The sequence below is a fragment of the Thalassophryne amazonica genome, chromosome 15 (assembly GCF_902500255.1).
Source record: "Thalassophryne amazonica chromosome 15, fThaAma1.1, whole genome shotgun sequence".
NCBI lineage: Eukaryota > Metazoa > Chordata > Actinopteri > Batrachoidiformes > Batrachoididae > Thalassophryne > Thalassophryne amazonica.
The window spans coordinates 89,602,442-89,664,889 of NC_047117.1; the positions used below are offsets into that span (position 1 = coordinate 89,602,442).

General features: G+C 42.3%; 1 protein-coding gene and 1 long non-coding RNA gene across 4 annotated transcripts; one reads left to right on the forward strand and one right to left on the reverse strand.

Annotated features, from left to right (window-relative positions):
- The first annotated feature begins 33,796 nt into the window (after positions 1–33,796).
- On the forward strand, positions 33,797–47,843 carry LOC117526501. 2 transcript variants are annotated; one of them, XR_004565308.1, is made up of 2 exons: positions 33,797–33,809; positions 47,757–47,842. It is a non-coding gene; the product is annotated as an uncharacterized LOC117526501 (long non-coding RNA). The 2 variants fall into 2 exon arrangements; XR_004565309.1 differs by lacking the exon at positions 33,797–33,809 and adding an exon at positions 38,151–38,163 and having other exon boundaries at positions 47,757–47,843.
- A 355-nt stretch (positions 47,844–48,198) lies between these two features.
- c15h4orf33 (chromosome 15 C4orf33 homolog) lies at positions 48,199–60,435 on the reverse strand. 2 transcript variants are annotated; one of them, XM_034188568.1, is made up of 6 exons: positions 60,407–60,435; positions 59,905–60,098; positions 51,474–51,534; positions 51,338–51,389; positions 51,048–51,247; positions 48,199–48,351 (listed from the first exon to the last, which is right to left on the reverse strand). In XM_034188568.1, exons 2-6 carry the CDS (start codon positions 60,083–60,085, stop codon positions 48,255–48,257), a joined length of 591 nt encoding a protein of 196 aa, XP_034044459.1. In that variant the 5' UTR covers positions 60,086–60,098; positions 60,407–60,435; the 3' UTR covers positions 48,199–48,254. The 2 variants fall into 2 exon arrangements, with proteins under 2 accessions (XP_034044459.1, XP_034044458.1); XM_034188567.1 differs by lacking the exon at positions 60,407–60,435 and adding an exon at positions 60,175–60,290.
- Positions 60,436–62,448: the final 2,013 nt, after the last annotated feature.

The following is a 62,448-nucleotide window of genomic DNA, read 5'->3' on the forward strand; positions in this document are numbered from 1 at the left end:
TGATCCACAGTGTTTGCGATTAGGTTGAGCAATGTTCACTAATTTATGTGTGCCAGGAATTTGGAACATTTAAAAATTTTCTTTATGCACTGGCACGCAGCCTCGCACAACAGTTTACAATCTTTACTCATTGCCAAACAAGATTGTGGGCAAATCAAATTCTTGCAATTGTCAAGGTGACTTTAGACAAGCCCATCATGAAAATTTACTGCATGTTGTGACAGTATCATGATGTAATAGTGTGAAACTGGGCTGCCATGTCCACTGGGTGTTAAACAAGGCCAACAATGGTGCCAAATGCTTTCTGGTGTTTTTTTTTTTTTTTTTTTTTAGTTTGTTCAATAATTCTAAATCTTTCTTCAGTTAGAGTTTACATATTTCACGACATCACAAAAGTTAATTAGTTGAACTGTCTGATTGTTCCTAAAATAACGATTTTGCAAAACATTTATCTTATGCTTGCTTAATTTTAGGTTTTTAGCATTCTGTAAATGTGGGTGCACAAAAGTCATTTTTCCTGAAATTTTAAAGTTTTTCTGTCTGTTGGTGCAAAATAAATGACTCCATTATTATGTTTAGGAGTAACAAATTGTTAGTTCTTGCAAAGTCATTTAGACACAAAATTGCTCAAAAACACCCACAGTTCATAAAGGATGATGAAACAGAGAACACAGACATATAGAGGTTAAAATGTCAAAAATGGTAAAAGGAAATATTAGGCTGAATAGTCGGGTTGATGGAGCAGAAAAGGGCAGTTTCCAGGTTCGCAATATACTACTTGAAAACGCCTCCATGCAATATATTGTAAGCCATTTTCTCCTAAATACTAGCTGACTTTTCCAATAATATTTATTTGAAATTATTAGTAGTATTGTTATATGAAGAAGTTATATTAAAATGACAAGCAGTGTAGGAAGCAAATAATTGGAGTTGTTTATATGTTAAAAAATTGAGTTTGCAGTGGCGGTGCCAGGGGGGCATGGGGGGCTTAAGCCCACCTAATAATGAGCCAAGCCCCCCCTCAGCCCCCCCCCCCCCCCCATAATTCTGCCAATAATGTGAATAGTGACTGACATATCTGTGGATCTCAACTGCAGTTTTGCGCTGAGAATGTCTCAATATTGTGTAACTGAGCAAAGTGATGAATGTGTGTGTTCGGTGATCCACCAATGCTGAATCACCCTTCACAAACAGAATTTTCAGTTTTGCAAATAAACAATTATTTGTAAAAACCCACACACGTTACAAATCAGAAATTTGTGTTTGTGGATCACAAAGCACGTGTACAAATCAAAGGATATTTGTAAATCACCCTCTGTGCATTTGCAAGTATTAATGTGACAAATTTAACTCCATACTCCAAAAATTTAGGTTTCCTAAATATTTATGGTGGCCACTCTTAAAACTTCACTTATCTTCATTTATATCTACAACCCCTGGCAAAAATTATGGAATCACCGGCCTCAGAGGATGTTCATTCTGTTGTTTAATTTTGTAGAAAAAAAGCAGATCACAGACATGACACAAAACTAAAGTCATTTCAAATGGCAACTTTCTGGCTTTAAGAAACACTATAAGAAATCAGGAAAAAAAGATTGTGGCAGTCAGTAATGGTTACTTTTTTAGACCAAGCAGAGGAAAAAAATATGGAATGACATGAATCATGGCTCCAACACGAGAGATGTCAATTGAAACAAAGGAGAGGATTATCAAACTAAACTCTAAAAAGAGGGTAAATCATCACGCAATGTTGCAAAAGATGTTGGTTGTTCACAGTCAGCTGTGTCTAAACTCTGGACCAAATACAAACAACATGGGAAGGTTGCTAAAGGCAAACATACTGGTAGACCAAGGAAGACATCAAAGCGTCAAGACAGAAAACTTAAAGCAATATGTCTCAAAAATCAAAAATGCACAACAAAACAAATGAGGAACGAATGGGAGGAAACTGCAGTCAACGTCTGTGACCAAACTGTAAGAAACCGCCTAAAGGAAATGGGATTTACATACAGAAAAGCTAAACAAAAGCCATCATTAACACCTAAACAGAAAAAACAAGGTTACAATGGGCTAAGGAAAAACAATCGTGGACTGTGGATGACTGGATGGAAGTCATATTCAGTGATGAATCTCGAATCTGCATTGGGCAAGGTGATGATGCTGGAACTTTTGTTTGGTGCCGTTCCAATGAGATTTATAAAGATGACTGCCTGAAGAGAACATGTAAATTTCCACAGTCATTGATGATATGGGGCTGCATGTCAGGTAAAGGCACTGGAGAGATGGCTGTCATTACATCATCAATAAATGCACAAGTTTATGTTGATATTTTGGACACTTTTCTTATCCCAGCAATTGAAAGGATGACTGGGGATGATGAAATCATTTTTCAAGATGATAATGCATCTTGCCATAGAGCAAAAACTGTGAAAACATTCCTGTGCAAGTTTACTGAACTTGCAATCATTCTAAGTGATGTGTGTGTGCATTGACACCACATTTTAGAGGAGCACGGGTGACTAAAACATACACCTTGGTATTTATAAAGCAATTTACTATATATTGTTCATTTCTACGATATTTTGTGGAGCTCCTCCAACTTTTACCCCAGCCCCCCCAACAAACATTTCCTGGTGCCGCCACTGTGAGTTTGTTTAGAGGCAGTTGTGTGGTATGTCAAGACTTTAAAATATAAAGCAATGCTAAAATACCTTCGGCCATATGAGCATTGTGTTCTTTATAATTTGCAGTTGTTTAATTAATTAAGCTCCTGTTGTCTTACATACAATTTGTACATATTGACTTGGTCACACATCCAGGATTTCTGCCTGTGAGGTCGCAATGCCGGCTGGTGTGTAAACAATCAGTAGCGGACAATGGAGTTGATGCGAGTTTTTTCATTTTCACCAGTTTTGTTTTTTAATGCCTCAGCAATGTGAGGCAGTGGGTTGTACCAACAAAGCAAGAAAGAATATTAAAATCCATCATGAAACACCAAGAGGATTATGCGTCACATCGATCATGCGTTACTTTAGAGGACAAGTTAGGACATGCCTATCTCGGCTTTCAGTGGCTTACCAGTCGAGTGAGTATAAGAGAAATTGTGGAGAGCTGGACATGTCCCAACTTGTCCTCTGACACTCCAAAAGGAGGTGTTCTTTGTCTCGCTCCATCAGCGAATCCGTCGTGACGCACGAAGCCTCTGCGCGGCTTTCCATGACAAAATCTCTTGTTAAAAGTGAAATCTGCCGGAAAATGGCTGATGTCCAGCTCTTGTGATAACCAGAGAAATTGCACACGATGGTCCCGGAGCCATACAGCCATCTGTTTAGAAATGAAATGGTCATTTCTGCCTGTCGATCACGGCTTGGAGCGCGGCGCGCCGTGCGCCATTGTGGGCTGTCCTTAAAGCCCTAGTAACACTCCTTAATCTCTGTGAAGCCCAAAAAATTTTCACCGAAAGCCAAATGAATTTTCCGAATGGTTTCCAGCTGCCTGTCTCTAACAGTTTCTGAAAAAATTCTGATGGAGCAAAGCCCAAATTATTCCGCCATTTCCCTGACAATAAAAATCCGATGAGGGGGGTGGACCAGTGCTCACTCAAAGCCTGCCCACAGGCGAATGACGCAACCGACAGGCGTGGAAAAAACTCATGCATGCGCACGAAGGTTCAAGCTTGGCTGACGTAAAAACATATGAATCAAATCCATATATTTTTTGCATAAAATGAAAAGGTCCGTTACTTTTCTAACAGACCTCGTATGTATATAAACACACAAAATGAAGCGGGATTGTAGTAGAGGTGGGCGGATTGATCCTAATATCGATAATATCAATACCAACGCTGGTATTAATATTAAACAATCCTCGTGTAAAAAGATCGATACTCAAGATTTTTTTTTCTCTCCCGCACGTACTGACTGCTGCGCACGCAGATTCATCAAAGACTACTCTCTGTCTGTAAGAGCAGCGCTGCGCTGACACACACAACACAGAGCAGCGCACTCTCCCCCCTTTGGTCTTTTGTTGTTGTGCCGTCACGTGGCTCAGCAGCGCCAGCCAACAGCCATGCATGGAGGCTCAGCCTGGCCCACCCACTCAGCGCTCTCCTCGAGTCAGCCCTCTACCTCAGGAGATTTTGTTTTAAGTTGTGTCGAGTGATTTTTTTTAAACAAAAATGTTGACTGTGACAATAAAGTATTTTGTTGTCATGTACAATGTTTGGCGAAATTCTGTCCTATGTCTTTTGGATCTTTTGGATCTATGAAGCTTAAATATGAAAAAGTATCGGTATCGGTATCGGCGATACTGGGCCTGTATTTACTTGGTATCGGATCAATACCAAAATTCCTGGTATCGCCCACCTTTAGATTGAAGAGATCAGCAACTGACATCATGGTGCAGCTTGACTCTGATTGGCTGTCACCCGTGTCACTCAAACACAAAAAGGATGAGATTGAAACAGAATGTGACTTTTCAACCTCCTAAAATACACAAGGTTAGCCATCTTTGAACTTGTCCAAGGTCTGTGTCCCAAGAATATTCCCTGTGAATTTCAAGACTCTGGCAGTAACAGGACTGGAGTTATGCTGAGCACAGACAGAGGGATGGATGGATGGACAAAAAGCCTTCGCAGTACCCATATTTGGTGGCCTCGGGTAAAAACAGGAAAAGTACATTACTAATAGAATAAACACAAACACTAAATCACAGGAAAGTTGCAAGTGAAGAGGGGCGGGGCTTCACACTAAATAAATTTCTTATTATTCTGTGTTTGTGAGGCTGTTGAATGCATTTAAGACCAGAGCTGTGAAAGAATAATTTGTGTAATTCCCAAAGTACCAGGTATTTTGTTGTTGCTGTTTAAATGTCAGCTTTTCATTCATTATGTGCACAGGCATATTTTCATGCTGTTTTTGTAAATGCGGTGTTTAGAATGCAAAAGTGCAGGCTGAGTTACATTTGAAGTCGTGTAGATTTTTTTCTTTCTTTCTTTAAAATCGCTCGGTGTGTAAATGCTGGAATAAAGTCACAATTTCTCCAAAGCAGTATTAATGTGTTTAGAGTGCTTGGGGTGAAACAGTCCATTTAACAGCCTGCAAAAACACATTGAATTATCTCCTCTCACAGGGGAGAGTTTATATAATATACCCATCGCTTGATGGAGTCAAATTTATGGGCAAAAAGAAGCTGTTTTTCTCTGTGTTCCACTCCTCTTTTCTTCTGTCCTCTTCCACCAGCAGAGTCTGTTCATCTGGAGGAAGATGAAAGGATGACTTTTGCTCATTGGTATAAATAAATGGAGAGAGAGACAGGGATGAGGCGGGGCCGTGTAGGAGGGGAGCTATCCTTGGGGCAAAAGAAGGAGCAGGAGAGAGGGATGAGCAGACCATAGGGAGGAGAGGAGGTGGGGGGAGGTGGGAGAGAGGGAGGTAGAGAATGAAGGGGAGAAGCAGGGAGACAACAAGGAAAAGACAAAAGGAGGAGCTGAGAGAGGATGTATGATAAATGATGGCCTGAAAAATGGATGGATATAATTACAAAGAGAGTGAACGGTGGAGCGTGCATGCACTGCGTGTGCAGATGTGTGTGCATGTTTGCTTGCAGCCCCGCCTGCCTGTATGCGTCCCCGTACATTTGCATGCATGTCTGCGAAGCTCCTTGAATTGTCCGTTTGCCAAGTTGGTTTTATGAGTTGAGCTGCAGGCGTGCACGGATGCTGACACCCTGCATGCACGCTCCCCCACCTGTGCCTGTTAAAGTACATTTATATGAAGTACCAGTTAACCTCTCTTTTCTGTCGAAAGCCACGGCATCACGACATTTTATTAACTGTGGCAGGTGATTTATTACCAAGCTTCCCACAGAGATTACATTACCTCTTTGCTTTCTCCCGTTATTTCTTTTTGCCACCACTCCCTCTTATCTCCCCTCTGTTCCTCTCCCTCTTCCCTACTTCTTCTCCCTCTTTGTCCTCCTCTTGAATGCATATCCATCCGACGTCCTACCTGAGTGTATTCACTACGGCAAATACACGAAAGGGGGCAGCAGGGGAGAAAAAGCAAGGAAGAAAGGTGCAGCGAGAGAGAAGAAAGCAAAGCTCAGTGTAAACCACATTTAGGAGAGAGAAAGCATGAGGGAGCATTAACGTGGAAACAAAATAGAAAAGAAGAGCGCAGAGGGAGACTGAGCGTGGCTGAGAGGATGACAGAGAAGAAAGGGGTGTGGTAGGATTGGGCAGGATTTAAAAGCACTTACATTTGCAATGGAGCAGTCCTTACCAAGTAGACAATCCCAGCTGGCAGCTGGTGACAGCTCTGTCGCCATGCTCTCTGAGATAGCAGGGCCAGAGAGGAAAGCTTTAATAAGAGCAGCCTGCAACCCAGCAGGGTGGGTGCAGAGAGGTGAGGGGATGTTCAGAGGGACGTGCGAGAGGCGTAATAACAAAGTAAAAGGAAAAGTGTGAAATGGAATGTGTGTAAGAATAGCTGGTGCTCAATCATAAACGCATTACCATCTCAACAATGAGCAATGAGGACGGAGAAAATAAAGTGCGTCAGTTTGCTGCAACCTATAGATGTGTAATTCATAAATGGCTGCGAGTTCAAAAACACTGATGCCTGCAACTACACACTGTTCGGGATACTGTTGATAGTGGAGCAGATAATTGTAACAATCGTTCATTTCTTGAAACAAGCACCAACATTGGCACACATACTCCTTAGACATTACTCTTTTGTAAAAGCACATCAGCCACCTAAATTTTCAATAGGTAGCCAGGTAGGGGTCAAAATTTACAAATGCTCCAATGACATTGTAAACTATACCACATTGTTTGTCTGATCACAAAGATTCCAAAAAGGTATAGTTTGGACTATCTATGACTGATTGTTATGGAGTTATGGGGTAAAAACAGCAAGAATGGTGACAAAGGTCAATTTCAGGTTGTACAGGGGTCAAAAGTTAAAGTTTCTCCAATTTTGGTAAAAAGTGTTGCAAGTTATTGGCTGTGCTAGTAGGATTAATCTGTTGTGTGGGCCGCCAGAAGAGGATGTACTGCTGGCCCACCACCAAAGGGCACCCTGCCTGAAGTGCGGGCTTCAGGCACGAGAGGGCGCTGCCGCCACGGACACAGCCGGGAGTGACAGCTGTCACTCATTAATTCCTGACAGCTGTCACACATTCTTCATCATCGCACTCCATAAAGACCAGACGTCATCTCCACCTCATCGCCGAGATATCATACTTCATTGGAGGTAATATCCTCAGCCTTTGTGGAAATATTGAGAATCTGTTTATTGTGAGTGTTTGCAGGAGTTCCGGTCCTTTTGTGGAGGCTGTGCAATACGGCACTCTTTTTCCTCTGAGGACGCGCTGCAAGTATTGAGTGAGAGGTGGAGGTGGCATTCCCACCGCAGTTGTTACTGGGTGTACACACACCCACACTTGACTGTCTTTGTTCTTCGCCAGCAGTACCAGATCCGACAGTCGGGGACGGTGATCACCTGGGAATTTGGGACTTGGCGGCTCCAGTATTCACCAGGTTCTGTGGGGGTGGAAATCGTGTGGTTCCGGCTCTTCTCAGGACAACGTCTTCTATCCTCGAGCCTCCCCACACGTCACCTTTGTAATTTGACTGTAATTATATTCTGAGATTGTCTGTATGTTCGTTGTGCACGTTTCACAACATTAAATTGTTACCTTTTGGCTCATCTATTGACTGTTCATTTGCACCCCCTGTTGTGGGTCCGTGTCACTACACTTTCACAACAGGATATCTCGGCCAGCGTCATGGACTCCGAGGGGCGTCACCCAGCTGTTGAATGACCAATGGGAGAGCAGGGAGCGCAGGCGTCTGCAGGAGGCGTGATTGGTGAGCTACAGCACATTCTCACCGCCTTTATGGCTCGGTTGGATCAAATGACCGAGCAAAACATCCTCCTGAACCGCAGGGTGGAGGCTCTCTCCGCACAGATGGCGGCGAGCGCTCAGGGCGCTGCTGCAGCTCGTCCTCCTGCCGACCCTGTGCAGGATATAAACGTTCCAGTGGTGGTTCAACAACCCCTCCCACCATCCCCTGAAGCATACATAAGCCCTCCTGAGCCGTACGGAGGTTGTGTGGAGACGTGCGCAGACTTCCTCATGCAATGTTCGCTCGTCTTCGCACAACGTCCCATCATGTACGCGTCAGATGCTAGTAAAATAGCTTATGTGATTGCTCTGCTTCAGGGTAAAGCACGCGCCTGGGCTACGGCGCTCTGGGAACAGAACTCACGGTTGTTATCAGCATACACTGGGTTTGTGGGGGAGTTCAGAACTGTGTTTGATCACCCTAACAGAGGAGAGACAGCTTCAACTGTGCTGCTGTCAATGAGACAGGGACGCGAGAGCGCAGCCGCTTATGCAGTCAACTTCCGCATCGTGGCTGCGAGGTCCGGCTGGAATAACGTTGCGCTCCGCGCCGCCTTCATAAACGGACTGTCGTTGGTTCTGAAGGAGCAGCTGGTAGCTAAGGAGGAACCGCGGGATTTAGATGGGCTTATCGATCTCGTTATACGGTTAGACAATCGGTTGGAGGAACGCCGTCGGGAGCGAGGCGAAGGACGTGACCGGATACGCGCCGCCCCTCTACCTTCCGGGTTCGAAAAGGCACCGCCCTCCCCACGCTCCACAGCCGCAGCGCTCCGTGGGGTAACAGCTCCCCCTGCTGACGTTGTTAGGGAAACGCACAGGGCCAAAATGAGGAGGCTGATCCGCGGGGAGTGTTTTCTCTGCAGCTCAAAGGAGCACATACAGAAAAACTGCCCCAAACGGCCAAAACGACAACACTCGCCCTTAGAGACTGGGCTAAGGGGGGGTCAAAACATTCAATTGAGACACACACAGATTGCCACACGACTCCCAGTCACAATCCTGAGCGGGGATTTAACCCTTCAAGCCCCAGCACTGGTGGACACGGGGTCAGAAGGGAATCTGCTAGACAGCAGATGGGCAAGGGAGGTAGGGCTCCCTCTGGTGGCGCTTCCTTCGCCATTACAGGTTCGGGCACTAGATGGCACCCTCCTCCCTTTACTCACACACAAGACACAACCAGTAACTCTGGTGGTGTCTGGAAACCATCGGGAGGAGATTGAGTTTTTTGTAACTCCTTCTACCTCCCGCGTGATTTTGGGCTTCCCATGGATGTTGAACCACAATCCCCGGATTGATTGGCCGTCTGGGGTGGTGGTTCAGTGGAGCGAAACCTGCCATCGGGTGTGTTTAGGATCCTCGGTTCCCCCCGGTTTACAGGCTAAGGAGGAGGTCAAAGTCCCTCCCAATCTGATGGCAGTGCCGGTTGAGTACCACGATCTTGCTGACGTCTTCAGCAAGGATCTGGCACTCACCCTTCCCCCGCACCGTCCGTACGATTGTGCCATTGATTTGGTTCCAGGCGCTGAGTTCCCGTCCAGCAGGCTGTACGACCTCTCACGACCTGAGCGCGAATCAATGGAGACCTACATCCGGGACTCATTAGCTGCCGGGCTGATCCGGAACTCCACCTCCCCGATGGGGGCAGGTTTCTTTTTTGTGGGCAAGAAAGATGGCGGACTCCGTCCATGCATTGATTACAGGGGGCTGAATGAGATTACGGTTCGCAATCGATACCCGTTGCCATTGTTGGATTCCGTGTTCACCCCCCTGCATGGAGCCAAAATCTTTACTAAGCTGGATCTTAGAAATGCGTATCACCTGGTTCGGATCCGGAAGGGAGACGAATGGAAGACGGCATTTAACACCCCGTTAGGTCACTTTGAGTACCTGGTCATGCCGTTCGGCCTCACCAACGCCCCCGCGACGTTCCAAGCCTTGGTTAACGACGTCTTGCGGGACTTCCTGCACCGATTCGTCTTCGTATATCTGGACGATATTCTCATCTTTTCTCCGGATCCTGAGACCCATGTCCAGCATGTACGTCAGGTCCTGCAGCGGTTATTAGAGAACCAACTGTTTGTGAAGGGCGAGAAGTGCGAGTTTCACCGCACGTCTTTGTCCTTCCTGGGGTTTATCATCTCCTCTAACTCCGTCGCCCCTGATCCGGCCAAGGTTGTGGCGGTGAGAGATTGGCCCCAACCAACAAGCCGTAGGAAGCTGCAACAGTTCCTCGGCTTCGCTAATTTCTATAGGAGGTTCATTAAGGGCTACAGTCAGGTAGTTAGCCCCCTGACAGCCCTGACCTCTCCAAAACTCCCCTTCACCTGGTCGGATCGGTGCAAAGCCGCGTTCAAGGAGTTGAAACGACGGTTCTCTACTGCGCCAGTTTTGGTGCAGCCCGACCCTAGCCGCCAGTTCGTGGTTGAAGTGGACGCCTCTGACTCAGGGACAGGAGCCGTGCTGTCCCAGAGCGGAGAGACTGATAAGGTTCTTCACCCGTGTGCCTACTTTTCACGCAGGTTGACCCCGGCTGAACGGAACTATGACGTCGGCAATTGAGAACTCCTTGTGGTGAAAGAGGCTCTTGAGGAGTGGAGACACCTGTTGGAGGGAGCGTCTGTGCTGTTCACGGTTTTCACTGACCATCGGAACCTGGAGTATATCAGGACCGCCAAGCGGCTGAACCCCAGGCAAGCCCGCTGGTCACTGTTCTTCGGGCGTTTTGACTTCCGGATCACCTATCGCCCCGGGACCAAGAACCAGAGGTCGGATGCCTTGTCCCGGGTACACGAAGAGGAGGTCAAAACTGCACTGTCGGATCCACCGGAGCCCATCCTGCCGGAGTCCACTATCGTGGCCACCCTCACCTGGGACGTGGAGAAGATCGTCCGGGAGGCCCTGGCACGGATCCCGGACCCAGGTACAGGTCCGAAGAACCGTTTATACGTCCCACCAGAGGCCAGACTTCTGTCATGGTTCCAAGCTCTCCTGTCATCCAGGGGTGCGAAGGACCATGGCAGTTGTCCGGCAGTGCTTCTGATGGGTGTCTATGGAGGCCGACGTCCGGGAGTATATCCAGGCCTGCACCACCTGTGCCAGGGGCAAGGCTGACCACAGGAAGGCCCAAGGACTACTCCAACCGGTTCCTGTGCCTCATCGCCCCTGGTCCCACATCGGCCTGGATTTCGTCACGGGCCTCCCGCCGTCCCAGGGCAACACCACCATCTTCACGATAGTGGACCGATTCTCCAAGGCGGCCCACTTCGTGGCTCTCCCGAAGCTCCCAACAGCCCAGGAGACAGCAGACCTCCTGGTCCACCATGTTGTCCGTCTGCATGGGATACCCACCGACATCGTCTCAGATCGTGGTCCCCAGTTCTCCTCACACGTCTGGAGGAGCTTCTGCAGGGAACTGGGGGCCACCGTGAGCCTCTCGTCCGGGTACCATTCACAGACGAACGGACAGGCAGAGCGGGCCAACCAGGAACTGGAACAGACCCTCCGCTGCGTCACATCCGCGCACCCGACGGCCTGGAGTAACCATCTGGCCTGGATCGAGTATGCGCATAACAGCCAGGTGTCTTCCGCCACCGGCCTCTCCCCATTTGAGGTGTGTTTGGGGTATCAGCCCCCGTTGTTCCCCGTGGTGGAGGGAGAGGTCGGTGTGCCCTCGGTCCAGGCCCACTTGCGGAAGTGCCGTCGGGTGTGGCGCTCCGCCCGTTCTGCCTTGTTGAAGGCCCAGACGAGCGCGAAGACCCATGCAGACCGCCGGAGATCCCCGGCCCCTGCTTACCAGCCCGGGCAGGAGGTGTGGCTGTCCACGAAGGACATCCCCCTCCAAGTGGACTCCCCCAAGTTGAAGGACCGGTACATTGGACCTTTCAAGATCCTCAAAATCCTCAGTCCTGCCGCAGTGAAGCTCCGACTCCCAGCTTCACTGCGGATCCACCCGGTTTTTCATGTGTCCAGACTCAAGCCTCACCACACCTCACCCCTCTGTGCTCCCGGTCCGGCGCCGCCTGCTGCCCGGATCATTGACGGGGAGCCGGCTTGGACAGTGCGCCGGCTCCTGGACGTCCGTCGAATGGGCCGGGGGTTCCAGTATTTGGTGGACTGGGAAGGGTATGGACCCGAAGAACGCTCCTGGGTGAAGAGGAGCTTCATCCTGGACCCGGCCCTCCTGGCCGATTTCTACCGCAGACACCCGGACAAGCCTGGTCGGGCGCCAGGAGGCACCCGTTGAGGGGGGGGTCCTGTTGTGTGGGCCGCCAGAAGAGGATGTACTGCTGGCCCACCACCAAAGGGCGCCCTGCCTGAAGTGTGGAGAAAATCACAACACATTGAAAATATGGTTTGACCGAAACAAACTGTCATTAAATAAGACAGGGATGAAGTGGAGGTGTAAGAGTCACTAGGTGTTCACAGAAAACACTTATTTCTGTATGTATGTATTTATGTATGTTCATTGTTAGTTGCTTTTATATTTTCTGTTGTGTTTCTATTCAGGTTCTTTTTGCCTCTTTCTCTAAAATTGTATATAATAATCATTAGATTATTAATATATAAACAAAAATAAATTTAAGAAATATTACAATTTGAAAACAAATGCACCCGAACGTGATAAGAGCTGCAATTGCTTAATGCTAACTTTTAACATTGAAAATGCCATAGACATGCTAACGCGTTAGCATCACTCCCGTTTTTAAGTTATAAAATACATCAACTGTTTCAGAAGACCATAACAAGTCTGTTTAACATAGAAACGGTAAATAATACTCACAGAAGTATGCTCTTTAGGGTTTTAGCGGGGGAAAATTAAGCGAAAGAAAAAGAATAAACGAAGCAATAGGTCGAAGCATTGCCTCAATCTGCGAACCACTGCTTCGATTGCTTCACGGTTCAAAGCAAAGCCGTGCTGCAGAAAAGTTGATTACAGGCGCACATGACGTGAAATATATATATAAACATTAAACTGAAGCCAAGGGTAACGAGGCTGTTTGTTTTAAAAATGTAAGGAATAGAAAGTACAGATACTTGTGTGAAAATGTAATGAGTAGAAGTCAGAAGTAGGCAGAAAAATAAGTAATGGAGTAAAGTATAGATACCTAAAAAGTGTACTTAAGTACAGTAACGAAGTATTTGTACTTCGTTACTTGACACCTCTGCAGGTGTGCCATACCAAGATGCTGATTAGACACCATGATTAGTGCACAGGTGTGCCTTAGACTGCCCACAATAAAAGGCCACTCTGAAAGGTGCAGTTTTATCACACAGCACAACGCCACAGATGTTGCAAGATTTGAGGGAGCGTGCAATTGGCATGCTGACAGCAGGAATGTCAACCAGAGCTGTTGCTCGTGTATTGAATGTTCATTTCTCTACCATAAGCCGTCTCCAAAGGAGTTTCAGAGAATTTGGCAGTACATCCAACCAGCCTCACAACCCCAGACCACGTGTAACCACACCAGCCCAGAACGTCCACATCCAGCATGTTCACCTCCAAGATCGTCTGAGACCAGCCACTCGGACAGCTGCTGAAGCAATCGGTTTGCATAACCAAAGAATTTCTGCACAAACTGTCAGAAACCGTCTCAGGGAAGCTCATCTGCATGCTCGTCGTCCTCATCGGGGTCTCGACCTGACTCCAGTTCGTCGTCGTAACCGACTTGAGTGGGCAAATGCTCACATTCGCTGGTGTTTGGCACGTTGGAGAGGTGTTCTCTTCACGGATGAATCCCGCATCACACTGTCCAGGGCAGATGGCAGACAGCATGTGTGGCATCGTGTGGGTGAGCGGTTTTCTGATGTCAATGTTGTGGATCGAGTGGCCCATGGTGGCGGTGGGGTTATGGTATGGGCAGGCATCTGTTATGGACAGAGGTGCATTTTGTTGATGGAATTTTGAATGCACAGAGATACCGTGACGAGATCCTGAGGCACATTATTGTGCCATACATCCAAGAACATCACCTCATGTTGCAGCAGGATAATGCACGGCCCCATGTTGCAAGGATCTGTACACAATTCTTGGAAGCTGAAAATGTCCCAGTTCTTGCATGGCCGGCATACTCACCGGACATGTCACCCATTGAGCATGTTTGGGATGCTCTGGACCGGCGTATACGACAGCGTGTACCAGTTCCTGCCAATATCCAGCAACTTCGCACAGCCATTGAAGAGGAGTGGACCAACATTCCACAGGCCACAATTGACAACCTGATCAACTCTATGTGAAGGAGATGTGTTGCACAGCATGAGGCAAATGGTGGTCACAACAGATACTGACTAGTATCCCCCCCCCAATAAAACAAAACTGCACCTTTCAGAGTGGCCTTCTATTGTGGGCAGTCTAAGGCACACCTGTGCACTAATCATGGTGTCTAATCAGCATCTTGATATGGCACACCTGTGAGGTGGGATGGATTATCTCAGCAAAGGAGAAGTGCTCACTATCACAGATTTAGACTGGTTTGTGAACAATATTTGAGGGAAATGGTGATATTGTGTATGTGGAAAAAGTTTTAGATCTTTGAGTTCATCTCATACAAAATGGGAGCAAAACCAAAAGTGTTGCGTTTATATTTTGAGTGTAGTTGTATAACCACAGTTTTTCATGATTTCTTCACATCTGCGAGGCATTCATTTTGTTGGTTTGGAACCAAGATTTTGCTCATTTACTAGTGTGCTTGGGGTCATTGTCTTGTTGAAACACCCATTTCAAGGGCATGTCATCTTCAGCATAAGGCAACATGACCTCTTCAAGTATTTTGACATATCCAAACTGATCCATGATACCTGGTATGTGATATATTGGCCCAACACCATAGTAGGAGAAACATGCCCATATCATGATGCTTGCACCACCATGCTTCACTGTCTTCACTGTGAACTGTGGCTTGAATTCAGAGTTTGGGGGTCATCTCACAAACTGTCTGTGGCCCTTGGACCCAAAAAGAACAATTTTACTCTCATCAGTCCACAAAATATTCCCCCATTTCTCTTTAGGCCAGTTGATGTGTTCTTTGGCAAATTGTAACCTCTTCTGCACATGTCTTTTATTTAACAGAGGGACTTTGCGGGGGATTCTTGCACATAAATTAGCTTCACACAGGCGTCTTCTAACTGTTACAGCACTTACAGGTAACTCCAGACTGTCTGTGATCATCCTGGAGCTGATCAATAGGTGAACCTTTGCCATTCTGGTTATTCTTCTATCCATTTTGATGGTTGTTTTCCGTTTTCTTCCACGCGTCTCTGTATTTTTTTATTTTTTTATTTTTGTCCATTTTAAAGCATTGGAGATCATTGTAGATGAACAGCCTATAATTTTTTGCACCTGCGTATAAGTTTTCCCCTCTCCAAACAACATTTTAATCAAACTGCGCTGTTCTTCTGAACAATGTCTTGAACGTCCCATTTTCCTCAGGCTTTCAAAGAGAAAAGCATGTTCAACAGGTGCTGGCTTCATCCTTAAATAGGGGACACCTGATTCACACCTGTTTGTTCCACAAAATTGACAAACTCACTGACTGAATGCCACACTACTATTATTGTGAACACCCCCTTTTCTACTTTTTTTTTTACTAATAGCCCAGTTTCATAGCCTTAAGAGTGTGCATATCATGAATGCTTGGTCTTGTTGGATTTGTGAGAATCTACTGAATCTACTGGTACCTTGTTTCCATGTAACAATAAGAAATATACTCAAAACCTGGATTAATCTTTTTAGTCACATAGCACTACTATTATTCTGAACACTACTGTATCAAGAGATAAGTGTGTCATACCAGCTCTAATAATTACATTTGATCAAAGTCAGGTGCACATTTACAGATTAAATGCTGCAGAGAAAAACTGTGACTGTGCTCTTGTGTTGGTTTGTATGGAAATGTAAGCGGCGGGAGGTCATGTGACACAGCTGTGTAAAAGGTATAAATCAAGTGCTGCCACTGCCTTGAAAGTACATGGAGCCTTTGTGTATATCACCACTGTATCGTGCCCTCGTTACTGCACGGTACAAGGCCAAAACACTGTCCTGTACTGTGCAAAATACAAGGCCATGTGTTTTCTTATTATATTCTCCAAGGATGAAATAAAATCAGCGGCGTTGAGTTATTTGTCTGTCTCTCTGTCTTTTAGCAGGATTATGTCAAAACTACTGCAAAGATCTTGACTAAATTTGCACCACAGATACATATTCGGCCATGGAAGAACCCATTAAATTTTTGGAGGTGATCCAGATCTGGATCCAGATTTTGAATGAAGTTTGATTTTATGGAAGCTTTGAAGGATTACTTTTAGCATGATTACATCAAAACTACGGCACGGATTTTGATAAAATTTTCAACATGGATACATATTAGGCCATGGAAGACTCCATTCAATTTTGGAGGTGATCCAGATCTGGATCCAGATTTTGAATGAAGTTTGAATTTATGGAGGCTTTGAAGGATTACTGTCATCATGATTACATCAAAACTACGGCACACAATTTTGACGAAATTTTCAACACGGATACATATTAGGCCATGGAAGACTCCATTAAATTTTGGAGGTGATCTGGATCCGGATTCTGGAAGAAGTTTCACTTTATATAAGCTTTGAAGGATTATGTCAAAACTGCTGTATGGATTCTCACCAAATTTTCACCACGTGTACATATTAGGCCATGGAAGACTCGATTAAATTTTGGAGGTGATCCAGATCTGGATCCAGATTCTGAATCAAGTTTGACTTTATGGAGGCTTTGAAGGATTACTGTTAGCATGATTACATCAAAACTGCAGCACAGATTTTGATGAAATTTTCAACACCAATACATATTAGGCCATGGAAGACTTCATTAAATTTTGGATGTGATCTAGATCCAGATCCGGATTCTGGAACAAGTTTCACTTTATATAGGCTTTGAAGGATTATGTCAAACTGCTTTACGGATACATATTAGGCCAAGGAAGATTCCATTAAATTTTGGAGGTGATCTGGATCCGGATCTGGATTCTGGAACAAGTTTTACTTTATATAGTCTTTGAACGATTATGTCAACACTGCTTTACTTATTGTCACCAAATTTTCATCACGGATACATATTAGGCCATGGAAGACTCCGTTAAATTTTGGAGATGATCCAGATCTGGATCCAGATTCCGAATGAAGTTTGACTTTATGGAGGCTTTGAAGGATTACTGTTAGCATGATTACATCAAAACTACAGCACAGAGTTTGACGAAATTCTCAACATGGATACCTATTAGGCCATGGAAGACTCCATTAAATTTCAGAGGTGATCTGGATCCGGATCCGGATTCTCAAACAAGTTTCACTTTATATAGGCTTTGAAGGATTACGTCAAACTGCTTTACGGATTCTCACCAAATTTTCACCACGGATATATATTAGGCCATGGAAGACTCCACTGAATTTTGGAGGTGATCCAGATCCAGATTCTAGATCAAGATTTAACCTTATATCCACTTTAAAGGATTCCGTCAAAACTACTTCACAGATTCTCACCAAATTTGCACCACAGACAGATATTAGGCCATGGAAGACTCCACTGAATTTTGGAGGTGATCTGGATCTGGATTGGCAGACGTCAGAGATCTCTGCTCATTGTTGTTGTTGTTTTTGTTATTATTATTACTGTTATTATTCTGTAGATGTTGACTTTTAAGATAAATGTATGAAGTCAGGCAGGTCATAAACATAAAGAGCAGTAAAGGACATGTACAGTCGTTGGACGTATCATGTAATTAATAGCTGGCAAGTTGCTTGCCCAGCTGAACTGTTGGGAGGCGCCAACCTATCACACTAATTTGATCGACAGGTTCTGGATGGGATTTGTTCCACTGAGAGTTGGCCATTCACCAAACCAGTCAGTCACCTTCATAGAGTCTGACACCAGACTGCTTTCCTCTAATTCAAACTTCACATCCAATCACTTTTCATTTTCTCATAAATCCCATTCGATCCCGCCTCCCTCCCTGTACTCCTATTAGGTGATTGTGTTTTAATTTGAAGCAGCAAATGAGCTATTAGCTGTCGCCAACACATTACCCATGTACTACAGAGAAGGAGCGCAGCTACTGCGACAGTTTATCCTCATTCGCTCACTCGTTCACTTGCTCACAAACGGACGTGTGCACATGCATAAAATTAAATGATCCCACTTGTGGGAATTACATTATCAAAGCCAAAGAGTTCAGAGCTGGACTTGGCACAGACAGAGTGATGCAACATGGACAAAATTAAGGTAGGGAAAGAAGGGAAGACAATGCACTCCGCCACTGCCGCTGAATAATCGTGGATCTTTAGCATTTCAAGCACAGCAGCGTCTTTAACGTTTACACTGCAGGGCTGCAGGAATTTCACTTTCTGAGTATCTGTTATGTGATTTTATGTAGACACTCGGATCATAATGTTCCATTTTAAGGATGCACGTTTGTCTCTCCCTCATTCTTTATTTTCAAAAAGAATGAAAGATTGAAGTATAAACTGTCTTATTCTACAGCAATCATCACCATGGCAATCCTTCAGTGGCAAAAAAGACTGCTGCCTCTTGATCGATTCTCAGATGGGATCATGGACGCAGAGATGACTGAGCAGCGCCAGTCTTAATGCGCACCGTTTCTGACACACGCTGCACCTGATTGCTGCGGGAAGCTTCTGTCGATCAGGATCTTCCTCACTCTCCTTCCTCTTTCTCCACTTCTTCTCAGCGTTGTTTGTCCTCATTTTTTTGACTGATCCTCTCCCATGTGGATCATAGCTGGCCAGCGTATTCTTCCCAGGTCTTCCTGGATCAGCTCTTGAGGTTGTGCTTCAGGAGGTCCTTGTAGCATCTCTTCTGCCTTCCTCTGAACTGTTTCCCTTCTCTTAGCTTGGAGTAGAAGATCTGCTTGGGTATTCAGCCGTCATCCATCCTAACGACGTGACCCACCCACTGAAGCTGGTTCTTGATGATGGCGCATGCCATGCTCTGGAGATGGTGGTGTTAGTATGAGAGTCTTCCCACCTGATGCAGAGGATATTCCTCAGGCAGCATTGGTGGAACCGCTTCAGTGTCTTCAGGTGGGAGTTGTAGATGGTCCAGGTCTCAGATCTGTAAAGCACAGTTGGCATGATACCATCTTTACAGATGAGGATTTTCTTCTTATGTCAAAGGTCTCTGTTATTTAAAACATGGATGCAACACCGACCGTTCCTGCACACTTGTGTCAGATCTTGCCAATGATGTCGGTGGTAGACGACACATGGTTTGCCCAGGTACGGAATGTGGGACCTGTCCATGCAGTTTCTCAGCAGGAAGCTTTTGATTGACCATGTTTTGTGGAGACTAATATAGGACCTGTGTCTTCTTCAGGGTAATGTGAAGACCAGTCTTTGTGTGGGTTTTGTCATAGCTTTCAATGATTTTCTGGACCTTCATCCATAAAGGACGACATGCTGCTGTCGTCAGCACACTGGAAGTCCAGGAGCAAAGTGATGGTGATTTTTTTTTTTCTTGGCTCGGGTTGAAGAGCTTTCCATCTGTTCTGTACACCATGAAGAGCTTTTGTTGTCTGAGACCGGGGATTTGTGACTGAAACAACTGGAATCTAATCCAGATTATCAGAAAAACAGTTTCATTGCAGTCAGTGTTTCCCCTCTGTTATGTGGCTGTTGGCTGAAAAACGTCTGGAACATTAGAATAAAAATGTCAACGTTTCTGAGCACATATTCACAAGGCAGCTGAGAGGGAAAATGCATGCAGATATTCTTTATTTCTGATTGGCGAGACGGAGCTTTAGTTAATTGCAGTTGCAGCGGATGTCAGAGCATTATCAGTATCTCGCGCTCTCTGTGCGCCCGGCACCGGACTTGACTGGCAGCTAGAGAGAACCCTATCAGTGAGATAAAAAGTGAGAAATAGGAAGGAGAGAACAGGGGAGAGTGCTGAAAGGAAAGAAAAGGATGGAGAGAGAAAGAAGGGAGGAAAAAGAAGTGGTGTAAAGTGGGGAAGACATGTTCTAATTTTGCCTTATCAGTGAAAACGGTGAAAGAGGAGATGTTTTATCTCCAGAGCTGATCGCCACGCTGCTTCTGAACGCTGGAGCTGTTTGACCGGGTTGCCAGCCGGAAAAACATCGGGATTGATTAAAAAAACATATTAGAAAATAAAAAGCTCTCTATCTGACTCCTTTCTGTCTGTTTAGTTCGTCTTTGTGAAGCTACCCTCTTCTGCACACATTCCCTGCGGGTCCAGGTCCACTTTTGACTTTGAGCATTTCTTTCCTGTCTTCCACTCTCTCGCTCAGCTTGCCCTCTATTTCTCCCTCCTGCACAGTTTCTGTCTTGAGCATTTTCTATTTTTTTTTTTTTTTGCATTGCTTTCATCTCCTTCCATTTTTCCCTTTCTGCCCTGTTTATGCATTTTCTACTCTTCCTCTCTTGCATTATTGTGCACCACCTCATTGTGTATCCTGCACTTACCTTGTACTACTCCAGTCAAATTCTGATCACATCGTTTTATCACAGATAGAATCCCTGCAGCAAGCAGAGCTTTTATGTGATGAAACTTGCTTATAATCCTTTCAAAGCTGCACTGCTAAAGCTGAATATTAACATTGCGCATTACTGACCTTCTACTTGCTCACTATTTCCATGTCAGTTTTTAACTTCAGTTTCGCTGCTTGTGCTTTTAAAGGGCCAATTACAAGCTTTGAGCAAAATGCATTTAATTGATTATTGTCTCATGAGGACGGCAATGCTGAATGTCTTCCAGTACAAAGGACATAATGTCAGCACGCTTAAAAAATGTGTTTGGTGCATTTAAGTTATTGCTTTATTTTTATCCTGCTCTCTGCTTCGTGGCTCAGGGTCATTGCTGGAATCAGGTTTACCTCTAGCAAATTCAACAAAGCTGGATTTTTTTTCTATATATATTTTTTTTTACTTCAAACTGAATAAGTTTTACGTTTTATTTTACACCATCAAATCAAGAAAAATCTAGGTTAGAATCACAGCTGTTGTTCATACAACGGTTTTTTAGGACCACATAGAATGTTTTTTTTTTTAGACTTCGAGAAAAAAGTCGTAATATTACGAGAATAAAGTCGTAATATTATGAGAATAAAGTCGTAATTTTAAGAGGTTGAGAATAAAGTCGTAATTTTATGAGAAAAAAGTCGTAATATTACGAGAATAAAGTTGTAATATTATGAGAATAATGTCATAATTTTAAGACTTCGAGAATAAAGTCGTAATATTATGAGAATAAAGTCGTAATTTTATGAGAAAAAAGTCGTAATATTATGAGAATAAAGTCGTAATATTATGAGAATAAAGTCATCATTTTAAGACTTCAACAATAAAGTCGTAATATTATGAGAATAAAGTCATCATTTTAAGACTTCAACAATAAAGTCGTAATATTATGAGAATAAAGTTGTAATTTTACAAGAAAAAAGTCATAATATTATGAAAATAAAGTTGTAATATTACAAGAATAAAGTTGGAATTTTATGAGAAAAAAGTCATTTTATGAGAATAAAGTCTTAATATTTTGAGAATAAAGGCATAATATAATATTTTGACTTTTTTCTCGTAATATTAGGACTTTTTCTTGTGATATTAGGACTTTATTCTCGTAATATTACGACTTTATTCTCATAATATTATGACTTTATTCTTGAAGTCCAAAAAAAAAAGAAATTCAATGCGGCCCTAAAACTCGAAGACACACATCAAAAAGGTTCAGATCCCAGGAAGGCGAACTGAAACAATCCCTCAAATGGTGATACAAGCATCAAATTTGGCACAAATACACTTTAGACATTACTCTTTTGAAAAAACCAGACTAGCCACTTGAATTTTCAATAGGTAGCCAGGTAGGGGTGAACTGAAGATTTACACAGGGGTCAAAAATTAAAAATACTCCAATCAAATCAAATCTACACCACATTATTTGTCTGATCATAAAGATTCCAAAAAGGTATAGTTTGGATTATCTATGACTGAATTCTATGGAGTTATGGGGTAAGAACAGGTCAGTTTCAGTTTGTACAGGGGTCAAAACATAAAGTTGCTTCAGTTTTGGTAAAAACGTGATGCAGATTATTGGTTAAGCTAATAGGGTTAATAAATAGAATAGTTTTGACAATGTTGTATGTTTGGTCTCCAAAGTAAAGGTCAAACAAGGACAATGTCCATTGGATTCTATGACATGTGACATATGTATGTAAGGCGATCACCTTAGTATTTCTTCTGTTTTTCTTGTTGATTAATGCTGGCAAATTATACAGTATTTTTTGTCTTTCTGATGTCTGATTCTGTTTTGTCTCTGTTTAAGGTGCAGCTCCATCCAGAGATGGGAGTTGTATTTGTGTTGGCGACCCTCCTGTCCTGTGCACCAACAGCAATTCTTGTATATTTGTCTGTGAATTGTTCTGTGAATTGTTTCTGTTATTTATGTTTGTAGCATGGCCCAAGCAGAGGGTCACCCCTTTGAGTCTGGTCTGCTTGAGGTTTCTTCCTCAGAGGGAGTTTTTCTTTATCACTGTTGCTCTGGTGGTTGGTAAGGTTAGACCTTACCTGTGTGAAGCGCTTTAAGGCAACTCTGTTGTGATTTAAAGGAAAATAAATTGAAATTGAAATTAAATATGTTACCCTGTAACATAACTAAGCATGACACATGGTCCAAACTATTCATTTTTAAAACCCTATTAACTCAACTAATAATTTGCATAATTTTTTGCCAAAATTGGAACAACTTTAACATTTGACCCCTGTACAAACTGAAACTGACTTTTGTCACCATTCTTTCTGTTTTTACCTCATAACTCCATAACATTCAGTCACAGGTAGTCCAAACTATACCTTTTTGGAATCTTTATGATTAGGCAAATAATGTGGTGTAGTTTTAAATATGATTGGAACATCTTTTAATTTTGACCTCTGTGTAATTCTTCAATTGACCCCTGGTCTGTTTTTTTTTTTTTTTTTCCAAAAGAGGATTGTCTAAGGAGCATTTGTGCTGAATTTGATGCTTGTATCACCATTTGCAGGATTCTCTTATCTGCTGCACTAAACATAATAGCCAAGAATCTCGTATGATGGAGAAAGAAAGAAAGCTGATTTTTGTTCACCAGCGTCTTGTTCACATTTTCTTTTCCACTATAAAAATGCCACTACAGATCAGTTACCCCCCTCCCCAACCGAGAAAACCTTTAAAAGTTCGTCAATGTTCATGAGCCCGAGAAGCTGAAGCAATTTGTTTAGTTCAACAGCAGCAGAACAAATCAATATCAATGCATCATGTGAACAATTAATGTGAGAAAGCTTTGATTTCTGCATTATGTACGACAGTGTTTCACTTGACCTTTGCACACACATTTGAAATCAATACATCACATTCTTAACATACATACTGACATATTTTTTTCAGTTGGAAGGCCGGATCGATATATTTGATGTATTAGTACCCACAGAGTGTCACTGATAGACATAATTAAACAACCATTTTGAAAGTTGTGACATAAATCAGTTAAATTTTATACTGTAAATGTTATTGTGCAAATTTACTGCCCCCTGCTGGATGGTAGAAGGCCATAAAATGTAGCAGCCCTTCCTGGTTGTTTGGAGGTGACTGTTGGGGGAATGTGAGTCCGTTCTGATTCAAATGTTTACAGCACATCAGCCGCACCGTGTGAAGTCCGCCCAGCAGGCTCCAAGCCTTTCGGCTACTTTTGGGATTCTACCAGAACACAAAGATCTGCATGACGTATTTAATAATAGATTGGACAGCCGGCACGCTGCCCCTCACGTCCAGGTGCACCTCAGACCTCCGCTGTTGTGACTGTCATCTCTGTGGTCTTCATGCCCTGGGGCTGAAGCAGAGAGAAACTTGCAGCAGAGTTCATCATCTTGTTTCTGCATTCAGGAGCCTGCGAGGCCCCCCAGTGGATTAGACTTTCACCTGCACAGTGCAGACAGTTCAGGGGTGACTTGAGCAGACGGGGGACACAGATTTATGGCTACCATTTAATTACAGGATGCTGTGGCGCTCTTCATCTCGGCTGCAGTGATGCGTCTCTACAGCGTGTCGAACAGGTGTGTATTTATGTTGTTTGGGGATCAGAAGCTGCAACCAGCAATAAGTCAAAGACTCCTTTAGATGAATATGCAAAACGGGAAATCACAGACGTCTGAAAGGATGAACAACATTTGCAGTATGAAAGATGATCCTGAACTCTGGTATTTACTGACTGCACAGGAACGTCTTGGGACAACAGATCTTGATTTTATGAGGGGTGGAATGTCCAGAAAAAAAAAACCAATAAGCTATTCAGAGACCCAGCATCAACAGGTGTGTAGTCTACAAATGAACTTTACATATGAGGAACTCACTTGCTGAGTGGCAGTGCATCTTGGGGAGGAATTGGCAGTCCAGCTGTTTTGGATTGAACTCTCCTGCCTTGATGGCTGGTCTGGTATCACCAAGGACATGGACACCGTTTCTGACTCTAATCTGCATCTTGTTTGACACTTTATGTTTGTTCATGCATTTTATGCTGCTTTTCCGGTCGCATTCGCAGCAGATCAAGCAGCTCAGATCAAGCAGCTTCCAAACTTCCCTATCCTTGGCCAAGTCCTCTAACTCTGGATCCCAAGGCATTTCCAAGCAATCTGGGAAATATAATTCCTCCAGTGTGTCCTGGGTCTTCTCCAGGGTCTCCTCCTAGTTGGATGGAAGACCTGTCTAGGGAGGTGACCAAAGGTACAAAATTCAAACTTCTTTAATAGCTTGTAGGTTGAGTGGCCCTCTAGTGTACTCAAATGCTGCAGTCCTACATCTCAACCTGTGATTTTAATTATTCATGTGAGTATAGTTCTGAACTGTTTATTTGCCTGGATTTCCACAAAAAGGCAGTATATTTGATTGGGTAATCCATGCAGATTGTCAGCACGAGATGTGGAGGTATCCTGGAACTGACCTCTAATGACCTACAGGGGTCAGTGAAGAATTACAATAGGGTCAAAATTGAAAAATGCTCAAAATGTATTGAAAAGTATACCATATTATTTGTCTGACCATAAAGATTCCAAAAAAGTATAGTTTGGACTACCTAGAAATGTTCTGGAGATATGGGGTAAAAATAGCAAAAATGGCGACAAATTTCAATTCAGTTTGTACAGGAGTCAAAAGTTAAAATTGCTCTAATTTTGGTTAAAAAAAGTGATGCAAATGATTGGTTGAGCCATTTGGATTAATAAATGGAATAGTTTTGACTATGTTGAATGTTTGGTCTTCAAAGCAAAGGTTGACATCCATCGGATTCTACGACATGTGACCTATGTTACCCTGTAACTTGGTAACTAAGCATGACACATGTTGCAAACTATTCCTTTTCAAAACCCTATTAACTCAACCGATAATTTGCATCACTTTTTTAACAAAATTGGAGCAACTTTAACTTTTGACCCCGTACAAACTGAAACTGACCTTTGTCACCGTATAACTCCATAACATTCAATCATAGATCATCAAGACTATACCTTTTTAGAATCTTTATGGTCAGAAAAATAATATTGGTATAGCTTTCAATACACCTGGAGCATTTTTCAGTTTTGATCCCTGTGTAATTCTTCATTGACCCATGTAGGTTATTATTGGTCAGCTCCAGGATGCCTCCATGTCTGAAAATAAACTGCCAAATTTCATGCTTTTATCACAAAAATGCACAATTATTTTGCCTATATGCTGCACTAAGATGATTGTCTCAAGGTTAGAAAGAAAAGCAGGCTTGTCGCCAGAGGATCATTGGTTCGATTCCAATATTTTATCACACCTTTGGATGGAGGTTTCGATGGACAGGGGTTTATGTACACATACACAAGAGCTGCCACTGTACGGTGCATCCGCTCACTTCCTCGCCCTCAGAAAACTCGCCCGCGCAGCTCACCGGGATGCGTCTCGTGAGTAAAATTAGCATGTTGCTACTTTGCAGTGTGGCTTTGAGAGTGTTTATATTCACAAATATTGACATTTCCTCATTCAAACAGTAACATATGGCACTTGGTAAAATTAGAATGTCCTCTTAGTAAATAGGGCGTCTGGGTAAAGTTGTCACTTTGAAATGCACTCTGTTGCGCTGATTGATCCGCTTAATGATAGCGGCAGAATTAAGAGAGTCGGTGGAGATGAATGGCTGCGCGCTGATGATCTGCTGACTTTCAAACCATTGATTTGTCTCTTATCTTGGTTAATAAGATGCACTCAGTGGAGGACAGGATGGCGGTGGTTATTTAGTCTTAAGCCACTTAGTTCTAACTGCTGATTGAACGCAGCTGATTGAACTGACCGAACAAAAGAACAGTTTAATTATCAAATAAATTAAAGCTCGCACAATTAGGATACTTCCTGACAGCAGCATTGCTGGTCATAGCAAAAATTACAGTGCTCTTTTTGTTCATTTTATGCATCCGGTGTAAAACATGTGCCACTTGTGCAGATTCATCTCGTATCTGCTGTGGTGACCCCCCCAGTGAAGAAATGGAAAAGCTGAAGGGACTGATTTAGCTTTGCCGAAGCGCTTATGCAAAAATCAATATTTAGCTTTTTACTTCGAGCAGATTTACCCAAAACAAGGAGGAACGCGTGATTAGGTTTATCCAATGTTTTTAAAAACAAAAAAGGTTATGGGTGAAGACTGAACAAGTTCTTGTAAAATAAATCTGTCTATAGCTTTTGTGACTATTTTGACCACAGAATGTAGAAGTCTTGGGCAGGTTGAAAACTTTACATTTTGTGAGGAGGTGTATTTTTCTGACCTCAATAACTTTCAGGGCTCTGGCCTGTTTGCAATTTAATTCAGGGATGAACCTGGCAAAACCCAACCGAACCCATACACCAAATTTGGCTAAGCTGGGTCCCATAAGGGAAAAGTGTGTATTTTTATGACCCTAATAACTTTCAGGGTTCCAGACCAATTGGGATGATAATGAAATATTCACTGCTCCACCCCCCGCGAAACCCACATGCCAAGTTTTGTGCAGATCGGCCCAGAAACCACTGAGAGGTAGTCCGGAAACCTCCACATGACGGACACACTGACGCAGTAATTCTAAAAAGTATATTTTCTTTGGAATGCTCACTCTTATAAGGGTGTCCCATAAGATGCAAATGTAAATCTGAATGTGGATGATCTATCTGTTAATTTAATATAAGAGATAGACCATTTCTTGACCTTTTAAATAATTTTCCCAAACATACAATCTGGTGTAATAAACCTACGGCAAGTACGGCCATATTAAAGAGAATCAGTTATTTCCTTCCTTTGTTGATAAATTTCTTAAAGCTACAGTGTGTAGGATATAGTGTCATCTAGTGGTGAGGTTGCAGATTGCATTATGCTGTTTTGGGTCACCATTTTTTTCACATTTTCACTTCTTTGTTACAGGGATTTATGCTCCCTTACTTTCTCTTGAGGTAAACAATGATCCTCTGTTTGAAAAAATGAGGGCTCTCAAACCTGTTGTCCTCCACTTGCAACCAGAAGAAGTAGCAACTGATTCTTCTGCGTAAATTTGTCCTTTTTTGGGCTCCTGTATCAATACGGCAGCTTACATGATGTGGTCCACTCTCATGTAGATATGAAGGACTCATTCTAAATGTTATGTGTCGGACGCAGCTCGGAGAACCGACCAGCGTTTGAAGGACCCAGTATGAAATAAGCAGAGCACGGTACAAAGGCTAACTGAATTTAATACATAACAGTGATCATAATAATAATAAAAGGTGCGGTCTGGCGTGGTGCGCTCCCAGCAGCGCTAATGGTCCGGAGCCAGAAGCTGTTTCGGACCCAAGGACCCCGCCGACACCCCCCAGGTGGCCGCAACAACCGAGTCTGTGAAAGAAGGAACCATTATGTGAGTCCACACTCTACACACAGAACACTTAAAGGTGTACAAACAGCAAACACTTCCTGGCTTGATTACTGATCAGCTTCCAACCTGCAGGCATGGAACATCCCGTTCACAAATCACCACCGCAGTGGAAGCTGATACATGACTAACATACAGCTCACTACAATAAGGTGTGAGGGACACCACATTTACTGACTGTATAACTGTTAGTCACAAAATCCAACGTACCTCAGGAAGTGTGCTGACGAGCGTGAGACCTCACCCTCTCCTCTTTCACAGACCGTGCATCAAACCTGGACATTCTCAGCGTCCGCTGCTGATGAGATGGCTCCCAAGACGACAATCTCACCCGTCTGGTCACAAGGTCGAGTCTCCGGCAAATGCACACTGCGCACTTCAGTCTTAAATGCCAACATACTCCAATCCCTCCAGATGCACCTCAGCTGTGAGTCCTGACGAGTCGCAGGTGATCAGGGTGAAGTCCTAACAGCCTCAGCAACACAGCCACTCAGTCCCAAATGCACGCCACCTGGGAGGAAACACAAAAGGCAAACAAACCGGCAGCCAGGCCCCCCCAGCCATACAACACTAAAATCATGAAAACAATTAATTACTTAAACTAATTAATTGTTGCAACTAATGAATAGTTGGTTATACATTTTATATTCCATTCCTGCTAATAAACACCCTGAAATCTGACAGACTGCAGCTTTAAGCTGATCTTTGCAAACACTTGTGGTCAGTACTGCTAAGAATAATCCATTCAGTGTTTTTATTGCAATAATCAAGATCCATAGAATAGAAAGGAACTTTATTGCCATTGCACATACACACATACATACATACAACAAAACTTGTCCTCTGCATTTAACCATCCTAATTACAGTTAGACATAATCCAACCACTAGGAGCAGTGGGCAGCCACAGTCCAGCGCCTGGGGACAAACTTCAGATGTAGACTCTGCATTGGTCAGGGGCAGAGAAAAGAGCAGACTCTAAATAAGCATGTTTTTGATTGTGGGAGGAAACCCACGTAGACACAGGGAGAACATGCAAACTCCACACAGTTGCGCCCTGTTCACTTTGCTTTTGTCTTACTGCACTCTCTTGTCTGGTCTTCAGGGTTTGGTATGGGTGTGTCTTGTCCCTTCTGTTTGCCACACCCCCTTCCAGATTGTTCTCCCACACCTGTGTCTTGTTCTTCTAATTACCACCTCCCTTATTATTAAGCAGCCTCAGTTCACCTTTTCCCTGCCAGTTTGTCGCACTTCTTGTCATTGTTCCAGCCTTTTTCACACCCTTGTTTTGTCCTCATTTGCCTGCCCATATTTTGACCTTGCTTGCGTTGGTCCTTGCCTCTGTCTTGCCTTTGAACTCCGCCACGCCATGTGCCTGAACCCTGCTTGGTTTTTGGACTATACCTCAGCACCACGTCTGCCTGTACCTCCACCTCGCTGACTGATACACTGTGTACCGAACCTTTTGCCCGTATACTAAATAAAGCCTTTTTTACTAACCCTAACGTTTTTGTCTGTGAGTCTGCATTTGTGTCCTACCACCTTCTGTGCCACGCCACCTCGAATCATGACAGAAAGTCAACAGATCCCATGAAAAGAAACACAAGATGCAAGAAACTGCCGTATTTTTTCCGGAGTATAAATCACATTTTCTTTCCCCTAGTTTCGGAGGTCCTGCAGCTGATACTCTGCTGCAATTGATATTCCAAAAGAATGACACATTTGTTCTTAAGAATGATTATTTATAAAGGAATTCCCAGGAATCAACTCAAGAAAATAAACTGTAATAAGAAAAGAATAAATGCCAGTAATACACAATGCACAAAAACTGATAAAGCAGAAAAAGGTGCGACTTAAAGACCCTTCGGCTTCTCCCTTGTTATTCACTCGGGAGCAGATCTGAGGTGGATCTGCATGTGGATTTGGCACAGGTTTTAAATACTGTAGGATGCCATTCCTGAAGCAATCCCACATTACATGGAGAATGATCAGGGATGGCCGTGAACCGGAAAAGTTCCGCACTGGAAACAAATGCACGTAACCTGGTAACTAGATCTAACGAAGCGGGGACCAGAACCAAACACCTGAAACGTGATCTATGACCCAGCCAATCTTTATGAGACTAGGTAGGTCCATCAGTCATATCAACATGAAGAACACATTTAACTATCGTCTTGATTAGGATCTATTTTTGAATTCTGTCATTTTGCTTCATTTTCCATAATGAGTTGAGGCGCGAGATCCTCCCCCCCACCAACAAGATTTTCATCAGTCTCTCAAAACAAACACACTGAAACCTCTCGGTCATACACGTTCCACAACAAACGATGGAGAAGTACCCCTCCATGCAGGTTCTATTAAAATGAAATATAACCTTGCACAGGTGTGATTTAAAACAACAACGCACATTTGAAGGAGTGTTGAGTCTTGCTGGAGTTATAAATTAGTTTTCTGGGTTATTTAATGTAAAATAGTGACTGAAAATGGCTCCTGGTAAGATGAATGTGAGCAGCGACGTCTGTTTCAACACTTAATAAATTCTCTTTTCATTCAGGTTTGTTTCTAAAGATTGATTAAATCCACTATATCGCTTCAGCAGTTTGAAAAAATTTAGCCTCTTCATTTCCTTCCTGTACGGTCCATTTCTTTGTAAGAAGTGAGGTGCGGGCGTTGAATTGATGGGATCCACTGATAGATTTTTCAGTCTTCTATCAGATCAGAGTGCAGCACAGGCATCCGTGACACCTAACCCAGATAAATATTAGAATTATCAGTTCTGCCTCTCACGGCTCACCCGTCTGCTGATTGTCTGTCATATCCATCAAGGAGGCTCGGGCACGCGCGTGCCCATGTGCACGCCCCCTCCCTCGCACTCTGGCGGTTTTGATCTGTCAAAATCTGCATCAATCACCGCCTGTGTGATCCAGTCAAAGTAAGATTTAGTGCAGCGCCTCGCCCGGGTAACTGCACAGAGGGAAAGTTGAGATTAAATTGTATACTGGAGCAGGGCCGGATTGTTTTAGGCCGGTCTGTCCATTTATCCAGACGGACGCCCTTTCTGAATCCAATCATTTTATGAACAGAGGAGGACAAAATGTACATTGCCTATAAAAACTGTTCTTTTTTTTTTTTTGTGACATCAAATCAAATGTACAATAACTCAAATTTCTCAATGCAATAATTTCACAAATTGTGCACTTTACTCTTGGAGTGAACTCTAATAAATATTCAGTATTCCATATGTTGTGAGGTCAACTTCCTTTCATTTAATATTCAAACATTTCTGCACAGAACGTCCAGAAGAGTACATTATTATAGAGCAACATATGCATCTTATGCATCATATGCATCAAAACCACATTCTGCACACGTTACAAAGACTTTGCTGTTGAAGAAGATGGTACAGGTGGTTGTCTGCCTGGGTGGTTGCCATCCAGCAGTGTGGTGGATGTGACAGAGCATGCCACTCACACTTACCCAACAAGGTCTGATCAGGTCTGGAAGCAAGCGCTGGCGCCGCATCAGGTTAAATATACGAGGGCTGTCAATAAAGTAACGGTCCTTTTTATTTTTTTCAAAAACTATATGGATTTCATTCATATGTTTTTACGTCAGACATGCTTGAACCCTCGTGCGCATGCGTGAGTTTTTCCACGCCTGTCGGTGACGTCATTCACCTGTGAGCACTCCTTGTGGGAGGAGTCGTCCAGCCCCTCGTCGGAATTCCTTTGTCTGAGAAGTTGCTGAGAGACTGGCGCGTTGTTTGATCAAAATTTTTTCTAAACCTGTGAGACACATCGAAGTGGACACGGTTCGAAAAATTAAGCTGGTTTTCAGTGAAAATTTTAACGGCTGATGAGAGATTTTGAGGTGAGACTGTCGCTTTAAGGACTTTTCACGGTGCGAGACGTCGCGCTGCGCTCTCAGGCGGCGGCGTCAGCCTGTTTCAAGCTGAAAACCTCCACATTTCAGGCTCTATTGATCCAGGACGTCATGAGAGAACAGAGAAGTTTCAGAAGAAGTCGGTTTCAGCATTTTATCCGGATATTCCACTGTTAAAGGAGATTTTTTTAATGAAAGACGTGCGGACGGGTCCGCGCGTCGGGACGCAGCCGCCACGACGCTCCGCCACAGGAAAAACACCTCTGTTGAAAGCCTTAAGGACAAGTTGGAACATGTCCTGCCTGTTAAACAATTTCTCATATACTCACTCCACTGAAAGCCATCAAAAGCCGCCTGGATTTTACAAATGGTTATCAACACGGAGGTGTTTTTCCTGTGCCGCCGCACCGCGTCGGCTGCGTCCCGACGCGCGGATCCGTCCGCACGTCTTTCATTAAAAAAATCTCCTTTAACAGTGGAATATCCGGATAAAATGCTGAAACCGACTTCTTCTGAAACTTCTCTGTTCTCTCACGACGTCCTGGATCAATAGAGCCTGAAATGTGGAGGTTTTCAGCTTGAACAGGCTGATGACGCCGCCTGAGACCGCTGCGCGACGTCTCGCACCGTGAAAAGTCCTTAAAGCGACAGAATCACCTCAAAATCTCTCATCAGCCGTTAAAATTTTCACTGAAAACCAGCTTAATTTTTCGAACCATGTCCACTTCGATGTGTCTCACAGGTTTAGAAAAAATTTTGATCAAACAACGCGCCAGTCTCTCAGCAACTTCTCAGACAAAGGAATTCCGACGAGGGGCTGGACGACTCCTCCCACAAGGAGTGCTCACAGGCGAATGACGTCACCGACAGGCGTGGAAAAACTCACGCATGCGCACGAGGGTTCAAGCATGTCTGACGTAAAAACATATGAATGAAATCCATACAGTTTTTGAAAAAAATAAAAAGGACCGTTACTTTATTGACAGCCCTCGTACCTTGTTATTTTAATGCTTATCATAGTTTTAAATGAGCACAGTGGCTATGCTAACACCGCGCTAATGAGCTTGAGAAGGTGAAAATGCATGCATGAGTGGACACTTTTCTGCAGACACGTACCCACCAACACAACCCCTACGACACCATCAGTATGCTCTCATTTAGCCGGTACCGCTTTTTGCTCTTTGCTGCTATGGCACCCGTGTGATTTATTTCCCAATTAAGACTTTGTGAACTTGTTCATTCCTGACCAGTGATATCAAGTTGCACATAAATTACCTCGGAGTGTAATGTATGTAGTCTATTTACTATTAAAAATAAAGTCAAATCACCTTCTTGTGCCGCTTTCTGACTAAACAAGCCGCTCTCAGTATTCACTGTTAAACTCTTTAGTTTACTGTGCAAAAACAAATATTCACCATTAGCGTGCTTCACCTAATTGGCAATTAATGTGTTTGGTAAAATGGGTGAAATTTAACGGGCTTCACTTCCAATAACAAGCTTTTCATCCGTCTAATTTGAAATGAAGATAAACAGCACCGCGATGGATGAGAGCGAGCAGGCAGGTTGGAATATAATGGAATCAATTAGGCAAAGACTCATGATTTATATCATGAGTTGAACACAAAGAAAACTTAATTTAGCCTATTTATTTCCCCCATTTTACTGATATCATTTGTTTGTTGTGTTTATGTAACAATAACCTATAAATCTCCTTCCCTCTCATGACAAATAAATTAATATTTCTGGGTACATGTGCATATAAAGGACAAATAAGCAGAAATGATGAATTCTCTGTAAAATGTTAAATTACATGGAACTACACATTTATATTTACACATGGGTGACAGAATATGCAATAAATCTTAAGCTTCCCCACACTGGGATGTGCATAGGGCTTGAACAGCAAAAATGTAGATGTGCATATGAGTGAGTGAGTCCATCTCAGCACCTTCTGTTGACAGTAATTCAAAAACAATCAGCACGATCATCTTGTAACACACCAAATTAAAAAGAGCACATAATGAGGATGAACTGATCAGTTTGTGGTGAGCTTTGATGCACCAGACCAATCAAAAAGAGCAACTTTGTTTTGTCTGTGTAAATTCCAAACACGTGTCTGCCACCTGCTGGATGGTTAGTGGATGGTGGATGGAATGTGACAGTTCAAAATGTACTTTCTGCAAATATGAGATGACATATGCAACAGAATGGGGAAAATAAAACCAGAACAAGATTGGACACAATGCATGGCTGGGGATAAATTTTTCATCTATACTACAAATTAGCAACGACTAACTCAAAACACTGTTCAGGAACATTCCTAAACCTGTTTTGGAACATTATTCCATAGTCTGTATCCAAAAGGGGACAGGCTGAACACTGACACCTTCTGGACAGTTTGCAGTGTGCATCCAGATCACACCATAGGCGGCAGTCTACAGACTGTCTGTGTGCACGAGCAGGTACTTTACTGATCTTACGTTAAGAGCCTGCTTTTGACATGTTAACTTAAAAACAGAATATGGAATCATCTTTCTGACACCACGCAAATTTGGGAAAATGTGCAGACAAAACTGCAGCAAAACTACACAGCTGATAACAAACAACACATTCAGGACAACGGCTGCTCTCCTTTAGGTGGCGCTATTCTCATTCACTTTTTCCATGAGGACAAACATCCTCTAGTTTCTCAACTTCACCGCCTTGCAGTTCCTAGATGAAGTTCCTGGACAAGGAAATTAATCGTGCTGACATACGAAAACAAAGGAAATGATGAAAAAATGAATACATCTTGTTGTTTATCTGCCGTGAATTTGCTCTGTTGATCCCAGTGCAGCACATAAACAATGTCTCATGCACTATGGGTGGCAAGTGAGCTAATTTACACCCCACAAACAACAGAAAATGTATCAATTTTTCAATATTTCGTTTGTGCTATGGGAACTGGGGGGGCGACTCAACAAAAATATAAACGCAACACTTTTTGTTTTGCTCCCATTTTGTATGAGATGAACTCAAAGATCTAAAACTTTTTCCACATACACAATATCACCATTTCCCTCAAATATTGTTCACAAACCAGTCTAAATCTGTGATAGTGAGCACTTCTCCTTTGCTGAGATGATCCATCCCACCTCACAGGTGTGCCATATCAAGATGCTGATTAGACACCATGATTAGTGCACAGGTGTGCGTTAGACTGCCCACAATAAAAGGCCACTCTGAAAGGTGCAGTTTTGTTTTATTGGGGGGGGGATACCAGTCAGTATCTGGTGTGACCACCATTTGCCTCATGCAGTGCAACACATCTCCTTCGCATAGAGTTGATCAGGTTGTCAATTGTGGCCTGTGGAATGTTGGTCCACTGGTACACGCTGTCGTATACGCCGGTCCAAAGCATCCCAAACATGCTCAAAGGGTGACATGTCCGGTGAGTATGCCGGCCATGCAAGAACTGGGACATTTTCAGCTTCCAAGAATTGTGTACAGATCCTTGCAACATGGGGCCGTGCATTATCCTGCTGCAACATGAGGTGATGTTCTTGGATGTATGGCACAACAATGGGCCTCAGGATCTCGTCACGGTATCTCTGTGCATTCAAAATGCCATCAATAAAATGCACCTGTGTTCTTCGTCCATAACAGACGCCTGTCCATACCATAACCCCAAAGCCACCATGGGCCACTCGATCCACAACAATCAGAAAACCGCTCACCCACACGACACCACACACGCTGTCTGCCATCTGCCCTGAACAGTGTGAACCGGGATTCATCCGTGAAGAGAACACCTCTCCAACGTGCCAAACGCCAGAGAATGTGGGCATTTGCCCACTCAAGTCGGTTACGACGACGAACTGGAGTCAGGTCGAGACCCCGATGAGGACGACGAGCATGCAGATGAGCTTCCCTGAGACGGTTTCTGACAGTTTGTGCAGAAATTCTTTGGTTATGCAAACCGATTGTTTCAGCAGCTGTCCGAGTGGCTGGTCTCAGACGATCTTGGAGGTGAACATGCTGGATGTGGAGGTCCTGGGCTGGTGTGGTTACACGTGGTCTGCGGTTGTGAGGCTGGTTGGATGTACTGCCAAATTCTCTGAAACGCCTTTGGAGACGGCTTATGGTAGAGAAATGAACATTCAATACACGAGCAACAGCTCTGGTTGACATTCCTGCTGTCAGCATGCCAATTGCACGCTCCCTCAAATCTTGTGACATCTGTGGCATTGTGCTGTGTGATAAAACTGCACCTTTCAGAGTGGCCTTTTATTGTGGGCAGTCTAAGGCACACCTGTGCACTAATCATGGTGTCTAATCAGCATCTTGGTATGGCACACCTGTGAGGTGGGATGGATCATCTCAGCAAAGGAGAAGTGCTCACTATCACAGATTTAGACTGGTTTGTGAACAATATTTGAGGGAAATGGTGATATTGTGTATGTGGAAAAAGTTTTAGATCTTTGAGTTCATCTCATACAAAATGGGAGCAAAACCAAAAGTGTTGCGTTTATATTTTTGTTGAGTGTAGAATGGGAACAATGTGGTGGTGGAAAAATCAACTGAGGCTGCAAATTTTATTTACTTATTTATTTATTTTGACATTAAATGTGAAGTGGAGCTACTGAATGTCTGGAAGCTGGGGGGGGATGTCCCCTTTAAGACCCCAGAGAACCGCCTATGAAAATGCATGTCTTTTAATATAATTAACTGTAATACTACAGTTATAATAAAATATAATAATACTATCTAATAAACCTAACATCTATATCATCCTTATATATATATATATATATATATATATATATATATATTCTCAACAGATTTGTAAGTAAGTCCCTTCGGCTGCTCCCTTGTTTGCACTCGGGGTCGTCACAGCAAATCCAAGGTGGATCTGCATGTTGATTTGGCACAAGTTTTACGCCGGATGCCCTTCCTGATGTAACTCCACATTACATGGAGAAATGTGGCAGGGGTGGGATTTGAACCCGGAACCTTCTGAACTGAAACCAAGCGCATTAACCACTTTGCCACCACCCCTGCATTCTCAACAAATTTACAGCTTTAAAAAAAATTGAATTTTGTGAAAAAGTCCAATATTTTTTGTAAGATATTTCAAAAAGTGAAATATTTATATATTTTAGACTCACAACATAAACCAAAATGTTTACATTTTTTATTTATTTTTTTGATAATTATGGCCTACAGCTTCAAGAAATACAATATGTACAAACAGGTGCTGTATGCATATATTATATATTTCAGATTTTTTTTTTTTTTGTATGGCTTTATGTAATTTTACAATATTTAATTTTAGTAGTGCTGATTTATCATTGTCAGGACAATTAATGCACATGTTTTGATTTGATTACCGTGTTTGCATGTACATTGCCCTCTATTATTTGTCTTCATGTCGACATGAAAAATATGTTTGCATATCTGCGGTTATGTGGAAGCAGCCCGGCTCGGTTAACTTTGCATATGGTTGTCCAACATTCTTGTGTAATGAAACCTCTTTGTTCCTGGGTCTTCCCCCCTCCCAATATTTGCAGGGTTATTGAGAAGTGAAGCTCGTCAGATTCTCATTACTGCATGTGGCATTCACGTGGCTCAGCATCTCTTTTCCTCTCCCCCAGCCTCTTACAGCTTCATCCCACATCCATCCATGTGCCCAACACAAAGCCATGGCTGCAATTAGCACACGTGTCATCACACACCACAGCCCCATTAGGTCCAAATCTTTCCTGTCCTCAGCACCACTCGTCCATCCTGCCTTCACCTCTGCAGCTCTGCCGGTAACGATGGATATGTTAGACAGTAATTAAAGTGAGATCATGAGCATTCAGGTGATCTGGGGAAGAATGAGATGCCATGTTCATTTCTGTTCCGGGTGGAAGTACGTGCATCCTGGACCTGCAAAATGAGGCGCTGATCTTGTCATTTGTAAAGTCTGTTTTTGATTTTTCTCTTTTTTTATCTTTGTATCTTGTGAAAGATTCGGGCGTGCACTTTGTATCGATTCCAAATCAGCCGTGGGGTAGGGCTAACGGAAAGCAGCTTCATCTGTTACAACATTTGCAACATGACAGAAAGGGTCAGTTTCCTTTCTTTGACAAACACACCTGCTCCTAATCCATCATCAATCACACATGCACTAACTATCCAGCAGGTGGCAGACACATCTATGGGATATTACATAATAACACAAAGTAACTTGTTATCTGAGGCCAACATATTGGGCCATCGGGTATTGTGAAGACCTGGCGTCCGTCTGTCTGTCTCTGTCTGTCCATCCATCCATCCATCTGTCTGTGTTCAGCAGAAGTCCAGTTCTGTTACTGCCAGAGTCTTCAAATTCACAGGGAGCATTCTTGGGACGCAGACCTTGGACAAGTTCAAAGATGGCTAACCTTGCATTCTGTTTGAATCTGTTCCACTTTGTTTTTGAGTGGCGGGGGATAACAGCCAATCAGAGCAGAGCTGCATTGTGACGTCAGTGGCTGGTTTCTTCAAAACCGCTTTGCTTTGTGTTTATGGGTGATTCTTTAACTACGGGCACTACTGGCCTTGTAAATGTAATTTCCACCACACCATTGCCTTACAATATAAAGCGCCTTGGGGCAACTGTTTGTTGTGATTTGGCGCTATATACATGTGCTCTGATGTCACTGTTTATCTCCATAGAAACTACCCAAACAATCTTTCATACAAACTGTTTAAAGGGACATTACAGTGTTGTGGTGGAAATTACGGCAATAGTGTGGGACAACTACATTTTGTTTAAAAAAATCACAACAGTTGTATGACATTGAATACCCCAATTATGTTTTGATTATTTTACTGATATTTTATTCAGAGATATTTTAAAACATTAGAAAAAACGTTTCTTTACCATTCATTTTTATCTTTGAAGATCAAAAGTCTGGGTGTGGGACAAGCACAAAACGGCAATATTTGCATATAATGATGCTGAAAAAAGGTGAAAAAGTCATCATAGACTACTAGAACAAATTTTTTAACACACTTTCATTGTAAAGATAACTATAAAAGTGTGAAATTTCCCCTTTTTTCTGTTTTTCATACAATATGATCAAAGGACATAATAAGTGCCCGTAGTCTAAGAATCACCCTTATATGCATGTCTCTCATATATTATGTAAAAGCTAGCGAGAAATAAACACTTCTAAAAATGAAAATGCCATTTTTGGAACCTAATAACACCTCTGAACTTATTTTGCAGATGTTAGCATGGTGACGTCACAGACTGGTAGGTAGCTGTTTGTGTGTAAATATATCCACTTTGTCATATATTATGTAAAAGATAGCAAGAAATAAACACTTCTGAAACTGAAAATGCTCTTTTTTTGTAACCTAATAACACATTTTGCAGCGTTAGCATGCACGCTAAGTTCTGCTAACTCAAAGCAAACTTCCTATGGAGTTAAATTTGTCTTAATACCAGCAAATGCACAGAAGGTGAGCTACAAATATTCATTGTTTTGCATAACTTACGCTTTTGTCAAAAGCTCATGTACATGCACATGCAAAGCCTCCTGCATATGCTGTTAAAACGTAATTATTGTTTTTGACTGATTAATAGAGGGGTCTCTTTGAACATGTACAAACTGTATGTAAGACAACAGGATCTTAATAATTAATGAAACAACTGCAAATTATAAAGAACACAAGGCTCATACGGCCGAGGATATTTTAACATTGTGTTATATTTGTAATTGACGTGGAAAAATCACCAAATTGTATTCTGTTGTATGTTTTTGAGCTGGACATATCTATCTATCCATCCATCCATCCACTCAATGCAAACCCCACCAATCCCTGTGAACCTTAACTGGAATACATGGGTACAGAAAACAGATGGATATTGAGAAATATGGAATAATCTAACACTAAAATCAAGACTACACTTTTTAAAGCACTTTTGTAATTACTTTATTTTATTTATTTTGTATGTTCAGTCTTGGTCACATTGCGACACTGTTGGTATTCAGCACTGTATCAGGGAATAAGATTTTCTTCCATTTATTGTGGAGCCTAACATTTGATTACTGAACAGCCATATTTGATTGGACCCGTGGGTGGCGCTGATGACGAACACTAGTTGTTCTTGGAAATAACAGTCACTGTTGCATGATGCTAACACAAACGGTGGTTACTATTTTCTGTGATGAGGCCCATCTATCAATACTCAAAGTACCAAAGTGGCAACATCCTTTATAACTGCCAACAGACTTAACATATACAGATGTAGTTCCTCTGCGGTGGATCAGGCGAAGGAGGTGATGGTTTGTATCCCAACGGCTGTGAACCTTATCCCACCAGTCAAGGCCTGAGAGATGGGGTAGACCCTGGACAGGATACCAGTCTATTGCAGGAGACTTTTCTTGGAAAACCCAATTCCACTGGTATATTTTGTGTTCATATTGTGACTAAATGTAAAATCACTCTTATGTGAATCCCTTCTTGTGAGACCCAAATTGGCATTGACTGAATTGTTTCACCAGTATTTTTCCCTTGTGTTTGTATTTGATGCCAACTGGACCATCACCATGGCCCTGTTAAGTTTTATGACCATTTTGGCATTGGTTCTTGCACAAAGTAGAATGTTGGAAAATGTTTCCTATAAGACTAAATGGCACTTTGTTGATTGCAGTCACTGGGATAAAGTCCCTCGAGAACTCTGATCATAATTTGCTTTTGTTCTGATGATCTAGCGCGCTGGAAGCCAGGGATCTTGGACTGTGGACTGCACAGTGTTGATAAGTTCTGTCACATTGTATCATCTGATACCATCTTGGAGGCTACAAAGGCGCTGAATTACTCCAGAGTCTTATTAGTTTGAATCTTTCATTGAGTTGTCTGTCACTTGAACCCCTAAAACTCATCAAAGTCATTACCGTTTTCACTTTTTCAATCCCTCAGTCTTTTCATGTTCCCGAGGTCACTCCTTTATTCCTTGCGTTCTATTTTTCATCACAACTTTATCCTCATTCGTACCCTCAAACACTCTTTAAACTTGAATGGATGACAGGGGCGTCTCGTGAAAAGTGCAGGAGGCCTACGTGATCAGCAGAGAGTTTCTGACACACAGAATCACCCTGAAGCTGCCGTTGAATGTTTTAGAGCCACTCGGCCTGCTTTCTGAGCGGGATAAGGCAGCGCATGTCTCTTGGTCTGGCGTGGTGCGCTACCTGTTCTGCCCTCCCCTCTCGTCTCTTCACACTAATTGGAGAGAATCAGCTTTATAAATTTAAGTGGGGCGTCTGCGTCACACTGAAGTGTTGCATGAAGATGCCTGTCAGGTCGGAACGTGTCCACATATTTTTACTTGTCTGGATGCAGTGTGCCAGATTTGTGCCTGCACGATGCAGAGGCAACATGCTGCAGGCGATAATAAGGACGGGGCTTAAGCACTGGTCTGTCTCGGCCTAATCACTGCCTGCATTTCAAAGGCGAGAATGCCAATTAAAACTGATCGGGCTCAATAGGAGCTTTTGGTCCTGCCACAGTGAGGAGCAACACATCCAACATGAAAATCAATCTGCTCCCCATCTCCTGGTCAGGAGCAGTTTGCACCCAGCGAGCCACGATGCACCAAACGCCTAATCGGAGGCAAAGGAGCCCCCTGTCCTTACTGGACATTTATCAGTCCTTACCGGTTGATTGGAGTACCTCTTACTGCCCATTAGGGGGAAGCAACTGTCCATACTGGCGTTTACAGGATCATATTTTAAATCAGCAGTTGGGTGGGACTGTGTGCTGTGGCAGGTATGCAGAGGACAACCCGCCTTCGCGGCTTCAGAATGATGTCCGTCTGTAAGGAGAGATAATTTTTGGCATTTGGTGCAAATGAGCTCCCATGAGGTCAGTTTATGTTGTTGCTCAACCACGGACAGCTCCTGACAGGCCATGTTGTAATGATGACATCATGCACAGTGACAGCGTCTCCTCTCAAACCGCCCAATCACAGCACATACCGCTTCTCTTTTACTGAGAAAAATGAAAGCAGATAACAGCCACTTCCAACTTTGATTATACTCCTTGCAACCTCTCAATTTTTCCGAATCGGATGTGGTTTTACTGAGTCTTTTTCCTTTTTTTCCCTTAAATGTTATTTCACTTTTTTAACAATAACAACACTCCGCAGCCTATTTCTCTGCATCATTTATTTTCATTATCTTACAAATTATACATTACACTAAAGATGGTTTATAATGAAAGTCCGCAACAGCTTTGTATTTATAAATTTAAGTGATGATTTATGCTTATAGATTAGCAATAAATTTGTTTACTGAAAGAAAATATTGGTGCAATGAAATCAAAAAGGTTATTTTTATTTACAGACAACAAGCGTGTTAGTTATAAATAATCACTTAATAAATCCATAACATCTTAAATTTATATTCTGCTTTATAGTCATTACAATTTTAGTGAATATGATTATTCACATTCAATATACCAATAGATTATACCAATTAGTTTGTTTCTACCAATTGTGTGATATAAATGTATATTTATCTTATATGTACAGTTGTTGTTGTTGGCAGTGTCCTCGCGAGGATAGTGGGAAGGCCATTTTTTTTTTAAAGTTTCTTTTCTGCAAGCCCTCTGGTTCCTGAAAAGTCCGATGCAGGATGCACAAGACCTGTTACACTTGGGGCAAATGAACACTTGAGTAGGCTGGGCTTGTGCTGCTGCCCGCTCTTTCTGTCTTTGACGCTTCTGGCGTGAGGCCTCACTTCTTTCTGCCTCAAACTTCAGGCTGGCGGATTTGATGCTGGAACGCCAGCTGAGTCTATCTGTAGTTAGATGCTGCCATGACTGATGCTGAATGCCTGCAAGGGAGAGCTGTTTCTTCAGCTGGTCCTTACAGCGCTTTTTGGGGGCCCCTTGGTTTCATCTCCCTTCCTTGAGCTCGCCAAAGAGAATTAATTTCGGCACGCGTGTATCATCCATCCTGGCTACGTGACCTGCCCAACGAAGCTGTTGTTTGAGTATAATAGACTCCATGCTGGGCAATTTGGCTCTGGTAAGGATGTCCTCATTTGAGACGTAGTCCTGCCACTTGATCCCGAAGATGTTTCGGAGACAACGCTGATGAAAGCGTTCCAGTAATCTGATCTGCTGGCGATACAGAACCCAGGTTTCAGCTCCATACAGGAGGGTAGGGACCACAATGGCTCTGTAGACCTGCACTTTTGTGGAAAGGCGCAGTGCATGATTCTGCCAGACTTTCTTTGAGAGTCGACCAAAAGAACTGCTGGCCTTGGCAAGGCAACTGTCTAGGTCCTTGGCAACAGATGCGTCATTTGAGATAACACTACCGAGATACGTGAAGTGCTCTACTGCATTCAGGCTGGTACCCTCGATGTTGATTTGGGGTGGGGTATATGCTGTATGGGGGACCGGTTGATATAGCACTTCTGTCTTTCTCAGGCTGATGGTGAGGCCGAAGGCTCTTGCTGCTTCAGCAAAACAGTTGACAATGTGCTGCAAGGCTTGCTCCGTATGGGCGACGAGGGCGCAGTCATCTGCAAAGAGCAGCTCCGTGATTAGCTGTTCTGTGATCTTAGTGTGGGACAGAAGGCGCCGCAAGTTAAACAGACTTCTGTCGGTTCTGAAGCGGATATAGATGCTGTCTGTCAAGTCTTCTTTGGCCTCACGAAGCATCATGCTGAAGAAGATGGAGAACAGAGTGGGCACGAGGATGCAACCTTGTTTGATGCCATTTGAGATGGGGAAGCTGCAGGACAGAGTCCCGTTGTACTTCACTTGTCCCATCTGGCCTTCATGCAGCTGGCGGATGATGGTGAGGAGCTTTGGAGGGCAGCCAAGGCGTGCAAGAATCTTCCACAAACCCTCACGACTGACCGTGTCAAAAGCCTTGGTTAGGTCTATGAAGGCTGCATAAAGGGCCATGTTCTGTTCTCTGCACTTCTCCTGGATCTGTCTCAGGACAAAAATCATGTCGGTGGTTCCCCTGTTGGCCCGAAATCCGCACTGACTCTCGGGAGTATTTTCATGCGCTATGGTAGGGGTAAGCTTGTTGAGCAGCACTCGAGCCAAAATCTTACCTGCTATTGAGAGGAGAGTGATGCCCCGGTAATTAGAACAGTCGGACTTGTCGCCCTTGTTCTTGTACAGGGAGACAATGACCGCATCCCGAAGGTCATGTGGAACCATTTCCTTTTCCCAGCAACTGGAGAAGAGAATCTGAAGCTTGTCGAGGACTGCCTCACCTCCATTTTGGTACACCTCTGCTGGGATGCCATCTATGCCAGGAGACTTCCCTGGATTCAGCTGCGTGGTGGCCTTTTGGATCTCTTCAAGTGTTGGGGGGTCATCAAGTTCCCATTTCACCTCCACCTGGGGAATCTTCTCGATTGATGACTCTTGCACAGTGCGCTTGTCACTGAAGAGGTTTTCAAAGTGTTCTGACCAATGCTGCATAATGGTTTCCTTGTCCGTCAGAAGGGTGGAGCCGTCTGAGGAGCGCAGGGGTGCTTGCACTTGATGTGCTGGCCCATGGATGGTCTTAAGGGCTTCATAAAAGGAGCGCATGTCTCCAGCATCGGCATGTTGTTGTGTCTTCTCCGCAAAAGCTAGCCACCAGTCATTCTACAGTATGCGGAGCTTGCTTTGCAGTGTGGAGCAAGCATTTCTGTAAGCTGTCTTGGCAGAGTGGTCATCAGGTTTAGCTAAAAGAGTCTTGTGGCATGCACGTTTCTTTTCTAGTAGTTCCTGGATCTGTGCATCAGACTCAAACCAGTCTTTATTTTTCCTGGCTGAGAAGCCCACTACTTCTGCTGCCGTCTCCTGAAGGTTGGTCTTTAATCTCATCCACTGTTGTTCAGGGTCGTCAGGCAGGCCTTCTTCTCCACCCAGTCTCTCCTCTAGTTTGGCCTGGAACTCCATTTTTGTGTCTATGTCTTGCAGCTTGTGGACTTGTAGCTTCTTAAACTGTGGGCCTTTCTTCTTAGGAGGGGGCTTGAAAGTGAAAGCAATCTTGGAACGGACCAAGCGATGATCCGTATAGCAATCCGCCCTAGGCATCACCTTGGTATGTAGTATGTCTCTTCTATCACGCTGTCGCGTCAGAAAGGTAGTCCAGAAGGTGCCAGTGTTTGGAGCGTGGTTATCTCCAGGTTGCTTTGAATCTCTCTTTCTGTTGGAACAGGCTGTTGGTGATCGTCATGTCATGTGCAGAGCAGAACTGCAGCAGCAGGCGGCCACTGTCGTTACAGTTGCCTATGCCATGTTTCCCTAGCACGTCCTTCCATACATCAGAGTCGCGGCCCACTCTGGCGTTGAAATCTCCCATGATGAGGAGCTTGTCCTGGGTGTCGACATGCTGTAGAAGGTTGTGCAGATCGCTATAGAAAGCCTCCTTAACTCCGATGTTGGCCTGCATGGTTGGGGCATACACACTAACAATAGTGGCAAAATCCATGTTGTTGATGGGGAGCCAGATTGACATGAGTCGGTCAGAATGTCCAACTGGCAAACTGTGTAACCTATGTGCTATGGCGCTCTTAATCATGAACCCGACCCCTGAGAGTCGATGATCTTCTTTAGCCTTCCCTGACCAGAACAGTGTGTAGCCTGTGCCTTCCTCGGTGAGTGACCCTTGGTCTCCAAAGCGCACCTCGCTGAGTGCAGCAATGTCTATGTCAAGCCCTGCTAGCACTTTGGCGACTAAGGCTGAGCGTCTTCGAGGATGATCGCTATTGTCTGAGTCCATCATTATGCGTACATTCCAGCACGCAATTTTCAGGTTCTTTGTTTTTCTTTTCGCACCGCATGTAGTGATGCCCGTTGGCAGCGGTGAGCCAACCGGGTCTAGTGAGACAAGCCATGTTTAGACCACCTTTTCCAGGTCTGTCTCCATGTGGAGAAAGCAGGGCTATCCCTAAACAGGGCTAATTGGGCACCCAGGGCCCTGCCGGATGATGCTGTTGTCTCGGGTCAGCAATCAAACAACCATAGCTCCTGAGCCACCTGCATGCAGGATCGAGACTGCAGCTACATGGGAAACAAGGTACCAGTAGATTCAGTAGATTCTCACAAATCCAACAAGACCAAGCATTCATGATATGCACACTCTTAAGGCTATGAAATTGGGCTATTAGTAAAAAAAAAGTAGAAAAGGGGGTGTTCACAATAATAGTAGCATCTGCTGTTGACGCTACAAACTCAAAACTATTTTCAAACTGCTTTTTTAGCAATCCTGTGAATCACTAAACTAGTATTTAGTTGTATAACCACAGTTTTTCATGATTTCTTCACATCTGCGAGGCATTAATTTTGTTGGTTTGGAACCAAGACTTTGCTCGTTTACTAGTGTGCTTGGGGTAATTGTCTTGTTGAAACACCCATTTCAAGGGCATGTCCTCATCAGCATAAAGCAACATGACCTCTTCAAGTATTCTGACATATCCAAACTGATCCATGATACCTGGAATGTGATATATAGGCCCAACACCATAGTAGGAGAAACATACCCATATCATGATGCTTGCACCACCATACTTCACTGTCTTCACTGTGAACTGTGGCTTGAATTCAGAGTTTGGGGGTCGTCTCACAAACTGTCTGTGACCCTTGGACCCAAAAAGAACAATTTTACTCTCATCAGTCCACAAAATATTCCCCCATTTCTCTTTAGGCCAGTTGATGTGTTCTTTGGCAAATTGTAACCTCTTCTGCACATGTCTTTTATTTAACAGAGGGACTTTGCGGGAGATTCTTGCAAATAAATTAGCTTCACACAGGCATCTTCTAACTGTCACAGCACTTACAGGGAACTCCAGACTGGCTTTGATCATCCTGGAGCTGATCAATGGGTGAGCCTTTGCCATTCTGGTTATTCTTCTATCCATTTTGATGGTTGTTTTCCTTTTTCTTCCACACGTCTCTGTTTTTTTTTTTTTTTTTGTCCATTTTAAAGCATTGGAGATCATTGTAGATGAACAGCCTATAATTTTTTGCACCCGTATAAGTTTTCCCCTCTCCAATCAACTTTTTAATCAAACTATGCTGTTCTTCTGAACAATGTCTTGAATGTCCCATTTTCCTCAGGCTTTCAAAGAGAAAAGCATGTTCAACAGGTGCTGGCTTCATCCTTAAATAGGGGACACCTGATTCACACCTGTTTGTTCCACAAAATTGACAAACTCACTGACTGAATGCCACACTACTATTATTGTGAACACCCCCTTTTCTACTTTTTTACTAATAGCCCAATTTCATAGCCTTAAGAGTGTGCATATCATGAATGCTTGGTCTTGTTGGATTTGTGAGAATCTACTGGTACCTTCTTTCCCATGTAACAATAAGAAATATACTCAAAATCTGGATTAATCTTTTTAGTCACATAGCACTACTATTATTCTGAACACTACTGTATTTGTATACAAATGCTCATTCATTAGCAACTTTAAAATAAATAGCTGAATGTGTGCAGATGTATGCTGCGTTTGTTTTATTCCTTAATTATTTATCATCATTATGCTGTGGTTAAGATTTGCATCATGACAGGTGGAGGTGTGACATTCACACAAAATATGAAGGAAATGCAATAAACAGAAAGCAGTGAGTCTGCTGGCTGGTGGAAATTCAGCTGAGTAAAGTGGTGTTGAATTATAAGCTGATGTGGTTATGGAATGTTTGTTTTCATTTTCTGAGACCCAGAAAAAAACAACTAAAAATATATATTTTCTTTGCCTCACTGCAATAAAACACGCACCTGTGCACCCTCCGTTCTTTACACTGTGCACAAAAAAAGCTGATTTCAGTGACATCAAAACAGAAAGTTATATTCATCAAACAGTGCTCCAAAAAAATTAATGGAAACAATATAGTTCAAATATAAACCATTTATTGTATTTTAAAGGCAGATCAACAAAGGGCCTGGAATGACCGCAAAATAATTAATTACAGTGAGCAATTAAAACCAAAGTTCTGGAGAGTACAAGTATGTATCTCGAACGTGGTGTGTGTGTGTGTGTGTGTGTGTGGAGGTAGGGAGGGGCTGCTGTAAAATGATGTGCTGGTTTTATATACTGGCCTCAAACATCAGAATGGCCGTTATGGTCTTTAAACCATCACGGCGAAAAACTGCAAGAACGTTCGGTGCTACACGGTACTGAGGTGAAATACACAGGTTACAGGAACCAAGCGTTAAAGTCAGCATTCGCCATAAACGCTAACCGCACTGTAAGTCACACTCTGCTGCACCAATTTATAGCCACGTCCAGAACCTTGTGAAGTGTGTGTGGATGTGCGTGGATGTGTGTGAAGGCTAATCCGGACTGACAAGCTGATAATGTATTTCTTGTCACGGCGATTCACATCATTAACTAATAAAGATTGATTGCCCTTTGTTCTCTGTCAGTGACTGTTTGCACTCTTGCTCTGCTGACTTGGTAAGTTTGAATCTACGTGCGTGCATGTGTGTGTGTGTGTGTGTGTGTGTGTGTGTGTGCACGCACAACAGACCAAAAAAAACACAAAAACCTGTGCTCAGGGCTTCCCTGCCCACAGGTCAGACTCTGGCTGTACCCAGTCTTCTCCCATGATGCTTTGCAGGCGGAAGTCTCGGAAATACTTCAGAAGGTGGCTGAGAATGACAGAAGGAAAGTTGACTGTAACATTGTGTTTTTGTGTTTGATACCCAGCTCGTGCTTCCATCAGTGAGACGAGCATCACGGCACAGGTTCATATCACGATTAGGTGAAATACAGCAACCAGTCTGGAGAATCTGTCCAAAAGGATCTTTCTAAAGGAGAACATTGCTACTCTGCTTCTCTCGCTTTCTCCCTGTGGTTTAGCTGGTTGCCAAGGTGAAACATGGATCAAGCAGAAGTTAAGCCATACTCAAATTAGGCTCCTGTGGCAAAAGGTCGTGTATGTTCACATTGTTTATTTTGCAAACAGGAGCTGAGTTCTTGTGATAAGTAGCGATGTAACGAGATGTTCTTTTAGGGATTCAATGTTATGTGTCGGACGCAGCTCGGAGAACCGACCAGCGTTTGAAGGACCCAGTATGAAATAAGCAGAGCACGGTACAAAGGCTAACTGAATTTAATACATAACAGTGAAAATGTAATAACAGAAAGGTGCGGTCTGGCGTGGTGCGCTCCCAGCAGCGCTAATGGTCCGGAGCCAGAAGCTGTTTCGGACCCAAGGACCCCGCCGACACCCCCCAGGTGGCCGCAACAACCGAGTCTGTGAAAGAAGGAACCATTATGTGAGTCCACACTCTACACACAGAACACTTAAAGGTGTACAAACAGCAAACACTTCCTGGCTTGATTGCTGATCAGCTTCCAACCTGCAGGCATGGAACATCCAGTTCACAAAACTCCGAAGCTGATACATGACTAACAAACAGCTCAATACAATAAGGTGTGAGGGACACCACATTTACTGACTGTATAACTGTTAGTCACAAAATCTAACGTACCTCAGGAAGTGTGCTGACGAGCGTGAGACCTCACCCCCTCCTCTTTCACAGACTGTGCATCAAACCTGGACGTTTCTCAGCATCCGCTGCTGATGAGATGGCTCCCGAGACGACGATCTCACCCGTCTGGTCACAAGGTCGAGTCTCTGGCAAATACACACTGTGCACTCCAGTCTTAAATGCCAACACGCTCCAATCCATCCAGATGCACCTCAGCTGTGAGTCCTGACGAGTCGCAGGTGATCAGGGTGAGGTCCTGACAGCCTCAGCAACACAGCCACTCAGTCCCAAATGCACACCACCTGGGAGGAAACCAAAAGGCAAACAAACCGGCAGCCAGGCCCCCCCAGCCATATAACATTCAACAGAAAATCTGACCCTCAAGTGGCCTGCACCAGTGTTCAAGACCACGCCTCCATAACCACAGAACATGCACTGTGCACCATGATGCAATGCAATGCAGAGGGGGGAGCTCATTTTATGTGATTGATCTGTATAGCATGAATGAAACCTTTTTCTACAAATCTGAGGACATTTCCTCTTACTTTGTTTCGTACATGCTGTGGCTGCGTTCAACACGGACCGTGTCAGTCCCGCTATTTGACAGCACAGTGCTGACACAGCAATAACAAGCAGCAAACCTTCAGTGAACACTTGAAAAATGTCACTCTTCTTTATGTGCATCAGGTGTGTTTCTGATGGATGGCACATGATGTAAACTTCTTATTGTAGTAATATGCATATAAATAAACATGTTTTTCTGTGACTGTTTTCCTTCTGCTCACACAGACTATGCAGCCAGGTGCAGAGCCAGTGGGTGGGTGGGGGGTAGCAGTGGCTGGCCCCCTCAACCACCTCAGAGCTTCACTTTTGGAGGATTTTTTTTTTCACAGCACATATCATCATCATCATCATTATTATTATTATTATTGATGATGATTATGATGATAATGAGTGTAAAACTAAAACATTGTTCAGTTAACTTTACTCTGAGTGTCGAAATTTTACTCCAACAATTCTACACTAAGTGGAACTGAGCAGCCACATGAAAAAAAAATCTGTTTACTTTAGCTTGGAGCAGTTTGGATTGAAGAGTTTTCTTTGTGTATAGCAGAGCTGTTAGATTGTCAAGTGAACACACTGTATAGACTTTAATGTGCTTGCAGTGTATATTGAGCAACTGCAATATCTAGGAAAACAAGTATCAGGTCAGGACTTTATTTTAGGTTTATTTATTGACCTAAAATGCTTAGTTGTTGTTAGGTCTCTATTAATAATAAAATTACGTAGAATGCCATGTTGTCATGCACTGACTTTTTTTGCAGAGTCGTGTGCATGAGAAATTATTTTAGAATCATTCAAGTCCTAGTCTCGGTGGAATATATGTAGGACAGTATTGGAATATTGTTCACTGTAGTTTCTTGTCAGAACACTAGGGGTCACACCTGACACCCCTTGCACTTGTTTTCCATCTGAGTGATCTTTGGTTTCTCCTGATAGCAGCCACCTCAGTAAAGGTCGGACCACTGTTACAGAACTCAATCAGAGTTGGGAAACACTAACACGCCTCATATCAGCATCTGCAGGAAGCAACTGTTTGGCAAAATGTCAGCAGTCAGACATGGAGTACAAATTTGCAAACAGTTATGAAGCGTTTGACAGACGGGGTTAGCCAATGTCTTTTCTTAGGTATTCTATGTTGATGTAAAACCAGCACACTGCTCACCTCTTGGCATCATGTGTAAACTGCCAAACAATTTATGCTCCCAGGTTTGGCTACAGAGAGCAAAACAATACCACAAGCACTTTGGAGTCATTCCATGGATGAAATGTAACTTCAGAATACTCACAAATTGGGTTTTTGGCCTTCGACAAGTTCGTCTTTGGGCACTGGGTAGAGGGATTCATAAGTACGCTTGTCTCCTGAACCATGGATGGCGTATGAGTTCATCTGGTTGACATTGGGGGGGAAGTAGCTCCACGGGATGAGAGCTTCGCCCACCCAGCTGTCCCCTGTGATCTTGGCATTAAACACCATGGGGAGTTGTTGCTGGAGAGCAGAATCGAGACAAAAGAAACGGTGATCCCCAGTGACAAGTTATTGTTGCCACTCAAAAACATCTTTTTTACACTGGCCTACCACAAAAGCTTGGCCTACTCCTGAGAGCAGCAGGATCAGGTGTTGTCCATGGCTTAAAGGAAAACAAGGAACATTTTTGTTTATTTACTTGTCAGTTTTAACACGTGACCATAACTGCGTAACTCACTGTACTTACGGACAAACCTCCACCTCAAGATAATTTTCGGTCGTGCTATCAAGGAAGAATGACTCCACCACTGAGATAAAGAAAAAAAATAAGGTTAGTCAGGTATTAACAAACTGCTTGCAATGATTTATCAATAACACCAGCAATGATTGAAGAGAACAAGAAAACAATATCTTTATCATGTCATAAAGCAAGTATATTTACAAAAGACATCAAAGGGCATCTTCTCTGGCAATGATAACAAAAGAGAATATGAAACTATTAGGCTGATCCAGATCACTGAAAATATTAGACTGACCCAAAAATTATATTGGACCATGATAAAAATGACATTTTTCATTATTTTTCTAAGATTAAAAAAAAAAATCCTTAAAATTGAAAATAATATTCAACTCAACTCAAACTTTATTTCTAAAGCACATTTAAAATGACAGCAGTTGAACAAAGTGTGGTACAAAAAAGAAAAATGGGAACCAAGTTACGCCCAATCATGAGTAAATAAATAAGTTAAAAATAACAATAAAATTGCAGAAGGCAATAAAATGAATTAAAAAAAAAAAACAAATAAAAAATGTAGGATGAAGAATTTAAAATAGAGACAATTGCTCATTTTGGAAACACCAGAAAAAAGTAGGTTAATAAAGAGGATTTAAAAGTCTCGAGGGTCAGGGATGACCTAATATTGAAAAGGAGATTATTCCAAAGCCTGGGGGCAGCCGTCGCAAAGGACCTGTCACATAATAATAATAATAATAATAATAATAATAATGGACTGCATGTAAATAGCGTTTTTCATCTGCATCAGACGCTCAAAGTGCTTTACAATTATGCCTCACATTCATCCATTCACACAGATGCATTCACACACCAATGTAAGGGTGCTGCCATGCAAAGTGCTCACCACACACCGGGAGCAACTCAGAGATTAAGGACCTTGCCCAAGGGCCCTTAGTGATTTTCTGGTCAGGCTGGGGTTTGAACCGAGGATCCTCTGGTCACAATGGTCACAAGCCCAATGCTTAACTACTGGACCATCACCTCCCCTTATAATAATAGTAGTAGCAAATTTGTACTCCATGTCTGACTGCTGACATTTTACCAAACAGTTGCTTCCTACAGATGCTGGTATGAGGCGTGTTAGTGTGTTAGTGTTTCCAAACTCTGACTGAGTTCTCTAACAGTGGTCCGACCTGTACTGAGGTGTCTCCTATCAGGAGAAACCAAAGATCACTCAGATGGAAAACAAGTGCAAGGGGTGTCAGGTGTGACCCCTAGTGTTCTGACAAGAAACTACAGTGAACAATATTCAAATACTGTCCTGCATATATTCCATCCAGACTAGGATTTGAATGATTCTAAAATAATGTCTTATGCATACGACTCTGCAAAAAAATCAGTGCATGACAACATGGCATTCTACATAATTTTATTATTATTAAGAGAGACCTAACAACAACTAAGTATTTTAGGTCAATAAAGAAACCTAAAATAAAGTCCTGACCTGATACTTGTTTTCCTAGATATTGCAGTTGCACAATATACACTGCAAGCACATTAAAGTCTATCCAATGTGTTCACTTGACAATCTAACAGCTCTGCTATACACAAAGAAAACTCTTCAATCCAAACTGCTCCAAGCTAAAGTAAACAGATTTTTTTTCATGTGGCTGCTCAGTTCCACTTAGTGTAGAATTGTTGGAGTAAAATTTCGACATTCAGAGTAATGTTAATTGAACAATATTTTCGTTGTATACTCATTATTATTATCATCATCATCATCATCAATAATAATAATAAATAATAAGTGATGCAAAAAAATCCTCCAAAAGTGAAGCTCTGAGGTAAAAGAAAATCTCACTACATCACTCACTACTCATTATAAAGTTTGCAAAGTAAACAACATGAACATGAACGACCTTTTGCCACAGGAGCCCAATTTGAGTATGACTTAACTTCTTCTTGATCCATGTTTCACCTTGGCAACCAGCTAAACCACAGGGAGAAAGCGAGAGCAGCAGAGTAGCAATGTTCTCCTTCAGAAAGATCCTTTCGGACAAACAGATTCTCTGTACTAGTTGCTGTATTTCACGTAATCGTGATACGAACCTGCGCCATGATACACTCATCTCACTACATTAATAGTAAATGTAGCAATAATAATAATAATGTATGAAGTTATAAGCCTTATTTTTAAATTTTAAAAAAATTACTACAAACACCATTTCTTACAACCTGGAGACTCCCAAAAATAAATGTCATTTTCATCACATTAAAAAAAAATTATTATATTTATTTATGTATTTATTCAGAATTTACTTACCGTACATTTTATAATTGTATTACTTAATGCCCGGTATGTACAGCCCAGTTTTGTTTTTTGTTTTGTTTTTTTTGTGCTCCCATCACGAAATGAGTCAAATTTTTGTGACAGGGTTTTTTAACTCACTATTACTAACCCTACTCCTACCCGACCCTAACCATAACCACCCCCGCTTCACTTTTAATTTTGTGCAGCCATCACAGAATGAATTAGAATGAATTTGGGCTGCTGTGATGAAAATGAGGCGCTTTTTGTCGCAATATCACAAACCAATAGATTAATGTATATTTTGTGCTGCTGAATAACGATTTTCCGTGAGACTGGGTTGGTATGTCTAATTAAATGTGATGCATGGATTCAAGAATTGTTTAGTCACACATACACTGAGAAAAGTACACTGTCACTGTGAAACAAGTGACATTACATTTCCTGGATAACAATGGAGCATGTGTAGCGGCTGGCACTCTGCATTGTGTTGTTATGACTCCGCCCGTTCGCTCCCCTCAGGACCCGAACTCACGATCTCCGGCATGGGAGTCAGACTCTCTAACCAGAAGGCTAAAACCCAGGGCTCTGGCCTTGTGACCAGAGAATTCTTTTTTTTGAGTTGTTGAGAGTGAGGTTTACTAACTACATCTGCACAGCGACACCTGCTGGCCTCTGTTACACAACATTAAACATTTTTAAGGAGACTAACACACACACACACACGCACACACATACTCAGCAAAAACTGAAACAGACACTTGAAACATGAAAACACATTTACATAGAAAAAAAAGCACTAAAATATAGAATATTCAGATAAATGGGTGGTTTGGGAGAGTTTGCTGTGCAGCCGGGGGGGGCTGTGGAAAATCAAGTGCAATAGATCCTGAAATAGTTCCAGGCCTGCAGGCTGCAGAGACGGGCTAATACAGAGATGGGTAACTGTGTTTGATGAAGAATCCAACCGGGTCTGCTCTTGCTGGAACTGATCATCTCAGCAGGTGGTTTCACTGAGCTCCACACAGAGCAAAACGAGCTGAGGTGAGGAACGCATCAGTGAAGTCACCTGCTGAGCATGTTGTTCACAGTGAAAACCTACAGACTGGTACACAGTTGCCCAGTCTCACTGCAAAAACACCCACTTGTGACTGAGGTAGGAATACCAGCAGACCCACCAACACAGCAGAGTGCTCATTATCTACCTTGATTACAGTGGGGCTAGTTTCCAATCTAATAAGTGGCATTAATGAGGCCAAATATGTGGGGCTCATTAACCAAAAATCAAACTTACTTAAGGTCAATTAGACTGGATTGTTATTACTCAGCCTAATTACAGGGTTTAATTGCTATGTCACTATAATAATGAACATGCAGCTGCTATTATGGCCTCATAAACAAAGTTAGTCCCAAGTTTCTTCACCATCATTCACCATTTTATTTAATCTTAAAGTGGCATCAAACTAACTTTATACTTTTTATGAATGTAATTACAGATGTCCAATATCACCAAAAGTACTATCACTACTAATACCACTTCAGTATCATGTTATATGACAGTCATGTCACAGAAACGACCTCTGCACGGATTCTAAAGTTCAATTTCAATCGATGTGGTGTCACGCCGCACTACCACAGTAATTACACACTACTGCTTCATTAAAACTCAACCAGGTAATTGAGAAATTCCAAAAAGCAATTGGCATGGCATTTACATTTTAATTATCTGTTTGTAAAACAATACATAGACATCATTATATTTGTGTAAAGTAGTCTGTATATGATTCCTAAATTAAAGGACTTTGAAAGGGATTTTGAAAAATACTTGGACACGATCAACAAAAACATTTCTGCATATTTTCTGCTCCATCTCTACAACCAACAGGGCTACAGAGATGATCTGAAGTTCATATTGATCAGGAAAATATTTGTAATTGATTTAAGTAGAGTGACGATGAAGGTACACTGAAGTCATGTTTGTCAAAAAAAAAAAAAAAAAAATTTTCACAATATCTTGTTTCCTGCTTGTAGCCTAAATGAGTCCAGTTTGGAAGCGAGAGAATAAAAAACAGAAGAAGCTGTGAGACCTTTCAACAAAAAGGTGGAGGATTCTAAGAACCAAATGATCACCACAGGGTTTTGTAAGCAAAACATTGTGCACACTCAAAAGCTTGCATATGCTACTAATATACAAATAATGAATGTTTATGAGTTCAATGGTTCAAATATTTCATGAGGTGAAAGCTGGAACATTTGCCTCATTGAATGATTTGTTCCAGCTTTCACTGAATTAAATATTTGTTCCATTGAAAGAATGTAAAAACATTCATTACTTGTTTTGTACAACGGCTAAAATACATCCTTGACATCTGACATTATATTAATTTATACACAACAGAAAAGGGACTTACATTTTAGTGTGTCACTGCACTGACTTTGTGTACTTCCATATAAAAGGAAAAGAGTTTGTGTACTTCCTCACTCCAGCAAAAAAGCTTTGGTGCATCACTGCTGCTCTGACATCAACAATCCAACACAAACTTTAAATACGAATCCAAAAATAATTCTGATGTCGTCCGAGATGCCGCGCACCAACTTCATGTACTTCCAAAAAAAAAAAGACTGTGTAGTGCAGCGAAAAAAAAAAAAAAAAAAAAAAATCACATCAGAAATTAGTCCAGCTTTTCATTCTAACTTCCTCCTAACAGCTCTTCATGCCTCTAGATGGCTTACAGCGCAGTGGATTTGCTTTGTATGTGCGTGCGTGTGTGTGTGTGTGTGTGTGTGTGCGCAGAGTGCAATGGTACCAAACATATGGAACCAAATTTGCATACTAAATGCAACGCAATACAAATGGGACAAATAATCCATGTCACATGACATACAATGCGCGACTCAAATGACAAGGATCCACTCAGCTGTTATATAACATGAAGTATCACACGTGGATATATCCCAGTGCACAGAGCGTACAGCATTTGCATCAGCCCTCTGATACTCTTTATAATAAATATAATAAATATTAAATTCAAATCTGTCTGTCAGCAAAATAAACTGAATGCAATAGAGATGATTTACTAAAGTATCACTACTCTGATGTTAAAAGGTGTTTTTATAAAAAGTATGTAGACTGCTCCAATTGTTGGCCAGATAGAGGAACTCCTCTATATTTAATATGAAAATATTGTTAATATCAAGGGTTTTACATCTGATGATTTCAGAATTATGTTGTTAGAATTATGTGTAAATTAATGGTTATTAATTTTTTTAAATTATCTGTCTATTTATTCTACTTGTTATATGGTTCATGTTTTTAGTTATGTAATACTTGATTTTATTTTGTTACTCGCTGCTTCTCCTTTTAAAGTACACCATGTAAACTTTGAGTACATGTGTATGAATAAACATATATAAAAATGAATACATTCTGGGACATATGATATTCTGTTTGTAAAATACAATTAATATTTGTTCTTTAATTTCTTAATTTTTTGTTAATTTAATATGCATCTTTTAAGTCACTGATTTGAAATGTGAATAACAAAATAATTCATCACGGTCCTGGTGCTCTACACAAAATTTGCTAGTTTTCCATGGTTGTCATTAATAATAATAATAACAATAATAATCAGAAGAAAAAGCCTCATGCCATCCCTTTTGTGAAAAACCAGTATCATTTTTGTCCATCCTTCAGGAAAAAAGTAAGAGGAAGACGTTCAGTAAACATTTATGTTGTGGAACATATGACAGTCTGTTTAATTAATACAATTAATGTTTGTTCTTTAATTTCTTCATTGTTCTTAATTTAACTGTACAGATATTTAATATGTATCTGATAAGTTACTGATATGAAATGTGAATGACAAAAACAATTCATCACTTTTCTAGTGGCGCACCAAGATTTGCTGGTTTTCATGGTTGTCAATAATAATAATAACAATAATAATCCACAGACCATCCCTATTGTGAAAAAAACAATTAATTTATGATGATGACGTATTGAGGAGTTAGAAAAATACAAGCTACAACCTTTCACATGGAAAATAAAAACAATGCTGTAAAAAAATTGCTGTGGAAGGCAGAATTTATGTTATTTTGTCTCTGACTGACATGTTCTGTTGGACGAGCATCACCTGGGGCCTGTACTATGAAGCGGGGTTAACTTACTCAGATGTAACCCAGGGTCAACCTCTTAAACCAGGGTTGACAAAACCTGGTTTTTCAAGTGGTGTTAATCGGTACTACGACACTGAATAAGATGTTGATTTGTTGAACCTGTGTTAACCTAATTGGAGTTTGTGCACGTTCACATAAAAGGGGCAGGCTGCAGCACACGTCACCATTTTTCAATGATGGCGCGGTCACCTTACTTTACCGAAGATGAATGCACGACTATTATGCGGAGCTACGAGGAATTTAAATTAATGTTAAGGGGGAACTCAAACACATCATCTGCCAATAAAGCAAGACAGGCTTGTTGGCAATGTATTGCTGATCGGGTAAATGCGTACATACAATTCAATTGTTCCCTAAATCTGTTACAGATGATTAACCTGTGGAATGTCTAATATGTGTAAAAAAATGACCTTTCATTAATTACGCCCAGATGCAACACGATTCAGAGGTGGGGCATAGGCCTACTAATAAATGTTAGGTTAATTTAATGTTTCCTAAATAGGCTACTTTGACTGTATGATTGCTATTCCTAATCCTGTCAATATTTCAGATGCAATAGCAGTGCCAAACGCACCTGGCAGCAGGTGAAGATGAAATATAAAAACATCCTTCAGAAGGGTAGGTTTATATTCATAGCTTGATAAGCCCCACTTCGCCTAATTAATGGACATGCATTAGACCTATTTTGATATTAGTAATTACCCGCGATTGCATAAAACCCTTCTTTGATTTGCATTGCGGATAAATGGCCAGGGAAAATGACAAATGCATCCAACAGTTTAGATAGAGCAAGTACTACCTTGCAATCATACGACATACAGTATTCTTGCTCAGATGTTCAGCATCACCAATGGAATACATAAATTGTCCACTGGCAAAATAGGCACAAGGCACATTATCTGCTCGATCATCGGGGCATTGCTACACTGTAAAAAATTACTTGTTTTTACTGGAAAACGCTGGCAGCTGTGGTTACCAGGGAATTCCTGTAAAACATACAGCAGCACAGTAGATAACATTACAGACATAATATGTATATGGATTTACAGTGAATGAACCACGGCTGACTCACATTAAAAGAACTGTTAAATCTATAAACAAGAGCTCTCTTTTTTTGTACATTTAACTGATGTATGCTTTACAGGAATTCCCTGGTAACCACAGCTGCCAGTGTTTTCCTGTAAAAACAACAGTCTTTTTTTACAATGTACGATGGGTGACGTTACAGACTTCTGGCCCGATCAGCTGACAAAGATAACGAATTTCCTCGGTTGAGAATCTTTATCTTTCATAGAGAATATCGTCCGGGTATGTCAGCGGATTCTGGCGGTCTTTAAAAACCCTCGCCCTGCGAAGAGAGCCCCTCACAATTTGTTCCCCAATATCAAATGGATCATCCAGGTACGCCGGCATTGTCTTCGGAGTGATTGAAGGTGGATGGACGGTACTTATAACGGGATTGGTTAAGCGAAAACCTCAAGCTAACCGAGAACATAACCTGCTCGGAGCAGGTTTGGCACACAGCATAAATTGCCATGGCAGCATACCTCGATCAAAACCTATACACCTTTCATAGTATGGGTTCACCGGGAAGTTACTCCACACGTCATCAATTTACTCCTGAAGTTACCCTGATAAGCCAGTAACCCCACTTCGTAGTACAGGCCCCTGTTCATTTTCTTCTCCATAAATAATAATAATGTTATTTTTTTCACATTATTTTTGTGTCTGACTGCATTTTGGTTTTAAAACTCGTGTGAACTAATTATAAACAAATTATGAACTTCGAATTTGTCACAACTCGGATGTTCCCACCGTGATTCTCACCACCTCCCAGAGGAACTTGGCACCCCCCAGGGCTGGAACCAGTACCTTATTTCCCTAATAATTCCTTCAACCTGCCAAGAGACGCCCTTACTCTGCCAAATGTGTCATCCATAGAGCTTCCTTCATACCCACCTTCATAATTCCAGAGTCCTGGAAAAGCATGTCCTGGGGGTCCGGGAGGGGCGTCAGGGTCATTGAAGAATGGAGCGAACACCTCCATCTTCAGCCCTCCAGCCCCAGGAGAGAAAACGATCCTGATGGGGTCGTGGGTCACAGGGTCACTGTCCCAAGTCTGCGTGATGTCAAATTCCATCGGGACACGAGGGCTGAAATGGAGATCGGAATGATAATCTGTTGCGTAAACGCAGACTGGCAGTAAAAAGAGGCGAAAGTCAAACTTACAGAGATTCACAGCGGAATAAAACACAGACGAGTGTCAAAACCTGAATCCCTCGAGTGACCCCCATGGTGTCAGCAGCACTGAGTCAACAGCGCTCCAGGTGAACTCATCTGCTCCTTATATACTAACCCCCTTTAACCAGGTTCTTACCAAATTAATGATTAATTAAAGTAGTCAATAACTTACAGTCAAATGACTTCCTGCTGGAAGAAAGTGGAAATAAAGTCAACTTACTTTATACAAAAGTCCCAGGTATATTTTCAGGGCGGTCCTGGTTCCCAAATCTGAATGTACAAAAATAAAGAATAATCATAACAATAATACAAACGCTCTCTTAATAAATATAACCTGTGTCCAAAACAACACCTATAAATCTTGATCAATCCAGCTAGCAATAAACTGTTCTCCAGTTTCGAATAAAAGCACATTTTTAAGCGCATATAATATACATAACGTTCTACCAAAATATAAAAATGTTAAAACATTTAAATATTATCCAAAGCAACAGCCGACGGAAGAAACTTACAAAGTGAAAGCGGAACCTTCTTACTTGCCTCATTTGAAGGCGGAACGGTTTCAGCGGCGTAAAACTAACTTAGGTTTTAATTTTCTCAGGAAGGTTTATGTACAGATTAGCTATTTGTTCACATATCTGGAGGTGTATATTGGCCTAATCTCAGCAGAAATTAGTTGGCGACGTGACGCAGCTAACCTGACAGCATCTTTAGCACTTAGCTTTAGTGAAGCTTTCGAAACGTCTCACTGACTCGAACCGTATTTCGAGACTTTGAAGCCTCACTGCATCGATCCGTGTGTCAGGACTTTGAAGTCTCGTTGGATTTGTTTCGTAAAATAGCATAATGTTCAAGATATAAAAGATGTATAGCGCACATTAAAACACTTGGATAACACAAAGTCTGAGCACTTACTTCCATGGTGGTCCATAAAATCAGATAAAATGTGGTTAAAAAATAAAATAAAATGCTTTAAAATGTGAATAGTAACAATAGTGATAATAAATGTAGATAGGTTTAAATTAAAATACATATATGAAATGCATCAGAGGGCTGATGAATACTGTGTGTGCTCCATACCACAATATAAATGTACAAGTAAATATACATCTGTCTGTAATGGTGTTTGTGATTATGTATGAGTTCATTACAAAGTCATTCACACCAATAAATCACAAATATTTTGCTGATCGATATATGCTTTAGTTTGTCAATTGAGGCTTCGCAGTTGCTCTCTTGTGGTATTTTTTTTTTTTTTTTTTTTTGGACCATGTTTTCTGAACCTTTGACAAACTTCTCCAAAATCTAATCAATGTGACGCCTCTATCCAAGTGATATTTCCACAAAGTTTGAAGGAAATCTGTCCAGCCATTTCTGAGTTATCTTGTCCAAACACACACACACACAGAGCAGTGAAAATACTTCTGGGCTCACAAGTCACGACTGAGGGGATAAACATGCAAAAAACAATGACTTTTTATGTAATTTAATTTTATTTAACATGGTTTTAATATATTCAACAATATTTAATGTATTCATATAGTAAAATATTCAACAACCCATTCAGCAGTGACTCCCCCCTCCCCCTCCCCCTTATAAATGTATAAATATGTTTACTTAATATTTATTATTACATTTTTACATTAAATAAAGCCAGACAAGCTGAACTGCATGCTGATTATTACTATCATCTTGATTGTAGACTTCAGGAGAAAACCACCATCACTCCGCCATCCTCAACAACACAGTGTCTACCTTGGACACTTTCCAGTTCCTGGGATCCACCATCTCCGGGGAACTGAAGTGGACCTCCCACATAGACTCCACCAGGAAAAAGGCACAACAGAGGATGTACTTCCTCAGACAGCTCTGGAAGTTCAACTTGCCCCAGGAACTGCTCATCACCTTCTGCTCATCCAGTCTATCCTGTGCATCTCCATCTCTGTTTGGTTTCCCTCTGCCTCCAAACATGGTAGGCACACACTTCAACCAACTGTCAGGTCTGCAGAAAAAAAATCATTGGAGCCAGCCTGCCCTCCATCTGGGACTTATTCCGGTCCAGGACCAGGAAGTCAGCTGGTAACATCTCTGCAGAGCCCTCACACACTGAACACACACTGTCTGGTCGACATTACAGAGCTCTTTATGTCAGAACAACCAGGATCAGTTTCTTTCCAAAGGCCATCACACTGATGATGAACAACTTAACCTGCCAACAAACTTACTCATTCATATACCTCATGTATATCTGTTTGTCTGTTT

What these genes read in the sequence shown, in the direction of transcription:
- c15h4orf33 (XM_034188567.1), bottom strand. Translation starts at nt 60,239, where the DNA reads ATGGGGGTCACTCGAGGGATTCAGGTTTTGACACTCGTCTGTGTTTTA. An exon ending in TTATTCCGCTGTGAATCTCT is followed by an intron (nt 60,099 to 60,174) that starts GTAAGTTTGACT and finishes TCTCCATTTCAG; the next exon opens with CCCTCGTGTCCCGATGGAAT. An exon ending in GAGTAGGCCAAGCTTTTGTG is followed by an intron (nt 51,248 to 51,337) that starts GTAGGCCAGTGT and finishes TCTGCTCTCCAG; the next exon opens with CAACAACTCCCCATGGTGTT.